Here is a 72,089-nt window from a genome sequence, read left to right on the forward strand (position 1 = left end):
CCACAGGAGAGTTCATAAAAACTCCAAGACAGAGCCTTAGGCATTGGTGGTGTATAGTGTCTAATTCTTTTCCACCATAGACGATGGAACCATAATCTAATTTAGAGTATATTAATGACATGTACAAGTGAAGGAGGATTGTCTGATGCCCTCCCTTCTCGATTTTGGAAATAACTTTTAACAAATCCTTTAGATATCCGATGTGTGGTACGAATGTGAGATGACGGTCAAATATGAGGCCAAGGGATTTGGACTCTTCTACTATATTGATAGGAGTACCATCTAAAAATAATTTTGGATCCATGTCCGGTTCGGTTTTCGACAAAAGTGAATGCGGTTAGTACAGCTCTATCGACTATGCTTTGCCTCACCATGATAGAAGTACCGCCTGTAGCTTTATCACGGGGAGGGGAAAACGATGTCTGTGTCGAAACGTTATGTCTTTGGGGGGCAAATAATGTTCTTTGGTCTTTTGTAGTTCGACTTGTTATCATCGTCATGATGATCCGAAGATATGGCGGAAACTTTTATTGTAGAGGGTCACATTGAGTAAGAAGTAGGCCGGATGACGTAACAAATGACCGTTGTGTTATGTATTAATGCGCCTCTGATCATGAGAATAGATAAAATGCATCGGATCGATCAAAAAAGATGCGATTTTAGGGTGTGTTAGAAACAGATTACTGCACACGTGCCTTTCAGATAAAATTTATCTTTAGATACCTTTTTCAACCAGTGTTTTATGCCAACTCATTGATGAGTATTTTTTAATATTGGCTAGTACTGTGCACAACCACCAGTGGCTAAAGTGATGACGTAAATCCTGCTGGGGTATCATGCAGGAAGCAGAAGCACTGTAAGTCCCCATGATCCCCAGCGAGGTGGCCTAGCTTTGGTGACTGGTGGCCTATAGCCCGTGTTTTAAACTGTCAAAATGATATTGTTATGCTCAAATATGTTTCATCAATAGTATGCTCCAATATGTTTCATAAATTGTTTTTAAATATGACATTGCATAAATAACCAAATTGTATATATATTAACTTGGTCTCGTCGCTATATGGCTGAAATAATGCCGATGTGACGTTAAATTTTAACTCACTCACTCACTAGATACCTTTTGAAATAAGTCGTAAGATAAATGGTATCTGACAGACACTCGTGTCGTTATCTAGTTGCACGTAAAATACATTTTTATTAAGTTTGGACAAAAAACAATGTAGCGTTTCTTTTGCCCGTCAGTTAAGGCGTTGTTCCACGAGTGATCGTACCCAGGTAAGCACCAAAGGACCCTCGGCTGTTATGACTCTTGTCAGAGAGATTTGTGATCAGCCACAAAGCACACAGGTTGAAAAAGTGGATAATATTCAAATTGGCACTGACACCGTACCAGTAACACAGGCTGCAAATTACACTTAACTGTTTCTGTTTTACTTGAAGAGTTTATGTACAACCGTTGCTTGGTTGACATACGACAAGCATAGCCGCCTTTTACTCGAGTATGGGTTGCTGAAGACCTATTCTATCCCGGATCTTCACGGATCATATTGTTAATTCAGTTGTTACACCACCCCATTTTAGGACGTGTCACTCTGTCTCCCGTTACCAGGTATGTGTTTTGTCAATGCATTTGTTATGATAGAACATTAATCAGACAAAAGGCCAAATATTTCGTTGTTTATTTCAATAACGTTACATTTACACTCATTTATATGAAGCAATGTTACATTTGCCGTTAGTGTACAGTACACGTGTTGTCAATTTACACTAAAATTGTTTTCCATATACACTCATATTTTTTATTTGTTTATATTAGCCTTTTTATCATTCGTTGAATACACAACTATGATCAAGAACCTGAAGAAGTTTCAAATGGTATAAAGCATGTAATCGATATGCTTAGAGTGCTTGAGTCAGTACCCTTGGTACAATACAAACACTCACACATTACATCAACTAAAATAAAGACATACAATACATAAAAATAGTACTAACATGAAGATTAGATGAGGGTATCACTTGAGGAAAGTAGTCTAACGAGACACAGTTTGGATATTACTGCATCAGCCATTATTTTTAAACGCTCTAAAAATCGATAATATACAAGTTATCTTGACACCGCACCAGTAACGCAAGAAGCAAATTACATTGATTTGGTTTTGGTTGAATTGGTTTGTTGTTTAACACCGCACTCAGCAATATTCCAGCTATGCGACGGCAGTCTGTAAATAATCGAGTCTGGACCAGACAATCCAGTGATTGATATCATGAGCATCGATCTACGCAATTGGGATACGATGACTTGCATCAACCAAGTCAGCGAGCCTTACCACCCGATCCCGTTAGTCGCCTTTTACGACAAGCATAATCACCTTTTACGGCAAGCATGGGTTGCTGAAGACCTATTCTACCCCGGAATCAAATTACATTGAAGGGATTGTGTTTAATACGTTGATCTGTTCGTGGTATAATGTATCGATAATCCATTTGTAATCTACCTGTATATTTTTATCGATTGATCCACATTGCATATCAATCTCGAATAACAAATGTTCACTTCAACAGATCGATGTTACTGCTTCCTTCTGTCGTAATTAGTCACGTACACAACAAGCAATCACCCATAAAAATAAACTATAGATCGGTCGGGTAGGGCTATCACCGAAGTGTACACATGCCTCGTTCTGACTGTGAGCTGTTAGTATATTGATGTCGTATTTTCCGAGTATCAACAAACTAGTCTGTCACACGGTTGTGACTAACAGGCTTATTCGCGTTGAATATTTCTCATCATAAGACGGTAAGTACTTTTCATCAGCTTAATCACATTTAGACACAAGACACATTTGATAAGGGAGCAGTCTATAATATTTTAGGATCGATTGCCTGTTTGTCCGTTCTGTAATAAGCGCGTGTGTTTGTGTGGGAACTTGTACTAGTCCAGTGTATTTACAGTGGTTTTTTTGCTATCCCATTGAGATACCATGCGGCAGATTTTTCTCTGTCGCAGTATACTCACTCCGAGCCGACCAGCCTTTGTTTTATTCCACTAAAGCCGAGCGCCAAGCTGGGTGGCAACAAGTACAGTGTACCATCTGTTATCAAATTTGACATACTTACCTTCAGCTTCCCGGGTACACGCTCTATCCACTACATCACGGTGGCGATTATTGATTATAAATATATGTGTAAGTATTGTTCTATAAAATGGGCAGGACATCAAACTTGTATTTGGTTCTATTGATACTACGTGACATGAACAAAACCCAAGTAACATTATGGTTCTAAAATTGCAACCTGTCGATAACCAAATTGAAAAAAACAACAAATAGTATATAACCAATAACTGTATTACAAAATGAACTAGGTTTACAAATCAATCCAAATTACTGCAAAGCAATTACAATGGCGGTACACAAGTACACAATAGAGTCGTACAATATTCAATGGCAGTATATAATATGACAGTGACCAGTATCAAATACAAAAATACAGTGGTGATAGCAAAAGTGTGTGATAATAGTACGTTCACCCAGTGGTGACAGTGGTCAAACTTTCGAGATGGGCCTAGGCAGGAAATCCGGGGTGATGAGTGATCTTCACACGGAAGCTAGAGGTAATGAAACGTTAGATATGATGTGTGTAAGAGGCAAGAGGCACGCTTTGGTCCCCTTCTATACAGTCTAACTAATTTCCAGAATATTCCCTAACGCTCCACACAAGTCCACGGTACTCCGGAAGTGTACACATCACACTAGCATCTAAATACATTAACTTCCTCAACACTGCTTACATTAAATAGTACCACATACCTGATAACTAATCCTAGTCGTAATACAATGCAATGAGCGTCTACCGAATATCAACAGAAACAATGCAATACGGTTACAATCATTGTTTAACAGAAAATAAAATTGCCTTATAACAAGATCTTAAAAGATATTATTTAACAATTTTAGAAATTATTACAGTAGCCTATACACAAGTAAAGATATAAATGAAGTAAATTTGGACGACGTACGTTGTAACTACCATATACCAAAGGTATCCGACAAAGAATCTGAACCCATTGACGGCGAATTGATGAAGAAGACTATGATCTTAATGCTATAAATTCTGGCATGATATTCCTACTAACTTCTTTAAGCTCTGCATATCGACACAGTGAACCTTCGGTCAGTCAAAAGCAAGGTCTTGTAACATGCATTCAAAAGAAAGGGAAGTCAACAGAACAGATTCAAAATTATAGACTAATATCACTTAAAAATGAAAAAGGTACTCCCTTCTATAATAAGCGAGGATCCAAAAGGTTTTGGCGAATGTACGAGGCTAGTCTTCGGCATAATGGATTATACAGAATTGTTTTTAAACACACTGGGATTATTGATATTAATCGATTTTGAAAAAAGCATTTTTACTCGGTAGAATGAAATGTTATAGATCAGCGTTTTGACTAAGCTGTTATCAATCATCTGGTGTCCTCAATGCGCCGCCGCTGCCTCACCTGTATCAACACATGTTGTGGTCATACCCGATATTGACATTGTGTTAATTGATTTACACCATCCCTCCTTTATGGCCAGTCGCTCAATCTCCTGTTACCAGGCATGGTTATTGTCAATGAATTTGTTATGATAAAATATTATTCAGCAATTTGTACTTATATATCAAAATATGTAGAAATTTAAACATATAAGCCAAAGTAGATCTTGACAAAGTAGACACAATTTATGGACAACAACTTCTTTAATTACTGTAAAAAATCAAAGTAGATGTGACCCCATGTCTTGTAATTTCACAGAAGAATACATTTACAGAGCCAAATATGCTTATGAGGAAATTTCAAGTCAAAGTAAAAGAAACAAGGTCAAAATTATGACTTTGTTATGCTGGCCCCGGGGAACAGTTCTGCTCCATAAGTTTCACTAAGAAATAGTGATCGGTTTTTGTGTGACAAACGCTTCGTGAAGATAATTAATTGATGACGATATATGGTCGGGTAATGCAACATCCATTTTATTAACTCCGCTATGAATGGGGCGGCATGCTCTACACATTGGTATTCCACCTGTTTTATTCACGCCAGTTCCCGTTTTTGCTTTTGAATAAGTTCACGTATATCACAACGTGCATGCATACCTACCAAGACAATAACAATCTGTAATTTCAGTTCAATATAAGGCAGGTCTCCAGATGCCCGCACTTAAAAGAACGGCCAGCTACAGAAACATTTTTAATAAAATCTTGGAATTTAATATTCATCCCAGATTAAATATAAAACAAACATCTCAAGATTGTATCACCTACAAATGTTACTGTAAGACGTATTATATTGATCACAATCATGCCTTTTCACGGGATCTTGACAATAATTGAAATCATGCTTTAATGTCATGCCTTCACACACGATGTAACTCTAAACAATAAGACGCCCTGTGAAGACCCAGGTTAGACTTCAGCAACCTATGCTTGTCGTAAGAAGCGACTAATAGGATCGGGTGGTCAGGTTCGATGACCTGGTTGATGCATGTCATCGTATCGTACTTGCGTAGACTGATGCTCATGATATTAATCACTTAGAGCAACAAAAAATAATTGCATTATCTTTAGCATTGAACGGTAACGTCGAGGAACTACGAACGAGAAATGTTCTAATTCAAAATATAATTGCGTGAAATGGAAAATGAATTAACGAGAATAAGGAAGAATCGCATTTTAAAATCAATTCATTATTTGTGTGTGTGTCTGTGTGTGTGCGTGCGTGCGTACGTGCGTGTGTGTCACAGCACTAAAAATAAACTATAGATGGTTAAGGTTAGACTATCACTGTGAAGATATGTTATGCATGACAACTTCTTTATTCTGTTATTGATCCTTATACCGTTGTCAACCAACAGTCAAACAAAACAAAGAAACAAGACACCAGCTGATGTCTGGTTCTGTGGTTACTACATGACAATACATCTCACAAAAGGTCCTGATTGTCCTGCGAAATAACCCTACAGCTAGCTTTACAAATGTAGCCTCGCGTGATTATATCCTCACTAAACTGGAAAGTAAACACGCAAATCAGAAATACTACAGCTAGTCTTTCCAGGGGCGGTCGGGTAGACTAGTGGTTAAAGCGTTTGCTCGTCACGCCGAAGGCCCGGGTTCGATTCCCCACATGGGAACAATGTGTGAAGCCCATATTGCTGGAATATTCCTAAAAGTGGCTTAACTCTTTAATCCCTGGCTGCCCCAGAGTTATGTCCCTTGAAACACTGCAGTCCCTGACACTGACAAGGCCAACAAAGAGCGATTTTGTAAACACGTTCGTGCCGCCCGATTTATCGGGCAGCCGTGTGTGGGACTTGGACAGTAGCTGCCCGATTTTTCGGGCAGCCGGGTACTGGGCCATGGTTTATGCTGCCCGATAAATCGGGCAGTCGGGGCGAAAGGACTAAAGCGAAAAGTTGCTTACTAGTCTATCCCTTCTCATTGCGTAATACACTATAACCTGTTTGGATGGGAAAAGACTACGTCATATATCATTATTCTTGTCAGCTCTACGCGATCAACGGATTGCGAAGATTGTATAGATTGCACACATAATTGTAAGCAGTCTATGCAAGTACAACTGACCTCGTCGCGGTAGCGCTGGTCATTGAGATTTCCCTCTATCACTATCAAACGGGTCCAGTCTTGCTGTAATCCCATCCCATACCATAACGCTGCCGCCCCCGAACCGATCTTCTTCCATGACACAATGATTGACGTAACGTTCACCTCGACCTCGGTACCCTCGAATCCGTCCATCGCTGTTTCTGAGGTGAAAACGAGACTCGTCAGTGAATAGCACTTGTCCCCACTGCATGGCCGTCCAGCGTAGACGCGGTCTGCTCCACTGTAGACGTGCTTGACGGTCGTTTCCTGTCAAAATGGGACGTCTGGCGGGTCTCCTGGCGACAATGCCTGCACATCTGAGGCGACGACGTACGGTTCGTGAAGATATTCGTCGAAGGCCAGGGATGCTTCTTGCAGTCACTGTTGCTTGCTGGAATCGATTTCTGTTTCTGTGAACGATAAATTGTCTTGCAACATCGATCCTGCTTCAAGCATACCAATGGCTCGCAGACGCTCATTTTCGGACAGGCGTGGCATTTCGTAATGTTGAATAATTGCGTAATTTAGTTGTTTTTCTGACTGGTTGTTGTCAGCACGATGCTAAACAATGCATATGTTTGTATGCCCATTCTTGGGTAGTGAAATGCATGGGGCAAGTCAACTTTTGCATGGAATGCACGCTTTTCTGTAGCAGTTGCGTTTTTGTGACTTGATTCCATACATGTACTACAATATTGAAAACCAAACTTTACTTGTTTGAAAAATACACTAAAATATTGGTGTCACAGGAAATTTTGTTGTTGAGTATAGATAAACATAACCAAACGTCAGTATAATTGCCATTCGCTTAAAACAACCAACGTTAGAATATTGCCACCAACCTTCAATATTTTTAACAACCTTTTTATGACTTTTGTTCTTATTTTACCTTTAAATCATCAAAAATATAAAACACCCTGTTACATCCAATAATTGTAAAACAGATAATATTATGTACAAAGAAACCAAATCAAGACATTAAGATAACATCAAAATGTCACTGCTACATACTTAATTTTAGTTCCGATGTATCGGACAACAGGGGAGTTTTCGTTTCTATTAATGTTTATCTTAATGCAAAAAGTCATATAAAAGAAACGTATGGCTCTACAAACAAGCTAAGTTTGCTAAAATGAATATACAAATTAAGAATAAAAATTGGAATGTTTTTTTTTAAAGAATGTACAGACGTTAATTAAATGTGTGAAAACTTCCAATCCCAGCTAAAAGATTACATGCACGACATTATACCCTCAAAGTGTGGAACAATTCGACCAACAGACAAACAATGGTTCGATAATGACTTCAGAAGGGAGCGTCGCTCCAGAGACTGCTATCGAAAAAAGCATTATGGACTTTAAAAACTCTTGGCTGACAGTATTTATCCCATTATGTACAATTTTCAAACGATCTTTAAAAGAAGCAATCTTTCCAGAAAACTTGAAACTCGCTCACGTCATGCCATTATACAAGAAAGGTGACAAAGCACTAACCTCAAACAACAGACCAATTAGCCTGTTATCAATTCTTGGAAAACTGCAGGAAAGATTAGTCTTTAAACGCTTATACAACTATTTCAATTTGAATAGTCTGCTGTACAAATATCAAACCGGCTGTGTACTAGGACATTCTACTACCTCACAATTAATCGAAATTTATTATAATATTGCCTCACCTGTTGACAAGCATGCATACTATTGTATCGTATTCTGTGATGTATCGAAAGCAACTGACAGAGTTTGGAACAAAGGATTACTTCATAAACTACAAAAATACTGTGTAACTGTAACTGTGTAACACAGATTAGACAGTGATCTAGAGCTTCTAAATACATGTACCTGGGCCAATAGATGGCTGGTTAAGTTTAACCCGGACAAAACAACATTTATTCTGTTCACTCATTGTAAAAACCGCACTGCAGATATTATTTATAACAATACCGCTCTTAGCGAATCTATCTCGCACAAACATCTAGGCGTTACTCTCTCTCACGATGTGAAGTTGACAACCCAGGTTGATAACATTTGCCGCTCAGCTTCCAAAATGATTTGTTCGTTAAGAACCGTTAAATATATACTTGACAGACAAACCTTGTCAAAACTCTATCTCGTTTTCATAAGGCCTATATTAGACTATGCTTCAGAGGTATGGGATAACTGCAGTAAAGAAAACTCCAAAAAACTTGAAATAATTCAACTCGAAGCCGCTCGCATAGTTACAGGTCTCCCTAAATTCTCCTTCTGATCGAGTTTATATTTGAGACGGGGGGAATCACTATCTCATAGAAGAATTGTTTTAATTTTTTTTGTACAATTTACAGTATTGTTAATAATCTATGTCCATCGTATTTGCACGTTACCACCCAAAGTATCAACTATTAGTAGATATAAGTTACGAAATAAGAACAATATGAATTTGACGCATGCACGAGCCGCTACATACCAACAATCATTTATACCTTCTTTAATCAAACTATGGAATGAGTTACCCTCTGAAGACAGAAGTGCAACATCATTATCAAATTTTATGATTAAAACAACCATTACAGCTCCACCTCCATACTTCTCAACTGGCAACCGAAGAGCTAACATTTGACATACACGCCTAAGGCATTCTTGCAGTTGCCTAAATGCAGAGCTCTTCAACGCAATTGTATCTGATACTTTGTCCCGCTCTTGTGGAAACCCTTGTGAAAACTACATGCACTTCGTTCTTGAATGTCCAAATTACACTATTCCCAGAAGTATCATGTTCGCTAACATTTTAAAGGCTGGAACTACATGTACAATACAAAATATTCTCTACGGTGATGTATCTCTAACTGAAAGTCACAATACTCTCATCTTCAACAGCGTTCAAAATATATATACTGTCGACTGATAGATTCGAGTAACCCTTTATCATAAGTATAGAATATCGCTCTGCGACCACTTATTATTAATTACGACATTAGTGTGTGTGTGTGTGTGTGTGTGTATGTGTATTTGAGTGTGTGTGTGTTTATGTGTATGTATACATGTATGTATGTGTATACAAGGGTATATGTGTATGTATGTAGAGTGTGTATGTATGTAAGTGTATGTATGATTGTGTTACTATATATATGTAGCATGTATTTTGGTATTAATGTGTATATACAAGTAAGTTGTGTTTATATAGGCATTTTATGTATGTTCATGTTATTCTTGCAAACATTATGTTTATGTTCTCATGAAAATATATATCTCTTTGTTAAAATGTAATATGTGCATATGTGCATGTGCGTGTGCATGTATATATATGCGTGTTGTGCTGTATGTGTGTGTGTGTGTGTGTGTGTGTGTGTGTGTGTGTGTGTGTGTGTGTGTGTGTGTGTGTGTGTGTGTCTATATATATATATATATATGGTCTAAACAGTACCATATATATCAGAAGTTGCCACGCTAAAGTGGAGCGTCTTTGGGACATTTCATGTTTGGGACATTCAAGTATATGCTTTATAGGTAATACATAAACGTCCTTGGTATATACAAAATAGTGAACTGGGTCTAACATGAGTCAGTAGCATAAATGATGAATTTCGTTGTAATGTTTAAAAAGTGTTACTCTTGAAATCTATGTTAAATAGCATTTCACGTCACCTCAACTTAAGGCGTTAGTTCGTAGTTAGTTGATTCGTGGTTTTGGTATAATACAACAGAGTCTGCTGTTTTACTTCATGCTACTGCATTATATATGTGAAGATAGATAATAAGTGTACATCGTCAAACAAACTTCATTCTGGGTGCATTTAGCTTTTAGCAGAGGTGTCTCCATTATGGAAAGTGTTTTGCTGCTTCACTATTCTAAATTGTATTTGAGTGGCTGATGGTCACATTATTGGATTTATTCATTCCCAAATTCAATTCATTATTTACGTGTGATGCTGTGAAAGTATGCAAATGATACTGCCTTCAAATGCAAAATACGTTAAACATTGACTGGCTCATAGCAACTACATATTTATGACGCCTGGAAAACAAATGACAAGAATTGCTCTAGTTTAGTCGCTCAAGCTGATCCATCGGGGTATTAATTTCTCGGTAGACTATTAGTTATATACCTGCATATGTTTACCGGCTGATCCATATGTACATGCTACTATAATGACAAATATGTATTTCAACAGGTCGAAAGTCACTGAATGCTCTTTGTCGAGTTCAGTCTCATACACAACAAGCAATCAGCACTAAAAATAAACTATGGGTATGAGGAGAAAACTGTTTACTGAAGCGTACGTGGGCCTCGTTCTGGCTGTGTGCGGTTAGTATATAGGCGTCATGTTTTCTGTGTTCCGCAGTACTCTGTGACACAGATGTCACACAACAAGCTATGGATATCTTTGAATAGTTCTCATGGAACAGGCGTATTACTGCGCATTGCACGCGGGACCTTTTCACGACACCATCTCCTCAGTAAAGGTAACTCCTCTGACCTCTTCCCTCGCACAATTGGGCTGTGACAAAATGATTTAGAACAGTACCTTAAAGATGGTAATTGTAATGGTACTTCAAGTAATGAACATCCAAATGATATATGAGTGTACTTATTGTTATGTTTCAAGTGTTCTGTAAATCCAATAAATTTACAAAAAATGTCCATAAAACTTTTATGGTTCCCAATAAGATTATAGATTTGTCTTCACTACAAATGAAAATAATAACGATTATAAGTATTTATAGGAATAATAACTTTGTCACATGTAAGAAAAAACAGGTTGATCACTCTACAAAAGCCATGTTTTTTGGTTCTGAATCAAAGTCGTTTACTTAATTTATCATTTTTGTGTAAATAAAGATCATGTTTCTTTAAACCAATAATATTTTACGGAGCGTTCGGATGCTCGAAAATCTGCAATCACGCTTCTAAAGAATGTTACTGAAAGTTACAAGTTCACACGACTACTATGTTAAACGGGGAAATTGGAACTTTCCTGTTATGTGCGTACATTAAATTAAGTGTACTTTGTTATTGGTCAAAATTAGTGAACTCAATATCTGCTAACATGTCACATACTGTATATAAATTATTACTAAATTATGTGAATTCTGGTATCTGAAAACCTGAATGGGTTATAAACATTAATTCAAAACCAGATTATCTTGGAATTGGTGATGGCTGGTTGTTTCAAAGTGGATTCGATATAACTAAACAGAGATCATTTATATCTCAACGACATAAGATCAATATTAACAGGTCTGGAACAATACAATTATAAACTCATCAAAACCTCATTATATAAGATCATGAAAAAATGTATGTCATTTGAACAGTACTTTAATATATTTTCTCTAAAATAGAGAAGGTTACTATTAGTTTTTGAACAGTACTCTAGATAATCAAATCATTGGCTCCTAGTAGAAACTGGCGGGTGTAAAAACATAATGAAAGAAGCTTGTCATTCATTAATCAAACGGATCTCGGAGATGAATTCCACCGCATTAGGTGTCTACCAGCATACTTCACTCATCAACAAAATGTCCTGAAGTTCCGTTGTCTCGACTTAATCCAAAATGTTAGGATCCTTAAAACTTTCAGTAATTTTTTCAATTGCACTTTAAGACCTCCCGGTATATCCTCTCTCTGTATTCCTGTAACAAGTGTAAACAATGTCTACACCGTCCGCAATCTTGTATATACGCATTATTTATATGTATTGTAACTCCCGTATGCTGTCGTTCACAGTCGGAGTATAAAGTAATTTCTGTTCTGTGTTATCAGATTGCATGTGTATCCCCTCGCAACCTTTGAGTAAACATTAGACTAGGTTACTGATCATTATTCATAACAGCTCTACGCGACCAACGGGCGGTCTCTATAACATAGATAAAACAGGCATTTGCACGCGGTCTACGGAATGATGTGTAATATTGCACTCTGCGTTGGTACTTTGTTTTTTTATATTATCGACTTCGATAACTTGTGTGCATTGTTCATGTTAAGCTGAGGGCAGATCGGTTCAAGACCTACTCAACGAGCTTATCTGTGCTGTCCGTCTGTTTACCATCACGAATTTAACAAAGGACTCGTCAAAAAAAGATAATGCCATAGCACAAGAAGACTTTGAAACTAATGTAAGCTTAGTGAGTCGAAGTAAACTCCCGGTCCGCTTTGTTCAGGCAGTAAAATGATCTGTTGTGCATGTGTTCAAATGTAATTCTTCTATTAGTTGACACGTGAAAATCCCGGTTAGAATAGGTCTTCAGCAACCCATTCGTGCTGTAAAAGGCGACTATGCTTGTGGTAAGAGGCGACAAACGGGATCGGGTGGTCAGGCTCGCTGACTTGGCTGATGCATGTCATCGTATCCCAAATGCGTGGATCGATGTTTAATCACTGGATTGTCTGGTCCAGACTCGATTATTTACATACCGCCGTCATATAGCTGGAATATTGCTGAGTGCGGCGTTAAACAACAAACTACAACAACTTCTAATAGTTAACGACATGTATTAGTGTTTGTATTGTACCATATGTTTTTATGATCGTTTAGAGGTATTAACGTATCTTAAGGAGTTTCGTTTGCATTAACTGGTATTACCCATCTGCAAACGTGTACACATACATCTGTTGAACAAAAGTTTGTGTAACTGGAATGAACAAAGATATATGACTTCAAAAAAGTTTCAGACAATAGTTTATCAAGTTGTCACACTAGTACTGAGTACTTCCACCATTGGCTTGCAATACTGCCTTGATTCTTCTGGGTATACTGTCGTATAATGCTTCGAGGGTGCAGTTTGTGAGGGAATATCAGGGTTTCCTTCCGAATGGATGTTGGCATATCCCCTGCAATATTCTTTCCAATGATGTGGGTTCGAATCCCGGTTCGCCCCGATTATGTTTCTAGGTTTGTCAGCACCATACCCGTGCTCGTGGGTTTCAGTGAAGCGGTAAACGTCTGAGACCTGCATCACCTCGGGCTTTCCTCCCACATTAAGCTGACACGCCGTGATATGACTGGAATACTGTTAAAAGCAACGTTAAACAGAACTCACCCACTCACTCCATCATTAAACAAGCCTCACGCTGTTTCATATCTTTGATGATAAATTGCTTATATATTTCGCGCTATTAAGTGCACTTTCTTCAGAGTTCCTTGAACATATGACGATATCAGTCCAGACTCGATTATTTACAGACCGCCGTTATATAGCTGTAATATTGCCGGGTGCGGCGTAAAACAACAAACCAAACCAAACGTGAAGATGAGGAGGGTTGAATGACGAAACACTCTCCACAAGACTGTATGACATTTCACAACTGTTGAGACACAGTCGAGCATGCTCTTTCTACCACGATTTCAAAAGCGTCACACGACTCAGAAGTTGAGGACATTTCCAAATGTGATGCACCAGTGACACAAATAATGTACGATGCACTTCCCTATTCCCTCACGTTCATTCTACTATAGGGGCGGTCGGGTAGCCTAGTGGTTAAAGCGTTAGCTCGTAACGCCGAAGACCCGGGTTCGATTCCCGACATGGGTAGAATGTGTGAAGACCATTTCTGGTGTCCCCCGCCGTGATATTGCTGGAATATTGCTAAAAGCGGCGTAAAACCGAACTCACTCACTCTCCTATGGTTACTGAAACGTCTGAAGATCGATTCGTCTGAGAAGAGAACCTTGTTTAAACCCTGTTTCCGAAAGTGTAAGTGTTGCCTTGTCCAGGAAAATAGGTTATTTCATTGTGCTTTTTAAGAAGAGCCTTCCTACATGGATCTTAACATCGGATGCCAAATTGATGTAATCTCCGAGAGATGGTCATGCGACTGGTACGCCTGCCTATTTGAATACGCAGGATGTTGAGGGTCGAATGTCGGTCTCTGAAACACTCTTTTCTGATGTGTTTGTCTTCCCGTCTTACGTTTGGTCTGCCAGATCTGCTGCTATGATCGTCAGTCTGAAGTTCTGCAATAGGTTGATAAATCCCTGAACCGAACACTTATTTTCCTGGCCAAAAATCGAAATTCGTCTGCAAACAAGATGTAACGCCATTGGCGCACAGACCGCGCCTGGCCCAACCCAATCTTTGCCGCTGAGCGTAGTTGTGTTAGGGTCAAACCCTTCACAGGACGCCTTGCTTTCAGGTGGGCTGCTTTTAACCAGTTTTTAATGGTAGACGTTGAAATTTGCCTCCCTTGTATTGTACGGAATTCTCTATGAATAAGAGGAGCAGATTTGTATCTAATGCAATTAATGTAATGAGACGATCTTGTCTTGGTGGGGTTTTTAGGCCTGCTACGCCCATGGCTGATTTCAACCATCAAACACTTGGGCAACTTGGGCATTTTCTTTTCTTTTCGATATACGGTACACCAGCTTTAGCATATGATGGGCTAAATATGTACTAATCTGTGCTTCATATCGTACAAAATAGGAACTCCCTGAGCCTTTAAGTGTTTGAGAATATGATACTTTGTACCGACCACACCAAGATTTCAAAAAACTTCAACTGTACATATGCAACCATCGTTTGTTTGACTATTAAAGACATACTGATAGTACACAGGACAGGGCAGGATCACAGGATGACTGGTTCTTGCGAACTATGCATTTGCGCAACATGTTCATCACACAGACGGAAATAGCAGCAACCGAGTTAGGACGACATATCAGTCGACGTCTCAAAGCCGTAGGTATGCTACCGCCCTTAGACGGCACTGGGCAATGGCAGTAAAACAGTGGCAATTCCATGAACCGCAGAACTTGCTTTCAACTGATGAAAGAACATTCTGCTATTTCATAATGATGGCCCTGCTAGGGTTCATCTTTGCAGTGGAAAACGATCGGTTGTAAGATCACGAGGCGTCCTCATCAACCACAGAACCGTCAACTGATGGAGGCAGCAATAAGAGAGATAAACAGATTCCCTGTGACGTCATCGATATCCGTCGGCTGATGACGACCGAGTCTCGTCGTGCGAGTCATTGAGAATATCTGGTATCTGTAAACCAACTGCGAACCAACTTAAACTGATCATGGCAATACCTACTTTACTCTGCTCATTACTGTGTATTGTGAAATTACGACTCCCGTGTTTCTTTGAGACGCTTTCTGCACGTCACCTTTTAGTGTAGGTGAGATACTCTTTGATGTGATGCATGTACTATCGCCGTATCAAATACATCACCACCGAATAAACATTTCTTGTTTGTTTGACTTTGAGCCACAATAAAACATGGGTGTAAACTTTTCTTATCTGTTTTACAGGTGCACATATAGACTGAGCCCTTGAGAATGAGTTGGTGACGGCAAAAGAAGGTATGTAGTCTTTGTACATAGTTTAGAAAATGTTTACGCGTCTATTTATCTTTAATACTATTTCTAGGTTGTCATTGATAACTATTTTAATTATTTCAGTTACACTGCTCTTGCCTTATGGCATATGAACAATAATAAATGAACAAAAGTAAACAATTATTATTCAAGCGAGAAAATGTAAATGATGAAATGAAACAGAACGTTTTAGGCAGCTTTCTGTCATCCTCAAAACGACACGGTTTTGTAAACAGAAGCGATGAGACATACATTTATATAGATGGAAAACGTAATTGAGCACACCCTGAAATAATACAGGATACCAGTTCACCCTGGGATATAAATGAAAGTTGGAATACAGTTATCCCTGGAGAGACCTTTCATCTCTAGGATTGTCATGTTCGAGACCAAAAGTACCAAAACATGAACGAGCTCTGATCGGAATCCTCTGGGACATTTTCCCTTCACGAGACTATAATGTCTGTTTTGGGACCCTAATAGTCAATTCTAACAAGTTGCATAACTTCCATGCTCAATAATTCCTCTGGTTCCCATTTTGAGAAAAAAACAGGGGAGTGTATTCTAAAATATAATGTCACATCGGCAGTATTTCAGCAAAATCGTGACTAGAACAGGTTATGTATTTATGTTAAATATAAAAACTGTCGTCGAAAAGCTGTACAGCAACCAGAAATGCATCACAGATTATGCTTTTTAAACTAGTTTTAGGACAATAAAATGATCAGCTTATGACAGACGACACATTATAAAAACAGGCCAAAGATCAACAACAACTGATTGTTAGGCCACCATACTAGGGACCATGGGGACATACAGTACCTTTGCTACCTGCATGGTTCCCAAGCAGGATTTACATCATACCTTTATTCAATGGCGCTTGTTGACAAGATCAGCAATAGATTAGGATAAACAAACATTCAGTTACATTTCAGTTACTGATCCATACTACCAATTGTAAAAGGTAATTTATTTTTAAATAACATAGCAATCAAAATGTATCGATACAATACGACAATATGAAAGGACTAACGGGATCGGGTGGTCAGGCTTAATGCATGTCATCGATCCCAATTGCGTGGATCGATGCTCATGATGTCAAGCACTGGATGTTCTGGTCCTGACTCGAATATTTACAGCCCGCCGTCATATAGCTGGAATATTGCTGAGTGCGGCGTTAAACAACAAACCAACCAACCAACTATGGAAATGGGAATGTGAAAATGGCTGTTAAAATGCGAACTTATTGACCATATGCATCATTATCTGTGTTTTTGGTAGTCGGGAGATCAAATGTTTCCCCACCATATTTCTGATGAGACGGAAGTTGTACCATTTTGTTTGAGTGTCATGGTAAAGAATTCTGTGGGTGCTTAATTAAGTTCTCTGTGTAATTACATAAATAATGGGTATATGAGCTAGACGGTGGAGTGATGGAGCAGGTCGATATGACGTCATGGTAACGCTCGAATTTCATTGGTTAATGCGTAAACGGGGGAAGACACGACGTGACATGATAACACCCACCCACGTAGGCCGTTTGACAAGGACGTATGTTTGTGCAATGTGACACTCGCCATTAATGGTAATAAAAGTAGTATAGAACGGGTAGCCAGCAACCCCCTTTTGGTTGAGGGAGGTTGAGGGAAAATAGGGAAGGTGATTGGTTGATCCAAGTCACGTGATCGGATAGGATGACTCATGCATCAACAGCGCGTCACAGGTGAGGGGGGAATGAAAGGTGTGTGTTTATAAGGCAGAAAAGAATTCATAAGAAAACAAACGTAAAGAGTATTGAATAGAGCTATGTGTATGGCGTGCTACCCTAAATAGACAGACCGTACCCGTCAGCCCAGTTTGAATTGAGCGCGCTTGACAACTGACGTGGCCTCGTCGTTTAACCCGCGCTCGCTAGAGCTTGCGACCTGGTTTGATGAATGCAGGGTGTGTGTTGAAAGTACAAGTACCACAATAGAGACGGGTTCGTCTAGCTGGAATCAAATTCATCTTGTACGGTCTACACGTTGTACACCATGAACGTTAGACAACCTGTATGGAAAAAATATATAGACAAAATAGATAAGACTACGCAATCAGCAAGCTAGCGGTTTACATTTAGCGCGCAAGAACGTGGTCGTCACGTCACCCTGCATTGACTTTAACACTGAAGGCAGCCGGATTTCGAATCACCCCGCGCTGCGTACTATTGTGAACCATTTGTAAAGAATTATTCAGCCCTGTCCCGACTTGCATAGTTGATGTTTCAATGGTACGTGGTATATTCCATCGCATAGTTGAGAGTACTACGCACTAGATCCTCCCACCTCAGTTTCAATCTTCTCTCAATCCATTCTTGCGTTCATCCCTGTCGCTTGTATTGTTTTTTCTGCAGTTTCATCTTGTCATGAAACGTATCGTACACCTGCTTCCAGATGCGCTGTAGGCCTACATTTTGCCACTCCTAGGCTTCCATATTAGTGAATGTTGACTTCCCACGTGGAGGTTTGACGGCAAGACCACTGCCTTTCCTACGTTATCCGGCGTATATCATGTTGACACAACCCGTCTCTATTGTGGTACTTGTACTTTCAACACACTCCCTGCATTCATCAAACCAGGTCGCACGCTCTAGCGAGCGCGGTCAATTTGAAACGACTACGTGAGTTGTACCCTAATTGTAATATCTACTAACGCCTGAAATAAACGAAACTATCATGACCAATAAACAATTTGAAACGACGAGGCCACGTCAGTTGTCAAGCGCGCTCAATTCAAACTGGGCTGACGGGTACGGTCTGTCTATTTAGGGTAGCACGCCATACACATAGCTCTATTCAATACCCTTTACTTTTGTTTTCTTATGAATTCTTTTCTGCCTTATAAACACACACCTTTCATTCCCCCCTCACCTGTGACGCGCTGTCCCTTGCGCTCGCTCCGATAGGCTAGGGGACCCTTTCAGGCTCCCTCCACCAAAAGGAGCTCCTGCCTACTGACACTATACTACTAATAAATATTCATCAAACGATTCCAAGACTTGTTTTAGCAAGCAGGACGTCTTTAGTTTCCAAACTTTCTTGCCATTTCGTCTTCGGTGCACATCTTAATGAAATGTTACTGTGGAGTGTCCACGATCAAAGTTTTCATCCAGTCCACTACACACAAATTAGTCCTGCGGTTGTCTTCTCCGGACGAAAACCAAATGCGTTTGTCGTGATAAATAAGATCAGTGTCATTAAACGTTCAACAATATGTGTATCACGGCATCAATCATAATCCTGTGATGTACGGTATATTTGCATTTTACGAATAGTGAGTGAGTGAGTGAGTATGGTTTTACGCCGCTTTTAGCAATATTCCAGCAATATCACGGCGGGGGACACCAGAAATGGGCTTCACACAGTGTACCTATGTCGGGGATCGAGCGAATGCTTTAACCACTAGCTTTTTGCCTCATATTGTGCTGGGCATGAAACATTATTTATGAACTAGGGCTAATTTTTCCCTCGTAGGAAAACAGGTCATTTATCCGTTGTGTGAACACGCCCCATATCGACATGCTCGGATTGCCACTATCGGAGAGACACAATTAACCACCTAATAACCACCTAAGGCAAATATTTGAAGTAATGGTATCAATATTCCCATGGACGGATTCCATTTAAAGGAGACGTATGACTCTGTGTGACCAGATTGAATCATGATTAGAATAAAGTGCTCCCATTCTCCCTGGTCTGTTTCTTTATGCATATGACTCGAAAGTTCTGCTCGGATTGGCAAAGTCAAAACAGGGGAATTTGACTAAAAAGTTTAACTTCAGCTTCAGGTTAATTTATAATCTGATATCGTTCAATTAGCCAAGTCCCATCCAATGAATAAGACAGCTGAATTAGACGTAAACGAGACTAGTGAACCCTCCTTATTTGTTTAATATTTAGATCTATGCGTAAAGATTCAGAGTGACAAAACTATCACTAAAACTGCATGACAAGAAAGATGACTTCAACTTTCCTATAGTCAACTTTCCCTTTATTTGGAGCAATATTCCTGGCGCTCCATCCATTGCTGTCGACATTTCACAACGTTTGGGGTACAATCGAGCATGCCCTCTACCACGATTTCAAACAGTGTCATGAGACGCTTAGATAAAAGTTGTTTCATCAGGGTTACAACATTCAAGGCCTTGTTAAAGCTTTCAGAACGTTTTATGATAGACATGTGTCAGACAATTCTATATTTGACGAATAATTGGCAAAAAAGATATCCAATATAATTCCCTACATTATATTGTATGACGGTTGCCACATGTGGGGCATGATACGCTCACCTTTTCGCGAACAACTGGTATCATCCCTTTGATAGTTATTTACACACATGTGCTCCCCATTTAGTCGGAGTCATACAATAGACTTTGCTTTTAGCAGAGATTTCTGATAATTTGGGAACTCTTTTATTCATTATTCAGAGGCTAATACATTGGCAGACAAATAGTCAGGAAAATGCTAATAGGCATGGTCAGAATTCAATATGCTGCCAAAAAACTACAGCGTCATGCCAATACGACATGCTACAATTTGAAGCAACCACTTGGTTTCGGAGATAATTTCTGCTTAAGTGGGTTTCAATGAATAAATTTCGAATTATCTGCCCTGATCTATGAGTCAGGGAGTTAATATGACAGTTATAACACACGCACACCACACGTTTAGATCTAGGTCAGCTTCTCGCTTCACAATACGCAAGACATTTGATCACGCAACGTAATACAGCCATGCCCATTTAGCAGGTCAATACCTACAGTATCTCCACCATGTACGTTTACTTCAACCATATGTATCCCTGCGATGCATCTAGTTTCGTATACATCGTATGTTGACCAAATTTCATTATTTTTGCCTGCATCACTTCGGGCTTTCCTCCCACATTAGGCTGACACGCTGCGATATAACTTGAATACTGTTAAAAGCGGCGTTAAACCCAACTCACTCACTCACTCCCACCCGTGAATATCCGGGTTAGGATTGGTCTTTAGCAACCCCTGCTTGTCGTAATAGGCGAGTAACGGGATCTGGTACTCGCTAGCTTGGTTGATCCATGTCATCGTATCCCATTTGCGTGGATCGATGTTCAGTATATCAATCACTGAATTGTCTTGTCTAGACTACATTATTTACCGACCGCCGTCATATATCTGGTATATTATTTGTTGAGTGCAGCGTTACACAAACAAACAAAAATTGCAAGCCCCAAAGGACAAAGCCCTGCTCAGTACATGGCAGCGCCTTAAGACTGCTGTTCGTGATCCCTTTAGCATTATACATAAATAAAGCGGAAGATAAACAAGTCACTTGCACTTAGCTCTAAAGTAATCTCACGACTCTAGCCGTCAGCGATGTGTATTATTGATTCTCCTGAATATATAACAACGCTCATACATCCAGAAATATATCAACAACTGTGAAAATTCCCCATCGAGACACAGTACGTTTGTAATGATGAGGTCATTGTACGTTATGAAATTACAATACACAATGCACATACAAACATCGCTTGTCACGTTTCATGGTTAGCCTATCACATTAAACTATTTATATATTTCCTTCTTTGTTGGCATGAGCGAATTCGAGTCACGTGATCTCATTTCCTAGAAAAGCCACGCATCACGGCCACTGCGCCGATTGAATGACAGCGACTGTATGATTAAGACATACTCGACGTTGTATCAACTTTACCTGGGACGGGTTACTGCAATGTTGTTGTGACATGTATCGACAGTGGTCATCGATAGAATTGTGAATTTCTGACACTGTATGTACGATTTGTTTATTTCGAATTTACACTTTTACATTTTTGTAACCCAGAGTTTTAAGTGGTGTGTAGGGCGGTGGGGTAGCCAAGTGGTTAAAGTGTTCATTCGTTACGCCGAAGACCCGGGTTCGATTCCTCACAGGGGTACAATGTGTGAAGTCCATTTCTGTTGTCCCCTGCCGAGATGCTGCTTGAATATTGCAGTATTAGAACTGCTAATCGCGGCGTAAAACACTACTCACTCACTCACTCACTCAAATGGTGTGTGAGACAGATGCTATTATATGATAATATTTGTTATCACATTTTATACAGGTACAACAAATGGTACTTAAAAACGACGTGTGATCTATTTTCGTTATTCAAACAAAATCAGAATTATTTCATTGACAATTGTTTTATGGGTTTTTTATCGACGCAGCCATTTCATTAATATTTTTCTGGTTTTCCATTTAGGGGTTTACCTTTAAACGGAATTTGTCTCTTAACGTGGTGACTGTAGATATATATTCATATCTTATCTTCACAGATTCAGGACACTTTGTCAAAATGAAAGCAAATGTCATCTGACCTTTACTGAGAAAACAATATGTGAAATCAGGTATTTAAAAGGCACTTAGAAGTGATACACATAAGGAAGAGAATATAGGGGAAGTTGACATCAATATATTCTCTTCCCAAATATGTGAAATGCTTGACATCCACGTAAATGGCACCTGTGGCAAGTTAAGGAATCTTAGGATTTTAGAAATGTGATTGGGACTTGATGACCAAAAGGTAGCCATCTCCATACCGAAATCAAATCCTTTCCTTATATCCAAGGTAACTAAATCACAGTAAGCATTGATTTCATGCAGGTCCACTGTTTGTCTAAGTTTTGTAATCTTTTTAGGGACTGCTCCAAAAACCGAAACACAAATTGTGGCATTGTCTAGCATGTACAGTTCTTGAGAACACATCTTTGAACTAATTCCTTAATTTCTCATTTCATAAAATCCTGTTCAGAATACGATCGATTTTCAAAGCGAAATGTGGGCAAATCCCCTTTTAAATTGCATCTTCATTCCTGGTTGTATCCAGTTATGTAAATATACATAATGGAGGTTAATAATGTGCAATGAAGTCATGTTATTGAAACACCTGTGGCCATAAAACATCTTGACCCCCGAGAACGTCCCGAAAACCAAATCCCCGCCCACGTGAGCTTCCTGAACGCTTTCTAGCCCCCGCTGGTTCTGCATCATTTCTCAGTGTTGCAGTTGCATTTAAGTTTTGCCCAGAAGTTATTTTCTGAAAACAACGAAGCAATCAATAGGCCAGTTATCCTGTATCCTTGTACAATTAATACAGCATAAACATTCTGTATAAATCCCAAGTGTGCTACTGAACCGTACACAGCGTGGCTAGTTGTTCACGAGACACACATTTCTCATGTAGACTTTCAAGTAACAGTGACGTAGTTTCAACATAGCGTGCGGATTAAGTAGGGGTATTGAATGTTGTCTTATCACCTCATTAAATGACAGTTCGAGATCTCAAGTCTGAGGGTAATCACATACTCTTTCATTGACTGGAATTGGCTGTGGCTGTTTTCCTCCTCAACTTGTGCAACCATCGCGTTGCTAGGGATAAAGGCCTCAGCACCGAGGATTATCCTCAAATTGTGGGCTTCTGCAGCCGGCGTGTCATGTCAATCATATCGCACCCGGTACGCATTAATAACTGCACAAGTCACTGATGTTATTTCCAACCGAATCGATATGACGCTTTGACTTCAGTCTCCAAATTGTCAAGGACAACACCTCAGGGCAGGATTTAGAAGAGGCCATATGGTTCCCGTCGCAGTTTGCCCACTTCACATCCGTCCTGCAGTCAGTGCTCTCGTGTTTGTCACAGCAGCGGTAACACACACCGGAGGCATGGACTTGGATCTATGTCCAAACGCTTGGCAAGTGTGGCACCGGAGTGGATTGGGGATGTGCACCTTCACTCCAATGAAACACAAATCAGGTCATCGATTGAGGGATAAACGTTTTGGCGAAAGTGAACAGATAGGCGTTGGCCAGTTCGACCACAACATCCTTCTTCACTGAAAATCGTTTGACAGCTGTGACGGACTGTTGGTCAAGTTCCTTGGTTATCTCATCTTCAGTCATGCCAGACAGGCAGCTACCTCTGTCACTAACAATGCCCTTACATGAGTTCAGTGTCTTGTGCACGGAGACAGCAATCTTGAACAAGACAAACTCTTTTAATTTCAGCAGATTGACAGATTGACAGACAGGAGAGAGCCTGACATTTGTCACCTGATACCTTTGGAGATAGCAAATGGATTCAATTTGATGGGTTCTTTGTCCAAAGCTTCAATTACCAAGAAACGTGTCCAATAGTCAAATCGAGTGGGTGTAGTAGTCTCATCAGATTCTACATATCGCCTTTTTTACTCCAGCAAATTTGCACGAAAAGCTATAGCTGTCTACCAAATTCAAGGTCAGGCTGGTTCGGCCCATGACAGTTAATTGGAGACGTAAAGAATTCGGAGTTCAGCATCACCAGATTGGTCCATGAGCCATCGCCTTCTCGACATGGGGCTCTTAGCAAGTTTATAGAATGATACACATACAATAGATATTTATAATAAATATTTCTTTAATACCAAAAGCCTGTGCGAAAAAGTGCATACACAGGGCATGACATGACCAGCCGATTAATAGAGATCGGACCCATTCTACCGCCCCTTCAAGGTAAAGTTACGGGGGTCAAAGTGGTGTGTTTGACTATATTGGCCACAATATTCCCAGCTCTGGCGCCCTCAACCACCAGACTCCCTTCCTCTGCCGACACAGGGAGTCTGACCAATTCGGTCGCATCGTACGACCAGCAATATGGTGCTGGGGACACATTCTAGCCTGGGTCCCCACGAGGGAAAGTTCTGGAAGCTCGCTGAACGATATAAGTGGGACAAGAGCGTGCCTGTCTCATTGCTCACATTTCATTACGTCAAGACCAGCTTTCGTGTGAAGATCACTTATCAACCCGGATTCCAAGCCTAAGAAGCTTGATCACCGACTATTGCTATCACAACTGTTTTTTTGTATTTGCTTCTGATCAATTCCTCCTCAATTTTACGCATGTTTTCTGGCAGTCTGTCATCCTATTTTCCAAGTACAATGGTGTATAAAGGCTCCAATGCTTGATATCATCTGCGATCGTTGATGTATATGTATGTTGATGTCTGCCAACTGTCAGATTTGCTTTCAGTCCTCGACGTTATGCTTCTTTCAACAAACTCTCGCCATGGTTCAACGATTTCCAGTGGGAATTTCTCACACCAAACTGTTAATCTGAGGTTCCTTGTCCTGGTCAATATCTTCCACCCCTCGTCAGAAAACATGTCAACAATACAGGGTCGGTTCGGTTTTCGCGGACCCTTTTTAATGAGAGTGAACAAGCTTAATATCAGTCACATATTTGAGTTCTTGCTTGACAAAATCTTTAAGTTTCAGCTCTTCACCGGGCATTTCAGGCAGGCGATTTAACGAAAGATTGCCCTTCATAGATCTCCCTTTGAGATCTATCACAGCCTCCTTTTTGCTCACTTTGCTGATAAAAAAATGAGTCAATGCTATAAAACGTATCCTCAATGTCTGGGCACAAAGGAGCTGACGTCTTCATGTTTTGAAAACCGTGTTTGCTCTTGATTACCCTCAGAATCTGCCTCTTGGCTAAATGCGATACCTACTTTTACTCTAGTTTCAAGTTGTTAACTCTACTGACAAAGAGAGCGAAGTTCCTTATGCTAGCTGCCTGGTTACCATAACGATTGATAACGGCTATTTTCAAGTAGTAACCAGATCTATTTTGTATGATGTTTTCAAAAGTAAGGTTTCTACTTGTTATCCCCCGCCCAACAAAGTTGGCGGGGGATATAGAAACGGGCTCCGTCCGTCCGTCACGTTTCGTTTCCGGAGCATAACTCAGAAACCGTTCGTTTTCATGAAACTTTGCAGGTTTCTCAGGTACATACTAAACTGGTGCCTTTTGCTATTTAAATTTTTTTTTTAAAATTTCATTTTTTACGTTTCCATGGCAACAAGATGGACTTAGGTTCCAAACTCTTCTTTTTTTACAATCTCCATGACAAGTTCCACCTCGGTTAAGATTGAATTATGTCATAAATTCTGCAACAGGGGCGGGGGGTATAGCCACGTTAGTGGCAAACTCTTGGTGATAATAAGTATGGGTGTGTGTATTGTCTAATCTGATGTTATGATCGTTTTGAAGCAATAATTTATCTTAAGGCATTTCTGTTTCACTAATTGGTATTGCCAAGTTGAAAACGTGTACGCGTATAGATTACATGCTTTGCTTTTGAATGTGATGAGGCAACTCACATTGCTGCACTGTGCATATTTATGCCATTGTCAAATTTTGTTCATATTGAGGTTTGTGAGGTGAGGTGAAATGGGGTTTAACGCTGCGTCCAAGAGTATTGCACTTCTATAGCGACGTGCATGCACGTGTGTGAGTGGGTGCTTGTACTAGTCCGGACTGATGCCGATTAATAGTACTAGCCCAATGACGTACCATGCCACAGTATAACAGGAATATCCCACTAAGACACAGTATACTGACTCCGAGCCGACCAGTCCTTGTTTAAGCCCCTCAATGCTGAGCGCCAGGCAGGGTAACAACAAGCTCCATCTTTGGTATAACATTTTTTGGTATGACGAGACCGGGAATCGAACCCCGCACCTTCCGCTCTCCATGCGGATGCTCTGCCCCTAGACAACAGATGTGGTCTATTACAGTACGTATTATATGAACAATTAAGAGACTCCTTCATGCAGAAACAGCAAAAACCAGTTTCACAATATTGTCACACGAGCATCAATAACAAAATTAGTTTTAGGAATATCTTTCGTCGGGTATAATTATTAAAGAGGCTTCTGTTACAGACTTACAGACATGCCAATTGGATGGAATCATTTAGGTGCTGAAATAAACAATATTATCCTCTTAGAACCATGAGCCAAAATATTAAATATCTGGAATACAGTTACTGGTACATACATATCTTTCCTTTTAATTTCATCTACATATGTGAATATTGCCTTCATCATATTTTGAATGTATATAATAGTTCACTCTTGACCTCAGAACACCTCTTGAACATCTGCATAGACCAAATAGTTCGGGCCTCTTAAAACCTCTTGAAACCTCCTGAAACAGATTTTCTGGATACCCTAAACTTGTGCGTTATAGTTTGAGGGCTATAGTAATCATACATATAAACATTCAGTTGAAAATAGCTTAAGGCTTTGCTTACCCAGTATTCACCTGCTGAAGGGCAAGAAGTAGCCCCGAAACATTGTTACAAAGAATAAAGAACTGGTTATTCGTTAAAAAAGTTTCCAAGTCTTCAAAAGTATTCTAATTTGAAGAAGAGATATCCTGAAAAGAATAATCCTTGAAGTGACAGCAACATCGTAAGTGCAATCAATCTCGTTAGAACCGCACAGCAAGGGAATACACATGGAATTGCTTCCCTGCTAACAGATGGATCACCCAAAGCTTGGACTGTGCTAAGTGATTACAAACTAGTAACACAATGCCTGATCCTTGGAGAGTTCACCAAAATTACCCAAAGACGCCAAATTTACCACTAGGATAGGTGTTTATACACGCCCCCCCCCCCCCCCCCCCCCCCCCCCCCCTGCAGCTTGCAGCTGAATTGAAACATCAAGGGGTCACTGCTGTTAAGCGGTTTAGTAGAAAATCAGAAGATTAAGACATTATCCAAACCAATACCTATCTTTTCACTCTTTGTCTTGCCAATATTAAAAAGTCTATCAAAGCTGGTCACTTAGACATGGAGTGTTTATGTTCCAAATCCACTCCGGTGTTAGATGTGTCAAACGTTATAAAGTGCTTCCATTACAGTGGAACTCATGAGAGTGCCCAAATGAGATCAACTTGAATCCTATATCGACCCAAATGGGGTATCTTACTTCATAGCGAATGAAATACATGACTTGCTATGATTCGAACGTGTCTGAACCAAAGCAGATGACCTTTCCCCACCTGAGATACCCGATTGACCCAACCTAAAGTACCCTTACCATTCCTGGGTAAGTAAATGTACTGCCTGAAATTACACTTGTGAGTAACCGAGTTATGCTGCAAATTTTCAAATAACCTTAGCAATTAAAGAAAGATCTGAAACGGTGGACATTGTTTCTGACGCTGGCAGCTAGCTGCAGCACATACTACCTTCGACAGAAGTAAGTATCAGTACAGATGGCACTGAGAGGAGACTGCAATACTAACCATGAATATTCGGCGCATCGTGAAGTTTCTTCGATCAAGGAGAACTCAAAATCTTGGAATGGTGACTGGGATATGCATGATTAAAAATTATATTGAGCAGTTCCGATAGATATTATCACAGTTAACAAGTAAAAATATGTGCAATATCCCATAACATCAGCGAGGTGTAATTCCTAATTGACAAAGCCCCTTGATAATTTCTAAGTACATGATTCTTTTTTGTAAACACAGAAGATCTATGTTTTCATTCCACATTAGAGTTAAATTTGTTATAACTACTACTTTCGCTCTTGTTTCAACAGGTGCTTATATTATAAGGGATGAAAGTATTTGGAACAAGTACCGGATCTTTTCTGCAGTTATTGAAAACTAACATTCAATTTTGATTCCACACCAGTCAGTCGTGGAACATAGAATAACACATTTTGAGTTTTTTAAATCATACATCATTAATGAAGTGAACGATATCCTTTGCTTGGAAAGCACTATGAACACAAACGCTGTTGAGAACTATCACGTCCCATACCGGCGCCATTGTATCGTCCCATAGCATCTCTTCATTCCATCGCTTCATCACTCCATCGTATCTCACCATTGTATCACCCAATTGTTTAATTCATCGCTCTATACGTTAAATATGTACATGTATATTGTTTGTACTCACCTAATAATGAGGACATGTCGAGTTCCAAAGTGAAACAATAACTTATCTAAGAAATCTGTACGCAAAAGAATTTAGTGTGAAGCCAACAAATGGTATACAATTAACAAATGTATTATAATATAATTCGGTTGGTCTGGATGTAATGTGAGATGTAATGTGGATTACTAAATGGACGGTCAAATACTATCATATAACTATCGCAGGTGCAGGCCAGTTGACAAACAGGATGCCTTGTATGTGTTGGAATGATGGCACAGGGAGGAGCAGGCTCTGAACAGATCGAATATAACGTACATGTATATCAAGGTACAATATACATATGTACATATATGTTGAACAAGGATCGTATTTAAAGTCACTCCAGTCTCCTCACTGCTCAAACTATTTATTACACATGTATCTGAATTAATTGATACAATTTGTATCCAAAGCAGCGTATTCTTTAAAAAGTTGTTGATAACTTATTAAGTACATTGTTACAAATATAAGATAAAATAAGTATGCATGTAGTCTAGATATACAACTTCCTCTGTTTCAGGTTTAGACTGTCAGCAGTGCTCAAGTGTAAGACAAATTGATCCTCTAGATATTCCTTCACCTGAAAGTAGATTTCTACCACTCCATGTGAGCATCTCCCTTATCAACCCACCAAACGGTCCTATCATACGAAAAGACGAACGAAGATCGAAAAGATCAGCATTTGTAAATGAACTTGTCACAAAAACGTCGGCACTTCGGAACAGTAGAGGAGGAGCAATACTAATACATTTGGATGGTATTGAAGAGAATGATAGATGTCTTGAATTTTTACATGAACTTGTTGATGGCAAACTTAATTCACTGATAGAAGATGGAACGCTTTTTGATAGAGTTTACAAAAAATGGTGGTTACCTGGAGATGATATAAGATATACAGGTTGTGTTGCAGTCACTGTTCTGCCATCTCCCACAGTTGTAACTGCAGACTTTAATACAAAAATACCCTTGGACAGCAGCATTGTAGATCCTTCAAACACTACAATTGTAAAGTTCCTCAAAGATAAATACGAATTTCAAGATAAAGAAGCCAGAGTAAGAGGAACATCAGCTGAAAATCTACAAGAGAGTCGTTGTGTCCAAGTTAAAGGATTTACCCATCAAGACGCATCTCTCAAAGAACAGTTATTGGCAGACAATGAAGAATTATGTGACTATATCTGGAATTCTTTAAAGTTGAAAGAGTATATAAGTGCTTTTTCAAAAATAGAAGGGGGAGGTTCGTTTTTCTTTGGTATTGTAGAAGAGATCACTGAGCAAGATTTGTATAAGAGGAAAACATTTTGCAGAGATGGCATTCAACTTCCAAGGGGAAAACATGATGATGTGAAGGGTACTCTCCTGAGAGTAATAGCCAAGGAAATATTGATACTGTCTTACAACAATCAAGTAATTCCCTTGACACCGAGGTCAGTGACAGAACTGATACAAATTGCCTTTCATAAAACTGAACGTGACGGTTATTATGTTTTAGAAATTGCTATTGCAGCAGTGGATGGACTCGTTTTTTATGACAATCGGGGACCAATATCATATGAAATGTACAATCCCAGTACCTTGAAACTATTACATGTTAATGAGTGGTATTCGCGCCTCATGAGAGAAGCCTAGATCTCCCGAGAATCAGGTCAGTATGTTGTTGTTTCTTCCAAGCATAATATTTTCTTGACTTCTGAATTGATATGAAAACGTATGTTAATGAAAGTATGTTTGACATTAGCAGTGGTTTGTGGTATGAATCATACCATTTAAACAATAGACATCCAAACCGCCGACATTACGTCCTTGTTTGTGAATCATAACTTTTCTTGAATTCAGATGACTATTTGGTGATGGAACCTTCACGTTATGGTATGAAATATACTGGGGATCAGCCGCTTCGTGTAGATGCGGATGATGACAGTTTTGAAAGAATCCAAAGGAACATCTCCCAAGAAAAAGGTTTGTTCCAAACACTTTTGTGTTTTTTTCATAAACGTTTAAGCAACAATACGGGAATAATCTTATTAAAAGTAAAAATCTGCATATGCGTTACTTTTGAAAAGGACCCTTAATATGTATGCTGAGTTCCGTTCCATGCATATTTTTTGTGACTTATGAATTGTTGTCAAAACGTTTGTAAATGCAAAGTGTGTTTGACATTGGCAGTGGTTTGTGGCATATGAATCATACTATTTAAGTAGTATACATCCCAATCACTGACATAACGCCCTTGTTTGGTGGTCATAATATATCTTTATGTCACATTCTTTAAGACAATAATGGTTATTGAGGCTATTACTTTATATGTACATATATTACAGTTACTGTGAAAAAGAACAAAGCTTCAGAGGAAAATAAAACATCTTTTTACCATCGACTGCCTCCTGTGAAAGTGGTTGATGACAGTTTTGACAGAATCCAAAGTCACGTCTCCAAAGAAAAAGGTTTGTTCCAAACACTTTTGTGTTTTTTTTCATAAACGTTTAAGCAACAATACAGGAATAATCTCATCAAAAGTAAAAATCTGTATATGCCTTACTTTTGGAAAGGACCCTTAATACACTACTGCCTAGAAGTTCATTCCCCTTACACGCATGGGCAACGCGTTACGCAACCAGTGTGCATCGGGTTGGTCACGCGTGTGAGACCCGTGTGCAACGCGTTGCACACGGGTGTGCACCCCGTCCGCCACTCGTGTGCAACGCGTGACACACTCATTAGAGGGGGAACAAACTTTTGACCAAAGGAGGACCCGTGTTAAGCAGAACCTGGAGGTGGTAACAAGGAGAGAAAATTTTGTTATACTGACGAAAAATGATAATACACATGTATTTGCTAATGTCTCCTTTCTTTATGTGATTTTGTGGGAATAACATGAAAACTGTTGTGATTAAATAGATCTGTCTTGTTTTATACGACCATTGCTTCTAAATCCGATGGTGTTAAGAGAATACATGGTCCTGGAACATGTTATTGCAATTGAAATGCTTTTATTGTGATTTGACATGAACCGTCTGTAGAACGACTTTCAGTGATAATATGTATGAGGTTTGGCGGCGCATTGTTTTTATTGGCCCCTAATTACTTTATGATGACTTGGACTCTTTATCTCAGCTCCATAGCCGTGAGGCTTGAAAAGAGCAGCATGTAATTAATGAGGGTGGGTTATATCATTGAGGATACACTTGAGGGAGAGAATACTAATTACCGTACTACAGGAAGAGACCTGTAGACGTAAGCGCGGGGTTGTGTTTTAGCTTGCCGTTCGATAATGGCCGCCAGGAGAAGTGAGCTTTGACTGCGTCATCTAAAATTAATAATAATAATAATAATAATAATAATAATAATAATAATAAAGTTTATTAATGTGTCATGTGTACATAATACACCTGGCCATTACTGGCCTAAAAGACATCTAAAATTATACAATCAATAAAATACATAAATAAAATATTATAACTAACAATATCTTCATATGTATACAGAAACCCCATCCACCCACCACCCTTCCCCATGCCCCACTCCCCAGACACACGGACATATACTATCATGTAGGATCAACCTAGTCACCAGTTCACACACCTTAGCACCCCCCTCCCCCCCCCCCCCCCCCCCCCAAACCCCCACCCCCTAACCCCCATTATACATGTCCCAGATCAGCGAGTTACAGTAATCCAACTCGGTCACTCAATTACACACATTATTGAATAAGACCCCCACACATTCAATCATGCATAAGTTCAACCGTGTTAATCAACCATTCTGTATTCAATCTGCTCACCCTTCCTAGCACACACCCATATACGCCCCAAGTCACACCATGTCATACAGTCATGCATATACTTTAACCCAGTCATTCTGTTTATCCCCAATCCTCTGTCTGTCTGTCGTATTTCAAAATTTCTACTTAGTCACCTTCTCTCACAAATAATATACAATATATGAACACAGAATTATACATAAGGATATTGTTCACTAAAAACAGGTATTTTTATATTATAATAAGACACAGCAGTGTTATTTTCACGGGTCTGTTGAATAAACTCCCAGCGCTACGGTCAATGTATCTTCTACTTGATCCTTGATACATCATTTTAGTTCAACGTACAAAGGAGCACTGATCTAAAGCAATTCCGCGGGAGTAGTTGTTACCTGTGCATTACTGTATTTTCCCAGTGAGTACCCGGATGATATAGCAGAAATCTAGACTTGTTCGCGACCTGTGCTCGCCATTCGTAAGCGCATTTTTATTGATAGTAGAAGGACGTATGGTCACATTGATCAATAAAAATGAAATACAGTTTTGGAAATGTAGGTATATTAGTGGGGAGCATCGGTAATGGTGATGCAGTTTTGATAAGTCACGTGCTTGGTAATTGTGCGATCTTCGCGTACACTATTTTGACTTGCAACACAAAGTAAATATTTCATCTGAACATTGCTTATTTTACCGTGTGTATATGTTTACATTCAAAATGTAAACAGATTTCACTAAGGAAATTTATTAAACGCCTAAATATTCAGTTTATTTTACAAATTAACTGAAAAATATGTCCATCTTTATTGATATGATAATGAATTCCAAATATTTGTTTATGTTTAATATCATCACCAAGTACAGTTCTGTATTGTTTGGCTTCTTTTCTTAGCATAATTAATATATTGTGATGTGTTTAAGCTCTTTTGATCGTCTTTATCATTTTTAGTCAGTCGGTTAAATAAATGAATAGATTATTCAGTCAAATTGTAAAATGACTGAAATATTTAGATATTTAATAAATTGCCTGAGTGAATCATATTTTACACATGACTGTAACATATACACGCTTACAAAAGAAAATACTTGTGAAAACAACGTCTATCGCGCATCGAAAAACTTCCCAACCAAACGGAAAGGAACAAGAATGATTCTGTTCAAAGCTGCAGCGAATGAATGAAAACAAAATGCAAATATCATTATTACAACCTACCAAAGTTATAATGTATCCGGGAATATCAACATAAAGAAACAATATCCATTGCGTCTGCCGCTGTACAAAAATACTTATTCGATGTCAAATGTCTATGTGAGAATCAAAAAACTTTAATAATAATTATTTGGAAACAATATTTGGAATATATATGAAATATATTAAAATATTTAAATATATCGTTTTTAAACGTTATTTAAATGTATCGAATATTATAACCCGTGTTTGTTTCTTAACTGATCACTTAGTTTGTTTCAATTGTTTCACATAGGTGCCAAGTTAGCTGAGAAAGCCCACGTGACAACTATTTTATAATGTCCACGGTTCTTAAAAACATACATTGAGTTAGATAACAATGAACAACCAGTCAATGTATTATCGGTTACCCTTTGAACAAAGTATGTTGTTTTTACATCTGTACTTCACGCCATGATATGAGTGTATTCCCTAGGTTTATTAAACCTACCTTCACATGTAAACACTTACTTTTGACATATCCACTGTGCAAGATAACAGTAATTAATCAATCAGCGTATTTCCAGTTGACCCTTTGATGTCTGGGAATGATCAGTTGATTTACCAAAAAAAGTAAAGCAACTGATCATACATCTCTTGCTGGGCTGCCACGTGCATATCACATAACTCACATTCCACCTCACTTCAAACCTGGATTTAGATTGAATAATTACCCCAGGTCGAGAAAGACCAAATTTGAACCTTTATCGGGTAATCTGAGGTGTGCTACAACTAAGTATACATGTTATAAATTCATTAACTGAGCAGCAAGTGAATTACGACAAATACACAAGTGTAGGGTTATACCAGAAAATGTGGATGACAACAAGGGAGTAGTAATTGTATCATCCACGCAATCCGAAATCCGCAAATGCTTTCGCTCAGGGATACTTTTTTATTATTAAACTGTAACCATCAGGGGTATTTCCAAATAACGACATCCGATGAGCTTTCGCCGTTATTTGTCTGTTTGTTTAGGCTGAAGAAATTAATCACAATGCGCCCTTTGTCGAAATCTTCATAGATCACGGGTAACCAATCAGTTTTCAAAAATGCGTAAGTTTATTTAGCTGTCCTTGCAGACTGGTAGCCCAGTCTCTTGTCACGCTCGGTTGCGTTAACGAGCAAATTGACTCACGACAGCTAGTAAGCCCAAGCGGAAATCCAAAGGTCGTATTACCTGAAGAATCAACCTTCATTTGAGAAATATCTACTGCTCTCGAAATCAATATTTCTCCCAATACTAAAAGTCAGAACTTTCTAACCAAGGATTACCAGTTGAAACTGGTCGACTGCTGAACATTCCAAGGGAAGACAGCCAGTGTCCACTCTGTGATTCTATCGCTGTGGGAAATGAATTGCATTATTTATTCCGATGTGAAGCTTTTCACCAACGGCGATATGAACACTTAAATAAGCAATATCTTAAGTTTCCAAACATTTAAGAAAATTATGACCACTAACAGTGTAAGAAATCTAAAAGGCCTATCTAAATTCCTTACCAGTGTGTACAATACAATTGGTAATTTGTATTAGTATCCACGTATCCTATTTTTATTATTTTTGTTAAATTGTACATAATAAAAATTGTAGATAATTGTATGTCATGTTATTCTAAGAATAAATGAGTTTGAGTTTGAGTCCGACACCCGAGAAGAAGCCAGAGATTAGTGCCCCTTTTTGAATAGTTTACAATCATGTGTTTTAGGGTTAGCTGTATTGGCTTAAACGTATTTTTATTTCAAAAGCAATCTGGATCGGTAAACAAGCAAAACTTGCTTATGTAATACCTCTCCAGGTAACAACTTAACAACAGCTGGATATATATAAGAGAGTGATGAACATAAACATACAAAATGCACAAATGAAATACACGATCCGCGAAGCCAATACACTGAAGCAAGTGGTGTCTGTGAAATAAGGTAATGCAGTTTTCCTTTACTACATGCATAAAATTAAGCTACTCAAACCTTTTGCTTTTGACAATAATGTCGTGAACTGGTTTAAGAAGAGTCATGTTCGTAGAACTGCTTAACCACTGCAATGTAATATCATTTTTAGACCATACCCATGTGTGTAGAAATACACAGTGTTTCTGATATTATCGTATTTTTTGACAGTTATAGAAAAAGTTAAATGCATCTTCAAGGTGATATCCATAAGTGCAGTCTGGTATGTCTGATACATGTCGTCTAAACTTATCAGCGTTTAAGTCACTGCAGCCGAGCCTAAGGCGACAGTGGACAATTTGGCATGATCTATGAAAATATTTGAAGTCAAAATTATTAATAATTGCATCAGAAATTAAGGATTTGATTTCTTTTAATGAGCGAGCATTAGTTACTTCATCGGATAGAGGGCTCCGCAGGTTGATCATATCAAGAAGAAATGTTTAAGCATAGGTCTGTGTTCTATATTTGATTGTTTGTATGTTGAATCTATTTCTAAGGTTATATTTGCTGTTATCAGAGAATTGAATATACACTTTTCAAATATTTTGGCTAAGCAACTTGTGAGTGCTACAGGTCTATAATTTGAGCATTCATGTTCATCGCTGACACTGACACCGCATCGGCCCGGCAGTGGACTTGACACAGTTATTTGCGCACCGATTATATAACTCCTACAGAGAGGGTGGGGTGGTTGTTCAAAGCGAAACGGACGACCCCTTCTGTTATCTAATAAATGCTGTGCGGCGCCTTTGATCTTGCCTCCAACCATACACCATATAGTAGTAAACGACGATCAGGATGGCCTGGAAATAAACACAATTCTGTCTGCCCAGTGTATCCACAATTAACTAGAATGCTTCATATCCACAAATATATATAGAAAATAGATATTTGCCCACAGCAAATATTCATTTGCTTAATTGCATCAGTTTGGTTTATCAGAACATGTACAATGCTTTCTTACGCTTGGTGAGGCATACTGAAATTGAACATTAGGATAACGTCAGCAGGGATAAAAGAGGTCATACCAAAGAACTTTATTTACAAGTGGAAAAGTCAGACATTCCGATCAACCACTACAAGGCCCGGCCGGAACTCAAGGTTGACCAGATCAACACCCCAAAGGTACATCTCTACGCCAAACAAGGAGTCCCTTTCGTCATGGTGCACAAGAAGTGGGGAAAGGACATCGAGTACGACATCACAAACTACACAGACTTGTACCACTTCTTCCAGAGAAGTGGCGTAAGGACCTCAAACCACTTCGTCGCCAATACCGCCGCCCACCTTGCCAAGAGTCTCTACCAGAATCCCGACCCCCAGGATGAGAAGCTGACCAAGAGACTACTACAAGGATACCGCCGCTAGACTTCTAGCCACACACGCTCGCCAGCCGACGCCGTGCCATCCCACGCTCCCCCCCCCCCGCCCTCCCCCCCCCCCCCCCCCCCCCCCCCACCCCCCCACACACACTTCTTTTTACGCTTTTTTTACCCTAATAGTATAAGTACTTCCCCGTGTGCGAGATAGGCTTAAGTCGGAAAGCGCACGTTAAATCTCCGAGATACCTATCTACCAGAACTTTATTTGCTGTTCTGGTCATACATAAATATATGTAAGTTACGTACATGGGGAGGCTAGATTATTTACAGCTTACAGCAATATAGTGCAAATATTATGTTCAATGAAAGAAGGGGCGGTCGGGTAGCCTAGTGGTTAAAGCGTTCGCTCGTCACGCCGAAGACCCGGGTTCGATTCCCGACATGGGTACAATGTGTGAAGCCCATTTCTGGTGTCCCCCGCCGTGATATTGCTGGAATATTGCTAAAAGCGGCGTAAAACCATACTCACTCACTCACTCACTCAATAAAAGAAAACGTTGATAGATCTATAACACACTTTTTTACTATTAAACAAACTGTGGACTTTTAAGACATTTTCGCTTATTGTAATAACATCTAGCTAACAAATCTGAAATCCACAAGCATAGTTGCTGTCAAACCTAAAAAACATATTCAGAGAGGTCAGTTTTGACTTGCCAAGCACCTTAAGGTGAGTTTTTTTTTAAACTGTCAAAAGCGATTGTCCCTTCAATCCTAGTATATGGCTGGAAGCTGTCTCTCGGACTGTTATGAGTTATGATGTATTTTATGATATTACTGGGGAATGTTCAAATTAGTTACTGTCATTTAATCCAACGTTCTAACTGTCAACTGTCTCAACAGGACCATAGGTTTGGTTATATATCTCCTCCCTGTCTCTATGTCTTAAGTTGTTAATCGGTAACTGCAGTCCAAATGTATCAACTTATTCATCTATTGTTGCAAACTTGAGTGATTTAAACATATCTAATTGATCATGAACTACTCAGTCAGTCAAGCACCTGTATCAGAAATGTAAAACCAGCCATGTTTCATGTAGTCCCAATATCACTGAAAAATGCCGATGTAACGTGACATATAAATTTACTCACAGACAATATATTTCGTGAGAGTGAAGCACAATTTTATTAAAGTTTTATTAACAATTTCATAAACTATAATAATATTAATATTAAAATTCATCATCACTTGCCAAGTAATGTCCCCATTTGGGAGATGTCACATATAAACAAGGATTCGAACTAAGTTTGATCGTCTTTGACACTGAGGTTTATCCCCACTTTGCCAGCAAACTGCAGAAGATTAACAGTGAGTGACTGAGCATCGTTTCTATGTTTATACAAGAAAGTCATGCCAAAAACGCTCACAGTAGTTAGTGAGTAAACGCACGACCTGTCATGACCTGGTTGAGTGACTTCCTCCAATCAACGTGAAAGGATTACCCACAGAGAAAGAAAGGATTAAAGTCACCCATAAATCTTATCCTAACGTAGTACTCCAACTTCTAAATGCCTCTCAAAGGAGGATTAAAATCCTAAAGATATCCTATCTACGTGGTATAGGTACTCACAACCTCTAATAATAAACTGTTACGTTTGGTATCCCCAGCAATACTCACTATGGTCATTGGGCAAATGTAAAAATCACAAACCCTAACGAGATTCTGTCTACATGGTCACACCCGGTGATTGTGAAGATCTCAAATTCTATCAACAGTCAGACAGCATGGCTGTTCATATTCATTTACAACATCCTCTTATAATTAGTAAAAAAGTGTCCCACACAAAACCTTCTTTTATTTATTCTTTTAAAATACAAAACAGAAAGTGGGGTGTGGGGAAATGGGACATATTCCTTAATGGCGAACATTTACCAACCCGCGACAATCGTGTCAACACCGGGGTTTCCCCTAGCAATAAACTCGCATCTAAATTCACTACTATTCTACTGTCGGCTAGCCACAATGGCTAGACTGGACCCTAGTGGAATGGTTCATGCCATAAAAGTCTAGCAACCGAGCACTAATTAAGACGGGCCGACCTTGTTGGACGGTCTGGTGAACACAGCTCAATGGCCGCTCATTAACTCAAATTTCACATCTCACTGTTTTGTTTTATCTCACTATTCATTTGATAAATTTGTCAACTTCAACTGGAACCCGGTCCCGTGTTACACGCGTGGCACACGCGTGTGCAACGGGTTGCACACGCGCTACACACCCGTTGCACACCCGTGTCCAACGGGTGTGCACCCCGTGTGCAACCCGTTGAGCACCCGTGTCACATGCGTGTTACACGCGTTCTGAACGCGTGTTAGGGGAATGAACTTTTAGGCAGTAGTGTATGTATGCTGAGTTCCGTTCCATGCATTTTTTTGTGATTTATGAATTGTTGTCAAAACGTTTGTAAATGCAAGTGTGTTTGACATTGGCAGTGGTTTGTGGCATATGAATCATACTATTTAAGTAATATACATCCCAACCACCGACATTTCGCCCTTGTTTGGTAATCATTATATATCTTTATGTTACAATTTTTAAGACAATAATGGTTATTGAGGCTATAACATTGTATGTACATGTATTACAGTTACTGTGAGAAAGGACAAAGCTTCAGTGGATCATATAAAATCTTTTGACCATCGACTGCCTCCTGTAAAAGCGGTTGATGACAGTTTTGACAGAATCCAAAGTCACGTCTTCAAAGAAAGTTTGTTTAAATCCTACAGTTCTATATTCATAAAAGTTATAGAAAAGAAACAGGAATAATAATTACCAAGTAAACTAAGCGGGAAAAGAAAGTATAGGGTGCGCAATTTGTAATTTTCCTAAAAACTAGTGGAAAGTGGGAATATGACTGCCCAGGAAAAGGGACCACAAAACACCTCACCTGAACGCACCACCTTTGACGGCGCTCGTGCGGTTTCAGGTTTTCCTGCCTATGGCATAAACTGCACGTGCATGTTAGCTGTATAAATGTGTTCGTCTGCAGGGGATAACCACACGTGATAAAAGCACACAAAAGAAATGCCACGACTGTCACAGGAGCAGAGAGAGCCTTCGGTATGGCCGAAATGGGGCAACACAGGTCCAAATTGCCAGAAGGTTTGGTTGTACACCATTGACAGTAGCAAGGCTGATTCAACGGTAGAGGCAGACAGGGAGGACACAGGGCAGGCCTCGAAACGGACGACCCCGAATGACAACACCATTGGAAGACGGTCAGATACGGCTCATTCACCTGCGAAACAGATTCGTAACGGCGACGGCGATGGCAGCAACAGCGTTGGGACATCCCATTAGCCAACGTACAGTACTACGACGACTTCCTGCTGCTGGAATCCGAGCGTATCGTCCTTTCCGAGGAATGGTACTGACTGCTCATCATCGACGCCTGAGACTGCGATGGGCGTGGCAGGTTCGACGGTGGCAAGTGAGAAATTGGCGTCGAGTGCTGGTCTTGTTTCGAAATGATGGCAGAGAACGAGTTTATCGACGCAGAGGGAAACGTTTGGCTCTGGCGTGTATTCGAGAGGTCCATCCATTCGGCGGGGGAGGTGTCATTGTGTGGGGCGGTATTTGTGGAGATCAGAAGACTGATTTGGTGATTATACAGGGAAACCTGAACACTGAGCAGTACAGAGACCAAGTGTTGCAGCCAGTTGTGCTTCCGTTCTTACAAAACCAACAGCAGGGGACATTGTTTCAACACGACAATGCCAGGCTCCATACAGCAAGACTGGCTCGGAACTTTCTAAACCAGCAGAACGTTGACGTTTTGCCCTGGCCTGTCCACTCACCCGATATGAATCCTATTGAACATCTGTGGGACCATCTTGACAGACAGATTAGAGCACGCCATCAGCCTCCCGACAACAGACAAGAATTGCAGCAGGCCCCAAGAGATGAGTGACAACGGATTCCAGTCCACGTCATCAGAAGACTGCTGCATCGATGAGGCGGGGTATCACAGCATGCATTGAGGCAGCTAGAGGTCATACATACTATTGAAGGCAACTGTGTCGACAATGAACTTGTCCTGTGTCTGACAATTTTTTGGTGACATTTCAGACAACTTTTGAAAATGAAATTTCTTACCCCACCATTGTTCACCTTGAGCTTACAAAACATGTGATTGCACAATTTCATTCAAACTGTGGTTGATCAATCATTTGCTACCCCTCCCTAGATTAAATTATAATTCACAACAAAACCTCTTCTTGTAATTTTTTTATCGATCATGGAACTCGACCTATACTTTCTTTTGCCGCCCAGTTCATTAACATCTGTATATGCGTTACGTTTGAAAAGGACCCTTAATGTGTATGCCATAACTGTTTCAGACACGCTTGCTCTCTACCCGACAGTGGCGGAGAAACATCACCTAACACGTCTTCTCAAACTTCGCCTAGCTGCCACTCATACTGCTGGCCTGGCATATATTGCGAAGAATCTTGCCATATCCACCAACCTGGTTGCAAAGCCCAAACCTGATAATGTACTATTCGACATATGTTTGATTACTCAAACAAAACCAACTGTTATTCTTAGTATTGTGAAAGATCCTAATGCAGATTTAACAGCATCAAGACGATATAACCTATCACTTGCTAAAGCAGTGACTGATACCATAAGAAGGTTTACTGATGAACAATTCTGTTCTATGTATGGGTTAATCAATGAATCAACACTGGCAGATCAACGTTCCTTTGATGAAGCTCTACTGAAGATAAAGGCGGAAGTATCAAGAATATGTGTACCTGATTCACTGTCCATGTCGATGCAGAAATATGAAAAGGTTGGGCGAGCTTTTCTTATGTCGATGGGTGTTACAAGGTTTGTTACAGATGAAACCGGTGAAATATCCACAGCCTTGTGGCTTCTAACTTTTGACCAGTTCTTGGTACTTACGGAAAACATTGACAGAAACGAGGTGCATGTGCCCGCAAAGTATCATTCTGGTATCCATGTATTGATGAGAGAAGTGGCATCTCGACTAGAAAAAGGAGCGCCAACGCTTTTGTTGCATTCGAGTAACAAGAATGTTGAATTGGCGAGGTAAATTGGTTTCTTTGTATTTATCATTTTGTTACCTGCGTTAGTTTGGTAATCTAAGATGACATTGATTAGATCTGTTCGGGACATTCTTTATATTTTGTCTACTTATTTGCATTATGTAACAAATGTTATATTTTGGATAACACTTTCTTAGTAAGACCGCCTCCGTGGTCTAATGGTAGAGCGTCCGCCCGGAGAGCGGAAGGTCCGGAGTTCGATCCTCAGGCGCGTCATACCAAAAGACGTTAAAAGATGGTACTTGTTGTTACCCTGTCTGGCGTTCGGCATTAAGGGGGTAAAAAAAGACCGGTATACTGTCTCTGAGTGGGGTATTCATGGTAAACTGCGGCATGGTGTCTCAGTGTGCTAGCACTATAAATCAGCATCAGTCTGGACTAGTACAAGCAGCCACACACACATACATGTACACGTCCATTTCACCTCACCTCACCTTTCTTAGTAAAGTACAGATTCTCGTATTTAGGGGGGTTGAGCCCCATCCAGGATTCGAACCCACACTGCCAGAGTGAGGCACCTAATCAGCAGCACACAAAGTCAGCGATCTAACCATCTCAGCCACCGAGACTTCAACAAAAAATGAAAGCCCGACAACTGGTGGTCTAGATCATGTAGTTTGTGTACCCCTCTGACATGTGTAAACTGGCACGGCTCCCATGGCCGAAAGCTATAAACACACAAATGTCATTTAGAAAGTGGTCAAATATAACAAATGTTATAGTTAGAGTAAAGTACGAGAATCTGTACTTTACTGAGAGATTGTTATCCCAAATTCAACATTTGTTACATTTGACCACTTTCTAAATGGCATTTGAGTTCATATTTTCATTATTTTGTTGTTGTTTTTCTAGACGAATGTCCGTTTGCTCTTACATGTGTGACCTTGATGAATTCCAACAAGATCGCAACAAACAAATTCATGTTCTTCTGAATGTGGACAACATCGTGACGGATTGCACACAAAGGGACATTGCGCCGCTGATGACACATAATCCAAATATATGGTATTTTGAGGATGAAGGTGAACAATTAATATATTAGTCTACATACTAATATGTTGCATAGTATTGAACCAGTATGCATTGAACATTGTCTGTTTGAACAAACTTCTTAAATATTCATATTACGTATCGGGAATAACTATAACTTTCTTATTTTTCTTCTTTTCTTATTTTTCTCCTGACATTTTTGACACCTTGTATGAAAAGAATACTTCATCTATTATTCCGATACGTCTAGAGGTTTTGATGTTATAAAAGGTACGAGTAATCTGAGCGTGCGACTAAATGGATCAGGCTAGGTGATCTGGGTGATTGTATGCCATCGCGCCTATTATTTATAATGTAAGAGCTCTACTTGAGTATACCCTACATTTATGCTGTAATGGTAACACTATTCAAGGGAAGACCTACCATTTGCAGGTCGACGTTGATACGACCAATAATCCAAATGAAACCTTACTGATATAACTGTCTCTGTAGCGCCATCATGTAAGCGGTGAAACACACAATAACTCGGCATGACATTACGTTAATATGACAAAATAGCACAAAACAAATCTGGTAAATCGAAAAGTGTAATTTCGCGACAAGGGGGTCGTTACTATTAAACTGATGACGCCCTTTAGACCCCCGACACTTCGAGAACTTAGCACTCACACATCGTTTTCAGCTGCAGAACTGAAGAGTGATGTCAAAATAAGACTTTAATCGTCTGTCAAAAACCCTGATGTTATTACAGGCGATATTGGCGCAATACATTGTTTCCTAGTTATTGAGATTCTGCTTGCTATTCATGTATAGCAGGTAATGTGTTTCGCATAGTCGTAGTGATACCTACAATGACAACACTACCCAGGAATTGCGAACATATTTGGAGCAACGTTATGCTTTAAAAGAAGGGAGATAAATCAACGTTTAATCTCCAGCATGCCCCGTGGGTGGCGTGCATAAAGTGCTCTCCACATGGGTGCGTATAGTGAAAGTTAAATTAAATAAACAGAATTGAACCAGTTAACTAAATTACTTAACTTGAAAAACATATTCTAATGAACCTATGGTTAACCTCATATCAAATACCATTCTTCATCACACTCAATAAGTGTTTTGTACAATAGCAACATGTCTATGTACTCTTTCAACATGCAGTTCAAGTGTGTTTGCTCACATGCAATAAAGTGGGTTAATTGTTTGCAGAAACGGACAGCCTGCAAGAAGAGGTGACATGCAATTTGATGGGCGGCTAATATTGGCCGCAGGCTGCAGTTACTGAAGGAGCGTCTCTAATTGACAGTAAGGTTGGTGTTGTTGGTGGAGTTGTCAGTAAACTTAGCGATTTAAGTGTGAAAAGATACAGAAAAAGATACAGTTCTCAACGGTAAGAAACAGAAAGTTGAGCAGGAAGCAGTAAGAACGATCAACGCCTCATATTCCTCATGTACATAGAAGACTAGTCTTGATGGGAAATCGGACGGGTTCTGTGCTGCCGCTACTGGCGTAACGAAAAAGATGGATCTACTTCCGCCTGTCCTCACTGACCTTAACATTACAGCATTAAGATTGACAAGAAACCCTCTTGACAAGTTGCTGAACAGATGAGGGCAATGAGACCAAAAGTACGCAATCAAAAAAACGTTTAATAATGGTTTTGGCCCAAAAAGGCTTTCGTACAAAAGGGATTTGTCATTTTAACAGTGAGAGAATGGGTAAATGATATTTCACATTGCAGCATGCTGATTAGCGCGTTTGTCAAATTGTTCCATTGCTTGCTTTGTTTGCGAACCGAACCATATCAACCGGACGTCATGTAAAAGCATTCTCGCATATTATTCATGTGAATTAATGTTAAAAGTGCCTCGCCAATGCACAGAACATCCAAATTTAATTCACTCGGGCAGATGAACCGTAATTTGTCATAGCTCGCAGGTTGTTCTGTAACAATGTAATATTTGTTCTGATACAAAGTTCATGCACAGAGAGAAAGTGGTCGTCAAGAATGTATAACCATTGCGGTAAACTTTCTCTTGTCCAAATGGTTTGGCCTCTCGTTTTACTTGTTAAATCTAATAGATTTGTGACATTATGTCATGACAGGTTTAGACCTACCAACATGTATGCAGCTATGACATGTCCATTTTTACTATAAACATGATAAAGGCAGATTTACTGCTGTTTATTCCTTATGTAAATATGTAATGTTGATGCTATAAATTATATGAAAATGGTAAATCCCCTGGTTATAGTGGAATACCGACAGAATTATTCTAAAATGCCCCTTCCATATGTATTGAAATGTTACTTTCACTTTTTAATCTCATTTTAAATACTGGTGTTTATTCTAAAGCCTGGTCACTAGGTGTAATTATGCCTCTATTCAAAAAGGCAGTAGAAACAACCCTTCTGATTATAGACCCATCTCTTTACTGGAGTGTTCAGGGAAAATATTTTGTGTAAACCTTTAAATGATTAGGCAGATCAAGATTGTTTATTAGTACCTGAGCAGGCTGGGTTTAGAAAAGGATTTAGAACATCTGATAATGTGTATGTTATCAATGCTTTGATTGAAAAATATCCATTGATACATAAAAGTAGATTCTATTGTGCGTTCATAGATTTTAAGTCAGCGTTCGATTCAGTGTGTAGGACAAGTTTATTTTACAAACTCTGGAAAGGTAATGTTAATGGTAAAATATTTAGAATACTTAAACATATGTATGAAAACGTTAAATCTTGTATATTTGTTAATGGTGGCTACACAGACTTTTTCCATTGCCAGTCAGGTGTACGACAGGGATGTGAGTTATCTCCTTTTCTGGTTTCATTTTTTGGAAATGATATTGTTGATTTTCTTAATTCAGACGGGCAACGTAATATTCAATTTGAAATGATTGAACTTTTTATTCTAATGTTTGCAGATGATATGGTCTTATTCGATAGTAGTGGGGTGGCAAAGACGCCTCGACAAAATGAAGATTTATTGTCATAAATGGAAATTGTCTATTAATATAAGCAAAAGTAAAATTATTGTATTTAGATGTAGTGGTCGTCTTAGAAGATATGAAAAGTTTTGGTTTGGCACTCACATTATAGAAGTGTTCCTACTTATAAATATGTAGGTGTTCATCTTTCATCATCTGGTAGTTGGTACTTTACACAGAAGACACTAGCTCTACAAGTGACAAAATATCTTCTCGCTTTAAAATCAGGCTCAAGGGATTTTATGAAACTTCCTCATAACGTACTTTTACAGATATTTGATGTCAAAATACTACCTGTTCTTCTCTACTGCTCAGAGATACGGGGCTTTCATCTGGCTCAGGATGTCATCAATGTACATGATAGATTCTGTAAGAATATTTTACAATATGTGAGATTTGTCCCCAATATAGTTGCTCGTGGTGAGCTTGGACGTTATTCACTTAAAGTCAATCAACATGTTCGTATTGTCAAATATTGGCATCGACTTGTTTCTCAAAAAACTAATATAATCCTTAGCCATGCTTATTCATATCAATACAACCTGGTAGAAAAAGGAATAAATTGGTGGGCACTAAAGGTAAAACAACTTCTTTATTCATATGGTTTTGGCCATGTTTAGAAAAGTCAAGAAGTAAATCATATTGGTTTTATTGATAACTTTAAAACAAGATGTATTAATATAGATAACCAACAATGGTCTAGCAATTTAAGAACTTACTCAAAATTTTCTTTTTATTCTTGTATTAAGCAATATAATGTATTTGAAAATGATTTAGATTGCATTCCAGTAAGTGCCTATCGTATTGCTTTGAGTAAATTTAGATATTCTGGTCATACTTTGCTAAATGAAAATGGACGGAAGTACAATATGCCTAGAGCTGAGAGACTATGTCCATTTTGCGTAACATCAGAAGTGGAATCTGAATATATCATTTTTGTTTACAATGTCCACACTATGACAGTTTGAGACGTAAGATTCTACCTGATTATTTTTACACAATGTTACTTTTGATAAATTTGTAACACTCTGTACAGCAAAAACCCCATGCATAATTAATGCTTTAGCTAAATTTATATTTCTTGCTTTTAAAATGCGTAATAACTTTCTCATTGGCGCTGAAATTGTCTAACTCTGATATCATGTATTGTATAATGGGCCGGTGGCCCCTTTACTGAAATAAATCTCTCTCTCACCCCATCTCTTCTATTGGTATAGAAAATGTTCCCTAAAGAATTCATGCAGTAGTTTTCAGACACAAGGTCGCACAAAAAAAAGAAGGACAGAATTCCTTCGTACAACAACAAACACCAGTGCCTTTAGGTCGGGGGTATAATAACAGTCTGAACCAGATTATCCAGTGATGGATATCATAAGCATCGATCCACGCAATTGGGATTCAAATTTAGTGTTATAATTCAAAGACAACAGTCAATAACATTCAGAGCTCCAGATAAGCTGCGTATCTGCGTGAAATACGCATCAGAAATGCAGAAATACGCAGTAAAATATAATCCAAGCGTATCAAATACGCAACGAACATGGGTAAAAACTAGTGGGTAACAGAAATTTGAATACGCAGATAGAATTACTGATACCCAATGATTTTAAAATGCATGGGTAAAATACCCACAACACCAAAAGTTTATCTGGAGCTCTGATATTATATAGTGTTTATATTCACATTTCATTATTTAAACCCATAATATAGCGTATTCATAAAAGATATGTTAAATGACGTAACATAAACTAAGAGAAGAGTTGAACTCCACACAGTCAACGTTATTCCACTGACACTTAATGGTACAGGTGAACAGCTGGTGGATCTGATGCATATTTCATCCCGCCGATTGCTCGTACAATGTTTAACACATTTGAATGTATCCATCATTCACTGTCATGACAATACATGTAATTAAACATGCTGAAGCACTCTTTTATAATATAATTGCAACACTGCAATAGCATGATACCTTACATTGTAATACAATGACTGCTCCCTTGCTACGTACAACTTAGAAAATGTCATGCTTACACAAAAATGTGAAAATAATGCATTAACACTGACCATGCGGGCAGTACGTTGTTTCTCAAACAATTAATAATCTCAATAACACTGGTTTTATGACATAAATCTTACTATATATGAAGATTTTCCTGCGATAGCGCGCACCTCTACAACGAAAACAGGATACACTATCGCACGTGGCTAAATAATTCAACTTTCCAATAAATGTAAAAAAAATTGACTGACAACAGCTTATGAAATGCCAATAAATCTTAATATTATCTTATATTCATGTTTTCTATACCTGAAGAGTGGATCTCGGCCATGTAACACATCTCAAAAGTTGAATTTCCGCACTCCTCAAACTCTCTGACCATCGCGGGTCACTCGCTCTCAGTAAAAACAAATACTCAAGGGAGCATCTATTGTATCAGAATGGTGCAAAACAGTCAGTGTAAAGCCTCTATGGCTATGCACCTACAGTCACAGAAATTAAACAAGTTAAAGTCAAATAATATTCCAGACAATTAGTACATATGGTGCAAAATGCCTCTGTACGTATTTTAGATGAAAAACCATTTTGCAAATATTATGATTACATTACAACTATACAAGGAGTAATCACATTGCAGTCTGGTATCATAACATTATGCAGCACGATAAATGAAATACAGCTCTCTCTATAGATGGATCTATTAGCCCGATCATATAGCAGATAATAAATCAGGTGCAGCCTAGCTCTTAGTTAACATCACATATAATTCCAAACAGTCACCTGGTGGTTAAAGCGTTCGCTCCACACGCCGAAGATTGGGTTTCGATTCCTTACATGGATACAATGCATGAAGCCCATTTCCGCCGTGATATTGTTGGCATATTGCTAAAAGCGACGTAGAACCATTTTCACTTACACACTCACCCGTTCATCCAAACTTCGTACATGTATTAACCAAGGGCTGAAGTAGTGCATTTTGCTTTATCATTCAAAATTGGCTCCCACAGGAGATATCGCTTTGGTAAGATCAAGCGATATTAACATTGAAGACATTGCTACAATGAAATTGCATCACTAATGCTTCTGCTACTGAAGCTGTTAGCAGTACATTTTACAGTTAAGACACTGCTTATTACTGTCTACAAACTGATAAGTTGTAAGAATTTAATGATGTTGGATGATAAATAAAATCTCACCCTCGTGTCTTTTGATATGACACTCGTAGATAAAAGTGGAAAAACTCCTCGGCAAGCCTCTGAGTTTTTCAATTTTAATCCACTCGTGTTGATATGTTTGATATCAAAAGACACTCGGGTGGGATTCTCTATATTGTTGGGGCCCGAGGGATGAGTCATCTTCTGTTTTTTGGGTTGTTTTAAAATTAAAAACTGCCTGCAAACGTTAGGAATCAACGTATACACCTATATTATCATTTTCCTTTATAAAGCAGCTCCAAATTGAATACAATTTGTCAAATATAGTCTGCAAATGGTAGTTACGTAATGATATCAGTTCATATTGCATTACAAGTATTTACAAACGTATCCACACACGGTTGAGAGGTATGACCCCTGACAATGTAAATCATGTTTATTCCGCACAATCTCCATAATGAAGGATCTGCAGTGGTTCATCCAGAAATCGGTTCCCTCAGAACTAAATTGTGAAATCAGTAAATGAATGCAAAAGATCAATGATTTTCCCATCAATTATATTGAAACTCACAGTTGTAGGTTTACAATCGAACAAGACAATATGGTCGGTCAAATATCCTAGAATTAATGTATGTGCACTCAGTTCAAAAAAAGGCCTCGAATCGCCGTCTTGTCTCAATACATTAGCACAGCCTGCCTCTGCCTCATTTATATAGCTATGACCTTACCACCGCGTCAAATCACATAGACGACTACCACTATTGTGACATCATCATGCATCAAACCACCTGAACTCAGTTACTTATATAGCTGATGTGATCACATCACACACGACTGCACAGGTAGATGAGCTCTTTCCCAGCGAAATAACGTACATTCCTCAAACAATTTATGACTGGCCAAAAGTATTAATGATTCAAAGCAAGTCTGAAGTATTTACACCGAAACATGGCCATTAGTGACCGTTGATAAGGGAGACAACCGCGGGTGAAATAGGTACACATTTGGTGAAGATTTAAACTGGATGAAGCGTCGAGGGAGTGATGCCAACAGTGAGAGAAGCAATCATAAAATCTCCCTTTGAAGATCACTTTCAATGGTGAGATGTAACCTTCTTAAGAAAAAGACATATAAATGAAAAAAACAATATGTCTTGTATGAGATGTCCATGTAGTGACTATTATCATCAAGAGTTGTAATCAGTTTATATACTTGGTAGGGAAGTCTATGCTGTGGTAGCTGATTAGGTCTGCACCATCACTTCACAACTCTGGATGTATGATGCTGCAAGAAGACTGTCACACGCTCCCAGGACCTCTCAGAACGATTTGCGGAAATAGTGAGTGAGTGAGTATGGTTTTACGCCGCTTTTAGCAATATTCCAACAATATCACGGCGGGGGACACCAGAAATGGACTTCACACTTTGTACCCATGTCGGGAATCGAACCCGGATCTTCAGCATGACGAGCGAACGCTTTAACCACTAGGCTACCCGACCGCCCCCTTTGCGGAAATAGAGAAAACTATTCTCATTCTCGTTAGATACCATTTTTACGAAACTAGTGGACTCTCTATGGTATCTGACCGAGCGAAAAATGTATCTAACGAGAATGAGTGTGGTATTTTATTTATTACCCCCGTTAAATATAAATTTAAGTGTAAATACATAACAACTTTCGTTCCTTGACAGACCAAACTGAAACCGGTTGCAAAATCTGGTTGTGCATGAATATTGATATATGCCCAAATATGGGCATTGTTGACATTACTTTGCATACGCATTAACAACATGCGCCTGCAGTTGTGTTTGCAAACACAACAGTACCGACGCTCAAGATCCTTTTGGAAGAATGTCTTCACCTTATGGTAATTCAAGCGCCATGTTGTTAGTACGCAGGACACCTATAAGAAAATTTGAAAAGACTCATTAGCGCCGCGCTTTGAATATCGGACCAACAGTCGGTCACTCGCACTGCCGGTGTCCCGGGTGTGCATTCAAAATGGTTCGGTTTCCTTGATTTATCAGCTGAATTTATATCTTGTCCGTAGCATTTTGGAAGAGGGAATCAGAGTGTTCGCCAAAGACATTCATATTGACTGTACCAACCTACACTGAAGACGTGAAAATCAACAAACTCAAGTCTGCTTGCATTACAGTGACAGCTTCGAACGAAGGGCAAGGTCACCACGGGAATAAGAAAAGGATAGCCGTGATCTTCTCACAGCGTTTTACGCTAGAGATAGGGAATGTTATTGTTCAAATTTGGGATATTTGGGGCCACATAACTAGCAGGCACACTTCTACGGAGTTTTCGAATGATTTGTATCGGAAATGATCAATTTAAGTGATCTGGTCGTGCAGTCGTGAATGCGCATTCATGAACAAACATCTTCGGAAGCAATGTCACGCTTCGAATTGCGACACTGATGGCACAACCGGAGCATCGAACGTAAGTCTAGATATCTGTCCAGATAGTTTATACTGATTTCATTTCACCATGCTTAACATTTTCAAATTGAAAGTCGCAAAAGTGGTCGGGTGCGCCACGCTCATTGGGACCCTCGATCCATCGGTAGATATTGCATATGGATATGGCTCGATTATATAATGTCTGCAGTAGCTCGAGATCCATGCATAACTAATAAAGAATGCAAAGCGTAGTTAATGCGTGTGACGATTTTGTTCGGTTTAATAAAGTGTGTATGTGAATGTCTCTCGCTTTCGAGAGATTCCTTTAGTTCTGACTTGCAGTTGAGAAAGCGAATGACGTCAAGCGAGATAGTTTTTTTCAAAGTTCTTTTTATATCATAGGTATGTGCTAATAGTGTTCCCCAAAGTGCTGTGAGCTCTGAGAGATGCATATTTTCTTGATCTTCTTCTAAGTCATGGTCCTACCAAGGTGGTCGTGTTGAGGTTAAAGATAACTGTTGATTTTCATGTACTCTCTTAAACTGATCAGCTGCATTTGATAATATTATTTAAGCTTTGTTCCATATCTGCCTCAATCTGACTGTTAGAAGGATCAGAACAAGATACAAACCTTTCTTGAAATATAACCATAAATATATTTATTAAGTTCAGAGACCAGTAGTATTGAATCTATGATTTTTTTACCGTTTGACACAGTAACATTGGTTATTCATGCATACAGGAGGGTCAGATTCCTCAGAAATATCTTTCTTAAACTCAATAGTACAGTAGAGGGGGAAATGGTTTGAAACGTCTATCTCATAAACACCAAAAGCACTGAAGTGTGGGAATATACCAGTGCTTGCGAAAACTAGTCCGACACGCTGACACAATGATGAGTTCTAGAAGTGAAGTCCCCATCTTTACAATCCCATTGTGAGCAGGTAATCCATAGATACAAAATATTTTTGCGAGAGTCAATCCCTAATTGTTCTAATATATAATTGGTAATCATGATCCCTTATGGTGCTCTATTCCAAGATAGAATTGTAACCAATGTTTGTCGTAGAGGAGACGTAGTGGTTCGGTGTCAGGTTTGGTAGTTTGGAACGTTGCTCATTATATCAACCCCTGATTTGTCTGGTCCAGATTCGATTATTAACAGGCCGCTGTCGTATGGCTGGACTATTGTTGAGTTGGGCGTTTAACCACAAACAAACAAAACACTTTTGACACTTCAGATCCGCTTTATCTTTTTTCTCAGGGGTCGCTATATGGCTGAAATAATGCCAATGCGACCTTAAATTTTAACTCACTCACTCTTTCTCAGAGATAGGCACAGTCGCTGTGTAGAGTTGTGTCACTTGGGCACGCCAGAAACTTAAGATCATGGGTTCGAATCCCTGTTTGCTCCGATTATGTTTCTAGGTTTCTAGGGTTTTCCTCCCACATTGAGCTGTGCTTCAACTGGAATTCTGTTCAAAGAGGCATTAATAAAACTTACTCACTTCTTTTAATTTAGTCCCCAATTCAAACTAGCCTCCGGATTCTGTCCGCATGCCACATAGTTCATTCCCTTTCAACCTTTAACCACAAACAAACAAGACTGACGTAACTATCAGAAGGCATTTATGTATGTATGCGATACACAAGGGAGGACAGCCACCTCCTAATAATCTTGTAACAATTTAGTGTTAAGTTACTTATTAGCGCCCTGAGCACTCTTATGCCATAAATATACAATTATAACCTTGCTTCGGCATCCAAACAATGTTAGAACCGTTATGTTCTGTGAGTTATTAAGGAGAATATATGAATCACAGAGACCTTGTTGACAGTTGTATACTCCCAAGGGAGCTGAGATTGAAAATTGAGCGCACACTGAGCCATTAACCGGGGTAATAATAGTGCACGCTTAGAGGAAACACGGGAATGGTGTAAAGGGCTTTTTGAGACTCCTCATTATTAAAAATAATATCATTATTATATTTAAATTTATTATTTGTTGTAAGATTGAGATTGGCAAGACAATGTTACTCAACATGGTTCAGAATGCCACAGCACTCTTCTGGTTTCGTATCCAACTTTTGTACTCTCACTTACACACTACCTTGCTGGTATATACACTGAACGAAAAGGTATGTTTGCCATTATCGAAACAGAATTGGAAACGTAGTGAGAGGTTGTAGTTTAAAATGGATGATGCCCACATGTGTTAATCTTGGCCTCGTGTGAAGAAGACCCATGCGTACTTTATAATGTAGGGTTGGCGCTGCAGTTGACTTTAAGAAAAAGAATTTTATTGCTCGCGTCGATCTAATTATGGCAATAAATTACATTAAAGTAAAATCGAATTGATAACATGTCCACTACCTCCAAATATCTTTGTCATAAAGAAATAAGTTTTACACACACGTTGTTATGTATATTTATTGTACATATTTCAAAGTAAGGTTGATTTTAAAGTATACAATACACAATGTACATAGTCTCAACGTATATTGTAAAATATTCCCTTTGCAATTCATAAATATCGATGATTTGTTATGGCACACCTTACATGTTTTATGTCATAGAGATGACTATGCTTCTGTTGAATCCTGTTCCTATCGTATATATTTGGACTCTTAACATCACATATTTCAGCCCCAAAATATTGGACATAGCATTTGTATGTATTTTGCAGGGAGGTACCGTAGCTTTGTTTTGCATACATAAGTGGTTTTGCATACATTAGTACTGTCTACACATAATCGATTCATGGGCACTACGATTCATATCTACTTTGATTCAACAGAGCACATATTCAATCAGTTCCATCGTTGATGTCATTAATGACAGGTGTTCCAAAGTTCATAAGCGTATGACATTCGTGTCATTACGAACAAACGCCTACAGTGTAACGATCTACCAGACACAATTTACGCCAATGTAATATCCTCCAGGCTAGCGCATTAACCGCACACTAATGTTCATGTTGTGTATATGATTCATGTCTGAATCATATGGTGATTCGTGTCTGAGTGAAATGGTTACCCTCGATGCCCTCAAGCTGCTGCAGTTGCAGCTTTTGTGGTGGGCTGGGCAGCGTTGATATGTTCAAGGATCTCAGTCGTGTCCAAAATCTCTCCAGGTTCCAGCACATTCTTTGTAGCGTCATCTATACAGTAGCAAGTGCACATAGTGAACTCGCACCTGTTGCCTGTACAGGAATGACCGCAGTATTGCTTTAGCTCCGTGGCATTTTGGAATTCCCATTTCTCCCCTGGGTAAATTGCCGGCGGGCTAGGGTCTCCAGAAGATGACTGGCACCATGTGTTCCTCCTTGTGGGAGGACAGTTGGGGATTAAAGGATTCTGAAAGACGAAAACACATTATTTTGAGAGCACAATCGGGAAGATATTTAATTTCTGTTGGCATTATCGTACGTCATAAAGACACAACAAACAACTGTGGCACCTACATTGTTACATTAATTTTGATATATCAAGTATGATATACCAATTTATCAAGTTGACGGTAGCCTCGGGACACTTTGGATCAATCCAGTGGGTTCCACTGTCGCACCGTAGACACGTTCATCCCGCATGGGTGTGATAGAGAACTTCTTAAAACACCCTCGTAAACCATAATTCACTCTGTCAAAATCGGTCATTGGAGTTGTTTTGTGTCACAATCAGCGCTATTGCAGTATGTGGTGCTGACATCGAACAATGAATAGATTCTGGACCAGAGATTCAAACTCCGATTTGTCGATTAGTCCGGTTGCATCAAACTCTTACAATAATTTTAGCTATTTCAAATCAGATATGTCAAACTGGATGTGTCGAATTTTCGGTTGTTCATTGTTCCAAGAGTTTAAATAACTTAAAACTTACCCTGAAAGTCGAGCTAGGTTTATTATTTGGTTTTTATTTTTAGTTATTATTATATGATGTCATGATAATCCAGTGATGTAAATAAAATGAAAAACAATGAAAATGTAAAATATTAAAATTTACACTACTGGGCCAATGGACTGGTCATGAACAATGGGGAATGTGGAGAACGGTACCCCGGACTTCGGCATGACCCGAGAACGCTTTTACCACTTTGCTACCCAACCGCCCTCAACAACTGAAACTCCCATCCATAAAGCTTACAAAAGAAGGGACACTTACGACTGTAGTCGTGGTCGGTGCTTGGGTAGTCGTGAAAGGCACCGGAATGTTCCTGCTGATGACGTCAGCCAGAGGTGACTGGAGCAGCTGCTGAGCCCGCGACCCCCCAAGGGAGATCACCTGATGATACAGACTGATCAGCTTGTTGATGGTGGCCGCCAGAAGGCTGTCATGGGTCTGGTGAAGCTGCTGTGGCTGGTGGGCATGGACGTTGTACACAGGAAGCGGCTGGACTGCTGGATACGGCGCTGAACCTGTGGGGACAGAATGGCATCACCGTTGTGCTGAAGGTATTCACCGTATTGTGAAGGTTAAATGTATCCTTCTTTAGAATATTCACTTTTTGTGTAAGTTAATTGAAACATTCTACAGAGTATTCACGTCATACAGTAGGTTCTCTGTAACATTTTGTGGAGTTTTGCGGTATTGCAATGGTAAACTGTAACATTCTACAAGGTATTCACAGTTTTGTGTAGGTTAACTACCCTTCTATAGAATATTCACTTTTTGTGTAAGTTAATAGAAACATTCTAAAGAGTATTCACGTCATAGAGTAGGTTATCTGTAACATTTGGTAGAGTATATACGGTATGGCAATGGTAAACTGTAACATTCTACAAGGTTTTCACCGTATTGTGAAGGTTAACTACCCTTCTACAGAATATTCACTTTTTTGTAAGTTAATTGAAACATTCTACAGAGTATTCACGTCATACAGTAGGTTATCTGTTACATTTTGTGGAGTATTACGGTATGGCAATGATCAACTGTAACATTCTACAAAGTATTCACAGTATTGTGTAGGTTAACGATACTATCTGTGGGTATTCACAGTATCATGTAGTCTTACAGTAACTCACATTGCACATTGTTTGGTTGTACTTCAATTGAGTATTCATCAATATTTGATTATGTCACTTTGAATTTGGCTGCTGATTGGACGAAATTTCTATTTTTATTATTTCATGGCGAAATTGTCTAGAAACTGCTCAAATTCATATGAAATGTATGTTGTTTTAATTTTTTCAAGTTTAAATGTCAGATTAAGATGAGGTAGTAATGTCTAGGTTCTCATTGTGTTGATCCTGTAAATATTATTTCAGCTTCTGTTGTAAAGAACTTTATGGACCTGTGGAGATCCGGGGTAAAATAGGTCTTCAGCAACCCATGCTTCCCGTAAAAGGCGACTATGCTTGTCGTAAAAGGCGACTATGCTTGTCGTAAAAGGCGACTATGCTTGTCGTAAAAGGCGACTATGCTTGTCGTAAAAGGCGACTAACGGGATCGGTGGTCAGCCTCGCTGACTTGTCGATGAATGTCATCGATTCCAATTGCGTGGATAGATGCTGATGATTTAATTCACTAGATTGTCTGGTCAAGACTCGATTATTTACAGACCGCCGTCATAAAGCTGGAATATTGCCGAGTGCGTCGTTAAACCACCAACAAACAAAGAAAGAATTGGTTAGGTAAGAGACTGTGCCCAAGATTGTTAAAAATAATTATTTGTACCAAAAAGATACGAGAAACAAATTTGCCTCAGGTTTTACTCAAAAGAAAAATTATTCGCTGGAAATGTTGGATGATCTGAAAAAAATACGCTGTTAAGTCTTTTTAAATAGAATTGAAGCAGAAACGAAAATCATTTTCTGACTCCCCCAGAATATGTAGTCCCATACTAATTGTTGAAGCTGTGTTTGGCTTTACGGTTGTACATTTTGTTACAATGACTACGCAATTAATAAGAATGAAGTAGCATTCCACTGTCGAACAGAGACACTCGCATTTAGTACTTACCACCCTGTTGGCTCACTGAAGGGCTGTCCTGCCGAATGGGGGCCATGTACTGGCCGACACTTGGAGAAAGACTGGATGGGTACTGACTTCCTGCATACTGGTGGTTGAACTGGGTATAACGTGTACCGGTCACTCCAGACTGAGAGACACGTTGGGTAGGATTAGGATAGCTTGCTGTAAACTGTTGGGTAGATGCTCCAGTCTGTTGGGCAGTGTTGATGTAGCTTCCCGTGTTGGACGGCACAGACGCAGTTGCTCCAGTTTGTTGGACAATGTTGGCGTAGCTTCCCGTGTTGAACGGCAAAGGCACAGTTGCTCCAGTTTGTTTGGCAGTGTTTATGTAGCTTCCCGTGTTTGACGGCACAGACGCAGTTGCCCCGGTCTGTTGGGCAGTGTTGAAGTAGCTTCCCGTGTTTGACGGCACAGACACAGTTGCTCCAGTTTGTTGGACAGTGTTGATGTAGCTTCCCGTGTTTGACGGGACAGACGCAGTTGCTCCATTCTGTTGGGCAGTGTTGGCGTAGCTTCCCGTGTTGGACGGCACAGACGCAGTTGCTCCAGTTTGTTGGACAATGTTGGCGTAGCTTCCCGTGTTGAACGGCAAAGGCACAGTTGCTCCAGTTTGTTTGGCAGTGTTTATGTAGCTTCCCGTGTTTGACGGCACAGACGCAGTTGCCCCGGTCTGTTTGACAGTGTTGGTGTAGCTTCCCGTGTTTGACGGCATAGACGCAGTTGCCCCGGTCTGTTGGGCAGTGTTGATGTAGCTTCCCGAGTTGGACGGGACAGACGCAGTTGCCCCGGTCTGTTGGACAGTTTTGGTGTAGCTTCCCGTGTTTGACGGCATAGACGCAGTTGCCCTGGTCTGTTGGGCAGTGTTGATGTAGCTTCCCGTGTTGGACGGGACAGACGCAGTTGCCCCGGTCTGTTGGGCAGTGTTGGCGTAGCTTCCCGTGTTGGACGGGACAGACACAGTTGCTCCAGTCTGTTGGGCAGTATTGATGTACCTTCCCGTGTTTGACGGCATAGACGCAGTTGCCCCGGTCTGTTGGGCAGTGTTGATGTAGCTTCCCGTGTTGGACGGGACAGACGCAGTTGCCCTGGTCTGTTGGGCAGTGTTGGCGTAGCTTCCCGTGTTGGACGGGACAGACACAGTTGCTCCAGTCTGTTGGGCAGTATTGATGTAGCTTCCCGTGTTTGACGGCATAGACGCAGTTGCCCCGGTCTGTTGGGCAGTGTTGATGTAGCTTCCCGTGTTAGACGGGACGGACGCAGTTGCTCCAGTCTGTTGGGCAGTGTTGGCGTAGCTTCCCGTATTGGACGGCACAGACACAGTTGCTCCAGTTTGTTTGGCAGTGTTGATGTAGCTTCCCGTGTTTGACGGCACAGACGCAGTTGCCCCGGTCTGTTGGACAGTGTTGGTGTAGCTTCCCGTGTTTGACGGGACAGACGCAGTTGCTCCAGTCTGTTGGGCAGTGTTGGCGTAGCTTCCCGTGTTGGACGGCACAGACGCAGTTGCTCCGGTCTGTTGGGCAGTGTTGGCGTAGCTTCCCGTGTTGGACGGGATAGACGCAGTTGCTCCAGTCTGTTGGGCAGTGTTGATGTAGCTTCCCGTGTTGGACGGGATAGACGCAGTTGCTCCAGTCTGTTGGGCAGTGTTGATGTAGCTTCCCGTGTTGGACGGGATAGACGCAGTTGCTCCTGTCCGCTGGACAATGTTGGTGTAGCTACCCGTGTTGGATGCAGCAGTTTCAGGTGCGGAGGTTGGACCAGTATTTCCAGGAGCAGTTACAGTGGCTGCCACAGAAGGTGTAATATTTACACTTGCAGTAGAAGCAATTTCAGGTTCGGCAGTTGGTCCTGTACTTCCAGATCCGCCAACATTGGTTGCCGTAGCTGCTACAGCAGGTGTTATCTCAGCAGTAGGAGTGGTTTCAGGTTCGGCAGTTGGTCCTGTACTTCCAGATCCGCCAACATTGGTTGCCGTAGCTGCTAGAGAAGGTGTAGTCTCAGCAGTAGAAGCAGTTTCAGGTTCGGCAGTTGGCCCTGCACTTCCAGATCCGCCAACATTGGTTGCCGTAACTGTTACAGAAGGTGTAGACTCAGCAGTAGGAATGGTTTCAGGTTCGGCAGTTCCTGTACTTCCAGATCCGCCAACATGGGTTGCCGTACCAGCCACAGAAGCTGTAGTCTTGGCACTTGCAGTAGAAACAGTTTCAGGTTCGGCAGTTGGCCCTGCACTTCCAGATCCGCCAACATTGGTTGCCGTAACTACTACAGTAGGTGTAGTCTCAGCAGTAGGGGTGGTTTCAGGTTCGGCAGCTGCAGTACCCGCCAATGCAGATGTAGAAGCTGTTCCAGGTGCGGACGTTGGAGCTAAGCTTCCAGTGGCACCAACATTGGTTGCGAGGACTACAGCATCAGACGCAGTGTAACTAGAATTGTTATTTGCGGTTCCCGAAGATGATGTTCCAATAGTATTTGTTAGAGAACCCTCATGCCCAGCATAGCCTATCAGTGTGTTAGAATTGACTCCTGAGACTGAATTATCCATACTATTAGCTGAAGCACCTGCTTCGGGTGGAGAGGTAGTGTCCCTGGTAGCCGTCACGCCAATATTAAAGACTGAGTTTGAACCTGGTGTTGCTTGCTGGCCAGTGAAGGGAATAGCATTAGCATCAAGAACAATCTTCATTGTGTTCGAAACTGGAAACTCCACGTTAGAACCAGGAGCCCCTGGGTAGTTTACAGATTCAACGTTGTTGGGAACAGCTGCCGAACTAGCAATAGGGACTTTTCCAGAAACTTTCGAAGCGGACTCTATATTACCAGACTGTGTGTTAGTGCCTGTGGAAGTTGAGCTGGCCCCATTTGTTGTAGTAAAATCGTTTGCTGTTTGTGTGTTTGAGACCGTGCCTCCACTAATTGCAGCAATATTAATGGTGTCAGCATTAACATTATTTACTCCATCGAAAGTTGTTGGCGTGTTTGACCCACTGTGGGCTGTCCCCTCTCGTGTTGACTGAATGTAGAGAGAGTAAGCGGTGGAGCCAGTTGGAGATGCTGCACCCGTAATGGTATTCCCGGACAAGACAGAACTGGTGGGGCCTGTGGCGTCATTACTGTTTGTAGCTGCTGGTTGTGTGGCAGCATTGATCGTTGTCGCAGCTTGTTGCGTGGCAGCTTGTTGTGTGGCAGCTTGTTGCGTGGCAACATAGTTGGTTGTTGCAGCTTGTTGTGTGGCGTCATAACTGCCTGTTGCACCTGGTTCTGTGGCAGCATAGTTCGTTGTTGCAGCTTGTTGTGTGGCGTCCTTACTACCTGTGGCAGCTTGTTGCGTAGCAGCATAGTTGGTTGTTGCAACTTGTTGTGTGGCGTCATAACTGCCTGTGGCACCTGGTTGTGTGGCAGCTTGTTGCGTGGCAACATAGTTGGTTCTTGCAGCTTTTTGTACGGCGTCATAACTGCCTGTGACACCTGGTTGTATGGCAGCATAGTTCGTTGTTGCAGCTTGTTGTGTGGCGTCATAACTGCCTGTGGCACCTGGTTGTGTGGCAACATAGTTGGTTGTTGCAGCTTGTTGTGTGGCGTCATAACTGCCTGTGACACCTGGTTGTGTGGCAGCATAGTTGGTTGTTGCAGCTTGTTGCGTGGCGTCATAACTGCCTTTGGCACCTGGTTGCGTGGCAGCATAGTTGGTTGTTGCAGCTTGTTGTGTGACGTCATTACTACCTGTGGCAGCTTGTTGCGTGGCAGCATAGTTAGTTGTTGCAGCTTGTTGTGTGGCGTCATAACTGCCTGTGGCACCTGGTTGTGTGGCAGCTTGTTGCGTGGCAACATAGTTGGTTGTTGCAGCTTGTTGTGTGGCGTCATAACTGCCTGTGGCACCTGGTTCTGTGGCAGCATAGTTCGTTGTTGAAGATTGTTTCGTGGCGTCATAACTGCCTGTGGCACCTGGTTGTGTGGCAGCATAGGTGGTTGTTGCAGCTTGTTGTGTGGCGTCATAACTGCCTGTGGCACCTGGTTGTGTGGCAGCTTGTTGCGTGGCAACATAGTTGGTTGTTGCAGCTTGTTGCGTGGCGTCATAACTGCCTGTGGCAGCTGGTTGTGTGGCAGCTTGTTGCGTGGCAGCATAGTTGGTTGTTGCAGCTTGTTGCGTGGCGTCATAACTGCCTGTGGCAGCTGGTTGTGTGGCAGCTTGTTGCGTGGCAACATAGTTGGCTGTTGCAGCTTGTTGTGTGGCGTCCTTACTACCTGTGGCAGCTTGTTGCGTGGCAACATAATTGGTTGTTGCAGCTTGTTGTGTGGCGTCATTACTGCCTGTGGCACCTGGTTTTGTGGCAACATAGTTGGTTGTTGCAGCTTGTTGTGTGACGTCATAACTGCCTGTGGCAGCATGTTGCGTGGCAGCATAGTTGGTTGTTGCAGCTTGTTGTGTGGCGTCATAACTGCCGGTGGCACCTGGTTGTGTGGCAGCATAGTTCGTTGTTGCAGCTTGTTGTGTGGCGTCATAACTGCCTGTGGCACCTGGTTGTGTGGCAGCTTGTTGCGTGGCAACATAGTTGGTTGTTGCAGCTTGTTGTGGGGCGTCATAACTGCCTGTGGCACCTCGTTGTGTGGCAGCATAGTTCGTTGTTGAAGATTGTTTCGTGGCGTCATAACTGCCTGTGGCACCTGGTTGTGTGGCAGCATAGGTGGTTGTTGCAGCTTGTTGTGTGGCGTCATAACTGCCTGTGGCACCTGGTTGTGTGGCAGCTTGTTGCGTGGCAACATAGTTGGTTGTTGCAGCTTGTTGTGTGGCGTCATAACTGCCTGTGGCACCTGGTTGTGTGGCAACATAGTTGGTTGTTGCAGCTTGTTGTGTGGCGTCATAACTGCCTGTGGCACCTGGTTGTGTGGCAGCATAGTTCGTTGTTGCAACTTGTTGTGTGGCGTCATTACTACCTGTGGCAGCTTGTTGCGGGGCAACATAGTTGGTTGTTGCAGCTTGTTGTGTGGCGTCATAACTGCCTGTGGCAGCTTGTTGCGTGGTAGCATAGTTGGTTGTTGCAGCTTGTTGTGTGGCGTCATAACTGCCTGTGGCACCTGGGTGTGTGGCAGCTTGTTGCGTGGCAACATAGTTGGCTGTTGCAGCTTGTTTCGTGGCGTCATAACTGCCTGTGGCAGCTGGTTGTGTGGCAGTTGGTTGTGTGGCAGCTTGTTGCGTGGCAACATAGTTGGTTGTTGCAGCTTGTTGCGTGGCGTCATAACTGCCTGTGGCAGCTGGTTGTGTGGCAGCTTGTTGCGTGGCAACATAGTTGGCTGTTGCAGCTTGTTTCGTGGCGTCATAACTGCCTGTGGCACCTGGGTGTGTGGCAGCTTGTTGCGTGGCAACATAGTTGGTTGTTGCAGCTTGTTGCGTGGCGTCATAACTGCCTGTGGCAGCTGGTTGTGTGGCAGCTTGTTGCGTGGCAACATAGTTGGTTGTTGCAGCTTGTTGCGTGGCGTCATAACTGCCTGTGGCAGCTGGTTGTGTGGCAGCTTGTTGCGTGGCAACATAGTTGGCTGTTGCAGCTTGTTTCGTGGCGTCATAACTGCCTGTGGCACCTGGGTGTGTGGCAGCATGTTGCGTGGCAACATAGTTGGTTGTTGCAGCTTGTTGCGTGGCGTCATAACTGCCTGTGGCAGCTGGTTGTGTGGCAGCTTGTTGCGTGGCGTCATAACTGCCTGTGGCAGCTGGTTGTGTGGCAGCTTGTTGCGTGGCAACATAGTTGGCTGTTGCAGCTTGTTTCGTGGCGTCATAACTGCCTGTGGCACCTGGGTGTGTGGCAGCTTGTTGCGTGGCAACATAGTTGGTTGTTGCAGCTTGTTGCGTGGCGTCATAACTGCCTGTGGCACCTGGGTGTGTGGCAGCTTGTTGCGTGGCAACATAGTTGGTTGTTGCAGCTTGTTGCGTGGCGTCATAACTGCCTGTGGCAGCTGGTTGTGTGGCAGCATAGTTGGCTGTTGCAGCTTGTTGTGTGGCGTCATAACTGCCTGTGGCACCTGGTTGTGTGGCAGCATAGTTGGCTGTTGCAGCTTGTTTCGTGGCGTCATAACTGCCTGTGGCAGCTGGCTGTGTGGCAGCATAGTTGGTTGTTGCAGCTGACTGGGTTGTGTCATAACTGCTAGTGACAGCCGATCCGGCGACGTCACTGACAGTGACAACCGGTTGTGTGGCAGTGTTTATTGTTTGCCCTGGCGCCACGGTAGATAAAGAAGGATGAACAGTTGAATCAGTCAGTGGCAGAGAAGCTGCACTTGAATGAAGTAAACTCGAAATATGACTTGGGGATGCATAAACTACCTCTGGACTACCTTGAGATTGTGAAGTGAAGGCAGGTGTCCCTTCCGTGGCATGCGTTGTTACTGATATTTCGCCGGAAGGTAGAGGAGCATTGGCAGTGCTTCCTGCCATCGCTCTATGTGTTACTGTTACAGGTCCTGAGCCCGATTCAAAGGTGGGTGTCTGGGTGATCTTAGATGCATCGGAAGCAGCAGCAGCTGTTGATGGTTGGTTTGCTGTGAAGAAACTACTGGATCCTGACTTGCTTAAGTCGGTACGCGATGCTATTGTTTGGGAATTTGAACTTGACGTATCCACACCTGCGGATGTCCCCATTGATGTTTTGTCATACAGTCCTGGCTTAACGTCCTTGGAGACGATTCCTGGGAAGATTACATTATCGGCATTGGCGCCGGAGACGTCTTTGAGATAGGTGTTTTTGTCTGGTTTTGATGGCTGCACGTAAACAAATTGTTCAGTGTTGGACAGGGATAACTTCTGTGATGTTTCCTTCAAGCTACTTCCAACTGAGGATGAAGATGAAGGTGTTGAACCACTCTGTGATGACGCTGCTCCACTTTGTGATGACGTTAAACCATTCTGTGATGACGTTGAACCACTCTGTGATGACGCTGTTTCACTTTGTGATGATGTCATACCACTCTGTGATGACGCTGTTCCACTCTGTGATGATGTCATTCCACTCTGTGATGACGCTGTTCCACTTTGTGATGATGTCATACCACTCTGTGATGACATTGTTCCACTTTGTGATGATGTCATACCACTCTGTGATGACGCTGTTCCACTTTGTGATGATGTCATACCACTCTGTGATGACATTGTTCCACTTTGTGATGATGTCATACCACTCTGTGATGACGCTGTTCCACTTTCTGATGATGTGATACCATTCTGTGATGATGCATCACTTTGTGATGATGTCATACCAATCTGTGATGACGCTGTTCCACTTTGTGATGATGTCATACCACTCTGTGATGACATTGTTCCACTTTGTGATGATGTCATACCACTCTGTGATGACGCTGTTCCACTTTCTGATGATGTCATACCATTCTGTGATGATGCATCACTTTGTGATGATGTCATACCACTCTGTGACGACGCTGTTCCACTTTGTGATGATGTCATACCACTCTGTGATGACGCTGTTCCACTTTGTGATGATGTCATACCACTCTGTGGTAACGCTGTTCCACTCTGTGATGATGTCATACCACTCTGTGATGACGTTGAACCACTCTGTGATGACGTTGAACCACTCTGTGATGACGCTGAACCGCTCTGCGATGTAGATGCACTTGCTGGTACAGATTCAGCCAGATGTGTTGATGACCCAGAGTTTGTATTTGTAGAATCACCCACATGTGCCGTTTGGAAAGAGGAAGTCATCTGACTTGCAGTTGAATGGATTGATGTCCGCTGATTTGATGCAGATGTTGCTGGAGGCAATGATTGCTGGTTATAAGCAGGGTCTTTATTGACGTTTGGCATCATGGATAACCTGTCTGCTGTTGGGACAACGGGTACATAAGGCATTCCGGATCCTGACACTGTAAAGTGTGTTGGGTTTGTCATACTATTCAGTTGGGCAAAACCTTGTTCTGATACTGTATTGGCCACTCTTGTGTTGGCAGCACTCTGTGTGTCTGGAACGGGGGCGTTGCTTATTTCGTTGGATAAGGCTAAGGCAACAGAGTTGTCGTGACGTCCTGCGATAATAGGCATGAACCCGAAAACGGAGTTTTGGTTACTCCAAGGTGAGTTTAGTGGAACGTTGCTTGCACTGGATCCAGTAGTTGTGGACCCTGAACCGCTAATGGTGCCTGAACCACCAGTAGAGCTTGTCCCGCTCAAAGAACCTGAACCGGTTGTACTGCCTGAACTGCTTATTGAACCTAAACCGGTGGTGGAGCCTGACCCGGTTGTGGAGCTTGATCCGCTAGTGGAGCCTGAAAGACTGGAAGACCCTAATCCGCTGGTAGAGCTTGATCCAGTTGTGGAACTTGATCCACTGACAGAGCCTGAATTGCTGGTAAAGCCTGAACCTGCGATGGAGCCTGAACCTATGGTGGAGCTTGATCCGGTTGTGGAGCCTGATCCGGTTGTCGAGGCTGAACCGCTGGTAGTGCTTGAACCGCTTGTAGAGCTTGATCCACTGACAGAGCCTGATGCGTTAGTAGAGCTTGTTCCGCTGGTAGCGCCTGTTCCGCTGGTAGAGCCTGTTCCGATGGTAGAGCCAGTTCCGATGGTAGAGCTTGAGCCGATTGTGGAGCCTGATCCGGTTGTCGAGGCTGAACCGCTGGTGGTGCTTGTTCCGCTAGTAGAGCTTGAACCACTGACAGAGCCTGACGCGTTAGTAGAGCTTGTTCCGCTGGTTGCGCTTGTTCCACTGGTAGAGCCTGTTCCGATGGTAGAGCCAGTTCCGATGGTAGAGCTTGAGCCGATTGTGGAGCCTGATCCGGTTGTCGAGGCTGAACCGCTGGTGGTGCTTGTTCGGCTAGTAGAGCTTGAACCACTGACAGAGCCTGACGCGTTAGTAGAGCTTGTTCCGCTGGTTGCGCTTGTTCCGCTGGTAGAGCCTGTTCCGATGGTAGAGCCAGTTCCGATGGTAGAGCTTGAGCCGATTGTGGAGCCTGTTCCGGTTGTCGAGGCTGAACCGCTGGTAGTGCTTGTTACGCTAGTTGACCTTGAACCGCTCGTATTGCTTGAGCCACTGACAGAGCCTGATCCGCTAGCAGAGCCTGTTCCGGTGGTAGAGCTGGATCCGGTTGTGGAACTTGGTCCACTGACAGAGCCTGATGTGATCGTAGAGCCTGAACCGCTGGCCGAACTTGTTCCGATGGTAGAATGAGATCCGGTTGCGATTGTTGTGCCTGAACCGCTCGTATTGCTTGATCCACTGACAGAGCCTGATGCAATCGTAGAGCCTGAGCCGCTGGTAGCGCTTGTTCCGATGGTAGAACTAGATCCGGTTGCGATTGTTGTGCCTGAACCGTTAGTAGAGCTTGATCCAGTTGTGGAACTTGATCCACTGACAGAGCCTGATGCGCTAGTAGAGCCTGTTCCGATGGTCGTGCTTGTTCCGCTGGTCGTGCTTGTTCCGCTGGTAGAGCCTGTTCTGCTGGTAGAGCCTGTTCCGCTGGTAGAGCCTGTTCCGCTGGTAGCGCTTGTTCCGCTGGTAGAGCCTGTTCCGCTCGTAGCGCTTGTTCCGCTGGTAGAGCCTGTTCCGCTCGTAGCGCTTGTTCCGATGGTCGTGCTTGTTCCGCTAGCAGAGTCTGTTCCGCTAGTGGAACCTGTTCCTATGGTCGTGCTTGAACCGGTTGTGGAACTTGATCCGCTGGCAGAGCCTGAACCGCTGCTGGTGCTTGAAGTATTGGAAGTGGTTGAACTTGACCCAGTTGTAACAGAACCGACGGTTGAGCCTGACGCAGCTGTTATGCCGGAACCTGTGGTGAGGCTTGATGCGAGTGTTGTGCTTGAACCACCGATAGAGGTTGATGCTGAGGCAGATTTTGACCCAGTTGTTGAGCCTGAACCGACAACAGTGACCGAACCGCCTGTGGAACTTGGTGCGGATGCTTGTCCACCAACAACATACTTGTCTGAAGAGACTTCATTGTGGGTTAAATGTGATGGCAAGGGGGCCTGTGCTACCTGGACAGGGATACTTGCAGATGTTGAAAATATATTGCCAGTATTGTGTGCCGTTTCCACAGAATTGGTCTGTGTGTGAGAGTGGGTGAGGGTGTGGACATGTGAATCTCTAATGGCACCGGTGGTGGATGCGTGCCAGTCATTTGGACTCCAGACAACATGGTTCTGGCCGGATAGATCAGTCACAACAGATTCTACACCTGTCTTCGTGTTTCCAGGTTTGTACATGGTTCCAGCATCGATCGCATTGTCAGCATTGAAACCAGAGACGTCCTTTACAATGCTAGTCTTATCCGGCACTGCGTTTGTATTGGGGGACATTGCGTAAACAACGTTCGAGTCAGACGTTGTTCCAAGTGTGCCTGTCTGGATTGATCCGGTTCCCGATTGGTGTGTTGAACCGGTTTGACCTGTCGAAACCGCGTGGTTTGTCGTTGTTCCAAGTGTGCCTGTCTGGATTGATCCGGTTCCCGATTGGTGTGTTGAACCGGTATGATCCGTCGAAACCGCATGGCCCGTCGTTGAACCAATTTGGCCTGTCTGGATGGATCCGGTTCCCGATTGGTGTGTTGAACCGGCATGGCCTGTCGAAACCGCATGGCCTGTGGTTGAACCAATCGGGCCTGTCTGGATTGAATCGGTTGTAGACTGTTCTGTGGAACTGGTATGAAGAGTTGAACCTGTCAGTATAGTGGTAGGACCGGATGAGCCTAGGGTTACAGCATTTGAAGTGAAACCAGTTTGCGTTGATCCGGTTGTGAACGTAGTACCAGTTACCTATAAGTAAAGAAAGAATTGTTTTATGGGCGGGTTTATTTTTAAAAATGAACATCAAATGCAAAAAGAGTGTTTAAGCACCGTTACATTAGTTTTAATAAATTTCAACATATACCTATATGATATATATCATGATATTATCCCAATTTAACATTGCTACTAAATATTAGTCTTGATCTTCAATGCTCTCCAGAAATGAATAAAAACGAAAGAAAGATATAGGCAAAGTCCATTTCATAAAATCATCAAATATAGCATCACATATTTTCACAAAACAAAGTTACGTTAATCAGGATCAGTATGAGGCAGTGATGATAAAACAAGCTATGTATCTACTCTTCAATTGTAAACCGATTTGATCAGGTCTTGGGATTCAACCAACTGTGCCTGTCTGAAATTATATGTTCCCCATAGTAGTAATGACTTATGGTAAACGGCGTATGCATCTTCTATTTGGTGTTAAATCCACATCATGGGAGGGTATTGTGTAGTGTACATATATTATTACACGAAACTATCTATGACCATGAACGGTGCAGTACAATACAATGCAATAAACATGTAAGCCAAGTATTCACATCAAACAATCAAGCAATTTGATAGCAAATGTTCACTAATGTGCCTAAGTGACAAAACATACATCGAACATATACACATGTTCCTTACCTACCTTTGGTGATTCAAGTCTATGACATACATACAACGATATGTGACATATGGTAATTTAGCATGCGTGCAGGTATATACTACTCAAAACAGGTTAAAGAACACCCACAGTTGAAATGTTGTGTGTTGCAATAGTCAGCGGCCCCGCCAGATTTAACTTATTTTGTGTAATATATACAACGCACAACATATAACCATACAACAGTTTAGCGATTTGGGACATTGACAATTGAGTCATTCGTGCAGGCATATACATGTATAACTGATATGACAATACCACAGTGAAGCGACATATGGCATTGACAATTGACTCATACGTGTCTAGATATATAACACATGTGACTATACTACAATATAAGCGTCTATATAGCAACAGTAACAGTTGATATACGAGTCATACAGATGTATAACATTTGGCACTAAATAATGGTATACCACAGGATAGGATGGTATATGCAAACTAAGATGAAAACTAAAGCATACAAAGACATATTTATAACATTGGACTATAAGCATAAACAACATTATACAACATCCCGTTTCACACAAATAAATCTTCTGCTCAACAAAATGACAAGAAGACTAATACTCAAAGACGTAAGCCACTTGTTTCATACCACCTGTTAATCCAGCTTTCACTCACAAATGCACATGAAGTCATTCTCGAAGACGCAATTTACCATTGCATGAAGGTCGCTTGACCATGGATCCTTATCTTAAAGAAGCATTACTATATTATCTGTCTTCCCAACAAACATTCCAAGCATATCCTGACTTTAGAATGGGGCACATTGACATTAAGCAAGCGCTTGTGAAGCAATAGCGTGTCAGAGCAACTATTAACGACGTACAAGTCCAGATGCTTCATTTGTTGTAATAATGTTGGCTGCAGTTGTCGCCGCGGGCGTTGATGTTGTGGGAGGCTCTGTGATAGTCCCCTCCTTCATGGTACTGCTGTTGGTACTACTTGAGGATTCTTTCTCAGTTGACGTTGCTATGGCGTTGGTTGTTTCAGTGCTGAAACTGCCTGAGGTTTGGGGTGAATTTGTTGATCGTGATGCTGTGTTTATATTAGATGATATCCCGGGTACCTTGGTAGTTGCAGCCGTAGGAAGCTGTGTTGAGAGTCCACTGGTACTCAGCTGTTTCGCTGAAGTTGAGAATTGGCCTGCATGTGGAATTGTCGTGCCCGTTATTTCAACTTGCGGTACAGAAGGTGCGTCAGTCGTTTCGCCTTGGGAAGTAGTTGTTGTGGCTGACTGCGAAGATGCCCTCGAAGGAAAGAGGTGGGACGACGCAATGTTTGTGCCTGACACTTCGCCTTGAGCTGAAATGGTTGTGCTAGACCTTTCGCCTTGAGCTGAAATGGTTGTGCTAGACCTTGCGCCTTGAGAAGCAGTGGTTGTGTCCGGTTGTGAGGATGTCATTGTCACTGATGTCTCGGAAGAAATAGGATTGGAAGTTGCAATGGTTGTGCTCGATGTTTCTCCTTGAGAAGCAGTGGTAATGCCTGGTGCTGAAGTCGTCAATTGCACTGTTACAGGCGGAAGGGTATGGGATGTTACAATTGTTGTGCCTGACGTTTCGCCTTGAGCTGAAAAGGTTGTGCTTGATGTTTCGCCTACAGTAGAAGTGGCTGTGCCCGGCAGTGATGATGTTATTGTTACTGATGTCTCAGATGGAAGGGGATGGGAGGCTGTAATGGTTGGTTTCGATGTCTCGCCTACATCAGCAGTGGTAATGCCTGGTGCTGAAGATGTCAATTGCACTGTTACAGGCGGAAGGGTATGGGATGTTACAATGGTTGTGCCTGACGTATCGCCTTGAGCTGCAACGGTTGCAGTTGTAGGAATATGTGTTGAGGGTCCACTTGTACTTGACTGTCTCGATGAAGCTTTATATTCGTCCAGTTTCAAAACAGCAAGGACTAACTCGTATGGACAAGTTTTGACACTACCTGCCAATACAGCCCGAGCTCTTTCTACAGTCATGTTTTGAACCGTAGTTGCTGTGTTGACACTGGACGGGCTAACCATTGAGGTCGATGAAGCGGGTAGATTAGGGATGTGGACATGTGAGGCAGTAGTGACTGTGGTTTGGTTCTGGGTTGCAGATGTTGTGCCCGCTGTATGGCTTTCGGCTATATGTGTTAAGCCTGTGGTTTCGCTTCCACTTACTATTTTTGATGCGGCTGTTGTTTCTACTTCAGGTAGAGTTGGTGCATCAGTTGTTACGCCTTGAGTTGAAGTTGGTGCTGCTGTTGTTTGACCTTGAGTTGCAGTGGGTGTGCCAGTGGTTTCTCCTTCAGGGCCAGTGATCTTGGCTGTTGTTACTCTTTGTGCAGTGGGCCTGGTTGTTGTATCTCCTTGGATAGCTACGCTTGTGTCTAGCGTTGAAGATGGCGTTGTTACTGATGTCCCAGACGGAAGTGGATGGGAAGCTATCTCCTGTCTCTGATCTTTTATTGCAGAGTTTGTTTCTCCTTGGAATACAACGGTGGCACTTGTTTGGTCTTGAGCTGTAATGGTTTTGCCTGATGTTTCGTTTTGAGCAGCAATGGTTGTGCCGGACGTTTCGCCTTGAGCTGCAATAGTTGTACCTGACGTTTCGCCTTGAGCTGCAATAGTTGTGGTTGACTTATTGCCTTGAACTGCAATGGTTGTGCCGGACGTTTCGCCTAGAGCTGCAATGGTTGTGCCTGACGTTTCGCCTTGAGCTGCAATGGTTGTGCCTGATGTTTCGCCTTGAACTGCAATGGTTGTGCCTGACGTTTCGCCTTGAGCTGCAATGGTTGTGCCGGACGTTTCGCCTTGAGCTGCAATAGTTGTGCTTGACTTATTGTCTTGAGCTGCAATGGTTGTGCCTGATGTTTCGCCTTGAACTGCAACGCTTGTGCTTAACGTTTCGCCTTGAGCTGCAATGGTTGTGCCTGACGTTTCCCCTCGAGATGCAACGGTTGTGACTGATGTTTTGCCTTGTGTTGCAGATAAAGTTGTTTCCGGGTACT

General features: G+C 41.2%; 2 protein-coding genes across 2 annotated transcripts; one reads left to right on the forward strand and one right to left on the reverse strand.

The window, feature by feature from the left end:
* Window positions 1-10,960: 10,960 nt before the first annotated feature.
* On the forward strand, window positions 10,961-47,310 carry LOC124131268. The gene is made up of 10 exons (XM_048395213.1): window positions 10,961-11,084; window positions 15,878-15,928; window positions 28,949-29,051; window positions 29,284-30,408; window positions 30,600-30,722; window positions 31,085-31,207; window positions 39,671-39,790; window positions 41,424-42,138; window positions 43,008-43,177; window positions 44,352-47,310. The coding sequence occupies exons 5-10, from the start codon at window positions 30,614-30,616 to the stop codon at window positions 44,399-44,401; spliced, it is 1,287 nt and encodes a 428-aa protein (XP_048251170.1). The 5' UTR covers window positions 10,961-11,084; window positions 15,878-15,928; window positions 28,949-29,051; window positions 29,284-30,408; window positions 30,600-30,613; the 3' UTR covers window positions 44,402-47,310.
* A 5,929-nt stretch (window positions 47,311-53,239) lies between these two features.
* LOC124131186 (mucin-19-like) lies at window positions 53,240-67,960 on the reverse strand. Its single transcript, XM_048395451.1, has 4 exons — window positions 61,675-67,960; window positions 57,658-61,542; window positions 55,861-56,114; window positions 53,240-55,056 (listed from the first exon to the last, which is right to left on the reverse strand). The coding sequence occupies exons 1-4, from the start codon at window positions 67,958-67,960 to the stop codon at window positions 54,748-54,750; spliced, it is 10,734 nt and encodes a 3,577-aa protein (XP_048251408.1). The 3' UTR covers window positions 53,240-54,747.
* Window positions 67,961-72,089: the final 4,129 nt, after the last annotated feature.

The sequence above is a fragment of the Haliotis rufescens genome, unplaced genomic scaffold (genome assembly GCF_023055435.1).
Source record: "Haliotis rufescens isolate VD_foot unplaced genomic scaffold, xgHalRufe1.0.p SCAF_14, whole genome shotgun sequence".
Classification (NCBI taxonomy): Eukaryota; Metazoa; Mollusca; class Gastropoda; order Lepetellida; family Haliotidae; genus Haliotis; species Haliotis rufescens.

Coding starts and splice junctions, on each gene's coding strand:
- LOC124131186 (XM_048395451.1), bottom strand. CDS start 67,960: ATGTCCCCCAATACAAACGCAGTGCCGGATAAGACTAGCATTGTAAAG. Junction 61,543..61,674: donor ACAAGCTGCCACACAACCAG/GTGCCACAGGCA, acceptor CCACAGAACCAG/GTGCCACAGGCAGTTATGAC. Junction 55,057..55,860: donor CACCGACCACGACTACAGTC/GTAAGTGTCCCT, acceptor TTCGTCTTTCAG/AATCCTTTAATCCCCAACTG.
- LOC124131268 (XM_048395213.1), top strand. CDS start 30,614: ATGGAACCTTCACGTTATGGTATGAAATATACTGGGGATCAGCCGCTT. Junction 30,723..31,084: donor GAACATCTCCCAAGAAAAAG/GTTTGTTCCAAA, acceptor CATATATTACAG/TTACTGTGAAAAAGAACAAA. Junction 31,208..39,670: donor TCACGTCTCCAAAGAAAAAG/GTTTGTTCCAAA, acceptor CATGTATTACAG/TTACTGTGAGAAAGGACAAA.